This window comes from Zingiber officinale, chromosome 1B (genome assembly GCF_018446385.1).
Source record: "Zingiber officinale cultivar Zhangliang chromosome 1B, Zo_v1.1, whole genome shotgun sequence".
NCBI classification, from domain to species: Eukaryota; Viridiplantae; Streptophyta; class Magnoliopsida; order Zingiberales; family Zingiberaceae; genus Zingiber; species Zingiber officinale.
In genome coordinates, this window is record NC_055986.1 from 52,782,386 (window position 1) to 52,854,474 (window position 72,089).

Consider the following 72,089-nt stretch of genomic DNA (forward strand, 5'->3'; position numbering starts at 1 on the left):
TGTGTGTGAGATGATTAACTGGCGTCAGGGGTGACCAGGACGCATCATTGGCAGCATACGCATTGATGCATTTATTTCTTGTGATTGTGTTTGCTGCATTTATTTGCTGCATTTTGGTTGGATGGTCATGCCTGACATGCATACAGGACTTCTATACCTCTCGGACTGTTTATCCTTGTACCAGGTCCTGGTTAGTACAGTTTTCTCCTGTTTACTACAGTTGCATTTCATCCTTCTTATATCAGGAGACTGTACGCATGATTAGTGCTAGATGTTATTTCTCTACTATGTATATCAGTTGTTACCCGCTGAGGAGTTGACTCACCCCGTGGATATTTACTATTTTCAGGTTGATGCTGTCAGGAGAGTTCCAGTCGCTAGTCTCCTGCAGTCCACGAGGACGTCGTGTTGAACTTTTAGTCTTCCTTGTTTTAGACTATGTTTGGACTTGTTTGTGCTGATACAATTGGATCTTGTATGGATTCTTATTGCCTATGAGTTTTATTGAATTTGTTTTTCTACACGCCTGCCTAGACGACAGAAGAGGTAAGTTAATTTTATCGTCGGATTTGAGCTTTATGAGTGTAGTGGAGTAGGATATCGGTTTTGAGCTTTATGAGTGTAGTTGAGTAGGGTTGTTTTTGAGTCATTTTATCCCTGTTCTAGTTTGTTATCTATTTAACTGCGTGGATGTCTATGTGATGTATTTTATTATTGTTATTATTCCAGCCGCATGTGGCTGAGGTATATGGTGATGTAGAAAGTTTTTTATTGTCCGCCGTACAGGGGAGATGCTGCCGAAATTTCTTCGGACTTTGACTCCCCCGGGGCGTGACACATAAAATGCCCTCGACATATCCAAGGGTCCAATCACACACAATCACATTATAACCATAATAGTTGGATCTAGGATGCCTGCAATCACAGAGTTAAATCTATTTGCACATCCTACTATTATCCTGCCTAAAATATGTATGACATGTGCATAATTAAACTGAAACCCAAACGCACAAAGGCAAACCCTAGCTCTGATACCAATTGTTGGTTGCTACTCGAAATATCATACTAGTTCCCCTGCACAAAAATTTTGTACAAGTCTTGAACCATTCCTAACAATCTATTGTGTTCTTTAGAAATTAAATTTGGAACCGCAAACAGAACTTAACATTATTGATTCTAAATTCAACTTATCTGTTTTTAGAGGTTTAGACTTGGATCGCAAATGATGCTTAACATTATTAATCCAAATCCACCCATGTTACAAATTCGATTAAATATTTATTTCAGAGATCGCCTTCCAGGTTAAACATGGTGAGGCACTAGGTCTTCTTGGGTATGGGATCATCCACCACTTCCTAGACAAAGTCTTTCAACGAAATTCAATATTTAATCTCCTAATAGTAACCCTAGGTTTAACCATTAAGAACAATCAAATCACAAGATCGAAAAATAAAAGAACACAAAATCAAATCATAAATTCAAAACCTAGAATCGTTAGCCTCTTGTGTTTGGTATTTCAAAATCCATACAAAGAAAACTAGTATGATGCAGAACAAGACAACTAGTTATACCTTTCTTTGTAGCTTATAAACCTCACGATCTTCTATCGTATTCCTCTTCTTATCTCGGATGTCATGTGGGCGACAATCTACAAAGATGAGAATCCACCCAAGCCTCTTTCTTCTCCTTGCAAGTTTCGGCCACCAACAATCTCCTAGAGATGAAGAACTTCGGCCACCAACCAAGCTCCAAGGGATGCTTTTTTTCTCTTCTTCTTCTCCACAAGCAACCGACCACCAAGATGAAATAAGAGCTCCAAGTGTTGCCGGCCTCAACAAAAGGAGAAGAGAGGAGAGGGTCGGCCACCACCCAAGGAAAGGAGAGGAGAGAAATAGATGTGTTGTTGTGAGGTGAATCACCTCTACCCTCTCTTTTATATTCCTTGGTCTTGGCAAATAAAGAAAGTTTTAAAATATAATTAAAACTTCCTTATTTTCCCTTGCTAATGAACAAAAGGAAAATTTAACTAAAATTTCCTTTTATTCTTTTAATGGTCGGCCCCTACAAGTCCTCCAAACTAGGAAAGTTTTAAACACAAAATTAAAACTTCCTAATTTGTTTCCGAAAATTTTTAAAATAAAATTTTTTATTTTAAAAAATTCCCTTCATAGATGGTTACAAAAGGAAACTTTTATAAATTAAAATCTCTCTATTAAAACATGTGGATGATTACAATAAGGAAAGTTTTCTCCAAAATGAAAATCTTCCTTTCAATCTACAAATAAGAAAAGATATCAAACCTTTCTCTTAATCCTTTGTAGAAATTATAAAAGGTAAAATTTAATTTTAAAACTCTCTTTTAAAATCATGTCTTCCACATTAGGAAAGATTTTAAAATAAAATCCTTTTTATTTTTATTGTGGCCGACCACCTAAGTTTGGGCCCCAAGCTAGGGTCGCCCACCTCTTGATCCATCCAAGGCTTATCTTGGTCGGCCCTTGCTTGGGCTCCAAGCTTGGCTTGGACGGCCACCTATGGATGGGTAAGAAGGTGGGTTTAGGTGGGTATAAGACTTTATAAATAAGAGGCTACGACAGGGACCGCGAGGAGGAATTGGTTTTGGTCTCCCGATGAACTTGAGCTTCCCATGTTCGCCCCGAACACCCAACTTGAGTTCATCATTAATATCTCATTCCACTAAAGAGTTATTATTGCACTACCACACCAATCTCATATTACTATATGGGCTCCTTCTTATCATGAGCGTGTTATTCTCCCTGTGTTTAAGATATTGAATGTCCACTAATTAAATGAGTTACTGACAACTCACTTAAGTAATATCTAGCTCCAAGAGTAGTACCACTCAACCTTATCGTCATGTTAGACTAAGTCCACCTGTAGGATTTACATGAAAATCCTTATGAGCTCCTCAAGGGGACATCATCAACCTATATTACTAGAACACAGTTTCATTCTATAATCAACAACACACCATATAAATAATATCATTTCCCAACTTATCGGGCCTATTGATTTAACGAGCTAAATCACACCCTTTGATAAATTAAAGAAATAAATATTAAGTATATGTGCTTGTTATTATATCATGATTAAGAGTACACACTTCCATAATAACAGAGGTATTGTTCTTTTATATAGTCAGTATAAAAAGATATTACCTCAAATGGTCCTGCTCAATACACTCAGAGTATACTAGTGTAATTTTATAGTCAAGATAAACTAATTCCAAATTACACTACGACTATTCCAATGGTTTGTTCCTATCCATCTTAGTCGTGAGCTACTGTTTATAATTTATAAGGAACTGATAACATGATTTTCTGTGTGTGACACCACACACCATGTTATCTACAATATAAATTAATTGAACAACTACACTTAGAATATAAATGTAGGCATTTGACCAATGTGATTCTTTATTTTAAAATAAATATTTACAAAAAGCTAGGCTTTTATTATATACTCTTACACTCCAAGGGGGAGAACCCCTCCCCAAGGAATGGGAGAGAAACCCAAGCTAAAGATCCATGAAAAGGGGAGAAACCCCCCTTTTATAGCACTTGGCACAACCCTTTTACGGGTCATGACATAGTCGTGTGAATCCACACGGCCCGGACACTTTGGAAGTTCTAGACCCCATTTAAGCATCATTTTTGCTCCAAATCGCATCCTATCAATCAAAACAAGCAAAGAGTAGATCTCCAAACAAAAAGAGTAGAAATATGACATTATAATGAAATAATATGTAATAAACATAGATTATGGTAATGAAATATAAGTAGATGTGTGTTAAAGTATGCATAAAAGTGTATATAATCTACGCACATCAGGAAATTCTATCTATGCATGTCTAGGAAGATATGACTTCGACCTGGCGCATTTGGTTTAATGGAACTAACTAAAACTACCTCTTATGGATCCTAACTAGTTAGACTAAAGTTTTATACTAAGTTCAGTGGATAAGACTATTTAGAAAATCTCAACGACATGGCTACTCTAATGATGTCCAGGTGACTCACCGTAGCCCAGAAGTTTATCCAAAGAATGTCTATTTGTTGAACCTAAAACTAAAGCTGAATCTAACACAAAGTTAAATCAAACTCTGAAATTAAACTTAACTCATCTCACAAAATTATAGGATTCCTTGATTGAAAATATAGATCGGGTGAGATGACTAAGGAATTAAAATTAAAATTTAAAATTTAAAATTAAATATAAAACCTAAAATTAAAATTTAAAATTAAATATAAAACTTAAAATTAAAATTAAAATTTAAAACTAAATATAAAACATAAAACTTAAACTTAAAATTAAAATTAAACATAAAATTTAAATTTAAATTAAACACAAAGCTTAAAATTTAAATTAAAAATAAACCTAAAATTTAAAATTAACCATAAAATTAATTAAACCCAAAATTTAAAATTAATCCTGAAAGAGCCTCTTGAATGCGCCTCCGACACCATCGGAGGCGCCCTTAGGAGAGGCGGGAAAATTCCCTCCTAAGCGCTGGAAGGCGCCTTCAGTCGCTTGAAGGCGCTTTCAATAACCCAGTGAAGGCGCCTTTGATGAAGCTTGAAGGTGCCTTCGACCATTTTTTTCAGCGAACAGAATCGAGTTTTGTTCGCGAATTTGGCAACAACAAGGCGTCTTCCAGCCCGGATCCCTCAACACTTTCATCCTCAAAATCTCAAAAATGCCTCCTAGGTATACCCTACCTCAATATGTATCTTCAATACTTAGTTTATATGCATTTTTCTTGTCCATTTATGCTTATATATGTGTATAAAATTAGGAAAAGACAACATGTTACCGCTAGGCCTAGCAATACTCCATCTACCGATGTCAGATTCCCTACTGAGCAGCTTAGGTTATCCTTTTTACAGTATACATATGTTTTATTGAAATCTAGGTACTTGAATAGGACCCTTTTTTACCCGGTATTGCACCCTTATCACACAGGTCATTGAGCATTACCAGTTAGCAAAATTGGTTTACTATAGTCATGTAGTAAATCTCGACTTGTATGCTCAGTTCTATAACAACTTAGAAAAAATAGATGATCTGACCTTCTCCACCAGAGTTGGTGGAAAGAATTTTCACTTTTCCACCACCTTATTATATGATAGTTTAGGACTTAGGTGGTCAGCATGCCCATTTTGTGTTACCCTAGTAGGGATCTGTCATTTGGTGAGCCCTACTCCCATATTACATTAGATACTATCTATATATATTTTTTGGGGGGAGGAGAGACTACCTTCAGTGACTGACTTTAGGTCACTCTCCCTTAGGATCTAGGACTATATCTTATATCGAGTCCTGACCACATGCATTCTGCTGATCACATCTCGCGACGTTGCGATGATGTGACCTTCCCACTCCTTCTTTTTATATGTCCTTTGTCAGCGTCTAGATATTGACATTACATTGCATATGTTTCATAACATCATACATGCATCAAGTCTCGTCACTAGGCGTTAGGTTCATATGCCCTATTATCACATCTTGACATACATGTTTTCAACCATAGGAGTAGATATGACCTAGGGTACGTCTAGCTCCCTTAGTGCATATGACGAGTTTGGTCAGCGTTAGCTAGCCCTAGTGCATATAGACATCACTGCTCTAGGGGTTCTAGCCTGGAGAGGTGGGTCGCAGGCAGACATACCAATCGAGGCTGAGGATGCCTTTCCACCTATTCCAGCTGAGGGAGAGGAGTGGCTAGAGTTTACGGCTGAGGAGATGTTTGGGTATGCTCCGACTTTGGACCAGCCTTTGACCTCGACCCAACCCTCGACTTCTCTATCCGTTGAGGATTGACTCACTCGACTTGAGGAGTCCTTCGCACAGCTTCAGCAGTCAGTCTCAGATGGATTCAGCACACTCCAGGGGGAGATGACCACTAGATTTACTTCCCTCCGAGCTGACATAACCACTAGATTTGAGCAGATTCTTTAGGCTCTGCGTGCTCCTGAGCAACCCCTACCACCACTTGCTGATGATGATCAGACCTGATCATGTTACATACATTATTATGCATTGTATATGACTTGACTCACTATTTTCAGTTAGTTGTTTTTTAGTTTGATTGTTAAAATTAGGAATGTGTTTCATAGACTAGGATCAGTATTTTCAAAATTATTTTCAAATTCTAGGATAAATTCTTTATACAGTTTTCTCAAAATTCCCTTATTTTTAGACTTATTAAAATCAGTTTTAGGCTTAGTCTAGATCAAACCCATAGAAAATATGTTCCTATAGATCTAGGACTTGAGCATCTCACCAATATATTAGAGTTACCTTGTTTGTGATCGTCAAACTTAGAAAGGGGTGAGATACATAGGCAGATTGCTTGGACTTAAGATACTTATATTAGCACATCAACATAGGTTTGGGCGTTAAATACCAAATTTATAGTGATCAGGTTCAGTAATCCAGTTTAGTCAACCACTAACTAGATACAAAGGCTTAATCTGACTAACCAAGTGAACACTGCTATTTTCTGATAGTTAGTTAGTAACTAACGGTTAGATAGTTAAGGATAATTTATAGTTGACTAGATTATTTTAAAATAATCTCAGGTTCAAGGGGAGGATTAATAAGTCAATAAATTCTGAAAATATTTCTTTTATTCAAAAATCTATTTTTGAAAAAGATATCACATGTTTTGAAAAATTATTTTGAAAACTGGTTCTATTTTTTCAAACTACTTTAAAATAATTTTAAATATTGCAACATTTAGTATTTTGACTTTTGTTTTAGCAAACCTTAACTTTAAATCTTTTAAAGTTTCTTTTGGAGAACTTAGCATTTTCAAAAAAAAATTTAGAAAACTTTAAAGTTTCTAAAGTTAATAGATTTTAAAGTATTTTCAACTTTATTAATCTTGTGAAAATGCTACTTTATTTTGAAAGATGTCTTTAATTTTTTTTTTTTAAAAAAATATGTTTTCCAAGTTATCTTGAAAACACTTTGAAAAAGTTGTTTTAAAACTAACTTTTCATCTTTGAGATTTTTTTATCATCGTGGAATGCAAAGTGATTTCAAGTTTTGAACATATCTTATAAAATACTTTTTTGAAAAACTTTTATGGTTATAACATTTTTTCCTCCCTTAAGGAGTCCTGAGAATTATTTTGTCAAATTTTTTTTCTCTGTTTACTTTCCCTTGCATATTTTTTTGCTTCAATATCGGTTCATATTTTTTGATGAATGCCAAAGGAGGAGGGTTAAGGGGTTAAGTTGAAACAAATCAATTGAAATCCGAATAACTTAAACCATATCATTTGTCCATTTATGCTTGCAATTTTTTTCTTAACTTAACCCATGTTATCATTGCATCAAAAAAGAAGAGATTGTTGGTGCAGTTTGTACTAATAGTTTAACTCAGGTTTTAATGAATGACAACTAAGTTAAGTTAGATTTTGATGTGATCTAACCACTCGATTAAATGTGCAGGAAAACCAGCTAGGTCAACGGGCAGACTAGATAGCTGGTATGAAATCCAGCTAGGTCGACAGGCCGACCGGATAGTTGGTACGAAATCCAGCAAGGTCGACAGGCCGACCGGATAGTTGGTACGAAATCCAGCTAGGTCGACGGGCTGACCGGATAGTTGTTACAAAATCTAGATAGGTCGACGGGCTGACCGAATGTTTGACAAACTGGTAAGTTAAGGTAAGTCACTGGAGGAGAGTGACCAAGTGAGGATGCATCCTGATTGAAGGGACAGTATGCATCGGTCCAATTTAGGTCCATTTGGGATACCTAAGCTGAGACCTTTGTTGGTGCAATATCCCTTAGGTTAAGGTTGACTGAGTTGACCAAGCTTGAGTCTTGGTCATAGTTTCGATGTTTGACAATACATGTAGACATATGGACAATGCAGGTGCAGTTGTTCATGTGGGGAGATTCTGATCAGAGACTGATCAGTGTGGATGAAGAAGAGTCAAGTAGATCAAGGATGATCGGATACCTGACTGTGAAGTCCTAACTGGAAGGTTAGGCAGATGGAAAGTCCTGGTGAGTGAAGCTAGGCAGAAGGAAATCCTGGTGAGTGAAGCCAGGTGAAAGTCCTGGTGAGTGAAGCTAGGCAGAAGGAAATCATGGTGAGTGAAGCTAGGTGGAAGTCCTAGTGAGTGAAGCTAGGCAGATGGAAAACCCTAGTGAGTGAAACTAGGTGAAAGTCCTGGTGAGTGAAGCCAGGCAAGGGAAAATCCAGATGGATCAAGGATGATCGGACATCTGGTGTTGGGAAGTCCAAGTAGGTCAAAGGATTGACTGGATACTTGGCACGAGAAAATCCAGATGGGTCAAGGTTGACCAGACATCTGGTGGAAGTTCAAGTAGGTCAAGGGAGTGACCGGACACTTGACATGAAGAGAAAAGTCCAAGTGGGTCAAAGGCATTGACCGGACACTTGGTGGGGAGTCCTGGCAGGTCAAGGGAGTGACCAGATGCTAGGCATGATGTACCAACAGGTCAAGGTTGACCGGATGTTGGTTTAAGAGGCTTGGACTTGGTTTTGGGCAAAAACCAAGAGCTGGATCGATCCAGAGGTCCCGATCGATCAGTGGATCGATTGGGACGCTGCTGCTTATCGCGATAAGCGCTGGATCGATCCGTGGATCGATCTAGGCGTTTTTCCAGAGCACAGAGGCACTCTGGATAGATCTGTGGATCGATCCAAAGCCTCCCCGATCGATTGGGAATAATCGAATCGATTGGGATCCGACCGTTGCGTCGTATTTGAGCCGCAGGCGAGCGTTGTCTTCGGCACTTCTTCACCGATTCATTTTAGATCTTCACCAGCTCCTCCATAGCTCTTCTCAAGCTCGAGATCGCCAGTTCTTGAAGGTTCTTGGAGGTTCTTCCAAGTCAAGAGGCGGATCAAAGCAAGGAGAAGAAACTAGGGTTAGGGTTTTTGCACTCATTGTAAGCTTGTATTTCATTACCTTTCCCTTTCTTCTTGTATTGAATCTTGTAGGGCTTCTCCGCCCTTGGTAGCTACCATAAAGGAGAGTTTTATTAGTGGAGGGTGTGTGTGTAGGTGTGGATCCTTGGACTAGTCACCTCTTGTGAGGTGGATACCAAGTAAACCAACCGTGTTAGCGTTGTATGTTGTTTCTTTGTATTTCCGCTGCGCATTCTTGAAGAAACAAGCAACGACAAGCACACGACACACGCGAAGAGCTATTCACCCCCTCCTCTAGCTACTTTTCGGTCCTAACAAGTGGTATCAGAGCGAGGTTGCTCTTCACCAGAATCATCACTGGAAGGGTCAAGCATAACAAGAAGAGCTAGAGGGTGAAGAAGTTGAAGAAAAATTGTCAAAGTCGAAGAAATTCAAAAGCTCAACTTCTACAATGGAATTCCGAGATGGGCTCGGATTCGACACGAGGGTGGCTCCACCATACACTTCCACGAGCTTCGATTCTTGGAAATCAAGAATCGAAAATTTTCTTATGATGGAGATAGAGCAATGGTTTGCTCTTATGGAAGGCTTTAAGACTCCAACAAACTCAAAGGGCAAAGTTCTCAAGAGGAGCAAGTGGAGCCAAGAGCAAGTCCAAAGGTGCGAGGCCAATGACAAAGTGACCAAGCTTTTGGTCAATTTATTGCCAAGCACCATCCTTTGCAAAATTGGAGAATTTAAAGATGCAAAGGAACTATGGAGTAAATTGGCCAAGCTTCATGAAGAGATCCCCTCCACTGTACAAGAGAAAGAAGAATCCAGAGAGGGTGACTCCTTGGAGCAAGACCAAGAGGAGGACTCCGAGGTTGAGAAATGCTCAATCTTCGAAGAAGAAGTCCAAGAAGAAGCTTCATCTTCAAGGGAGTGCAATGAAGAGAACAAGGAGAGAGCATACTCCTTGTTCCATGTACAAGATGATGAAGCCTCCACCTCTAGGATTGAGGGGGAGTGTAGATCAATGAACCCGGAGCAAGAAGAGGCCTCCACATCCGGGTCAAGCGAAGAAGAAGAAGATGGTGCCACCTCCAAAATTCAAGAAATATCAAATGGATGAGCAAGTGCTATCCCTACACAAGAAGGTATAAATGTTTCAATTAAAAATAAAAATCATATAATATGTTTTGAGTGTAGGGAAAGTGGGCACTACAAGAGCAAGTGTCCCAACTTGGCCAAGAGGAAAGGTCAAGTGACACAAAAGGGCAAGGAGAAGCCCGAGGAGACCACCCCCGGGACAAAGAAGAGCAAGGAGCACATTGTGTGCTTCTTGTGTCAACAAAAAGGACATTACCGAAGTCAATGCCCCAAGGGGAAGAAGATGGTCAAGGCTCAAGGAGGAAGCTCAAGTCAAGGGGGAGCCTCCAAGGTAAAAAGAAAGGTAACTTTTATTGAGCCTACCCCTTTACGTTATGGTAAAAAGCATGATAGTTTTAATTTTTATCATTTTAATGCAATTTACCATAAGAATAGAAAGCATGAGGGCATTAAGGAAAAGCATGTGGCTCTACATGCCAAGACTACCCAACCTAAGGTTAGGAAGGTAGATAGACATTTAGGCAAGAACACTAAGGATAATAGATACAAGTCCATGAATAAAAATGCTCATGGATCAAATGAAAAATCAAATACTAAGAACCTAGTGAGGGAAAATCAAGTCTTGAGGTCAAGACTTGATAAATTAGAAAAGACCCTAAAAAGATTGGAAAATATCCTATTAGGGCAAAATGAGCATAACCTAGGTTTAGGGGTACAAAAGACATCCAATGGCCATAGAGGTTTGGGATACAAACCCAAAGCTAAAAAGGATGTGCCTAGTTATCATAGGGTTCCATATAGTTATGGAACAAACCCTAAGTCTAGAGGTCAAGTCAAGGATACAAGGGAAGATATCCCTAGAAGTATCTTTGCAGCCAAAGTGACTAAGACTTCTAAGAAGTCTAAGAAAGTCACTAACAAGGTCACAAGGGAGGCTATCCCTAGAGTTGACCTAGAAAATGTGACCAAGGCTTCAAATAAGCCCAACAAGGTCACTAGGAAGGTATCTAGGGAAGTTATCCCTAGTGAGTACCTAGAGCATCCAAGGAGCACCAATAGGTGTTGGGTTCCTAGGAGCATCTTCTCTACCCCATAGATGGGTTAGAGAGTGTCAACTCCGATTAGAAGGGTAGTTAACCCAACTTTGAGGAAATTGACACTCAAGGAGCATTTTCAAGGTCTTTGGGTAACCTTTGAAAATGAAATGGAATTATCATTTACTCCTTGAAAGAGTAAAATGTGCCTAATGGTGGAAAAATTGATTTTATCTCAAAATGGCATAAATTGGGAAAACCTAGAGAAATACCAAGTTGAGATTTTGGTATTCTCTTAGAAATTTAAGGCAATCCGGGTCTTGATTTATGTGATTACTCTTGAGGGAATATGGAATATGCCAACATTTGAGGATATGCTTAATTTTTAAGTGGCATAAACAAATCAAGAGAAATAGAAATGTCAATTTAGGTTTTGACATTTCTTTGAAGCATTCAGGGCAATCTAGGTTTAACGTTTTAAGTTAAAACAATATATTTTGAGTTAGCTAAGTGGTTAAGGATACTTAGATAGGTAATTTAGGTATATTTTACTTATGCTAAACCTTGCCATGATTGTTTGCCCATCATATGTCATGACATCATGTTTATTTTTACATTCATGTTTTATTATGAAAGATCCAAAAATATCATGTCATGACATTCATACATCATGGAGTTATAGGATATTTTCTTTTGAAAATTATTTCATTTTGATGTATACCATAACATTATCATGCATTATGTTTAATTCCTTAAAAGGAAGGACAAATGGCATTTATCAACAAGTGTTTTCAACAAGTGTTGTCAACAAGTTGTATTAACAAGTAACATCTTAAGTGGATGTTCAATATCCACAAAATGCCTAGATAGATATGCATGATCCCTAGATTAGGGTAAAACCAAACTTTACATCTCACAAAGACCAATAAGATGACTTGTATGTGTTTTAGTGCACATTGGATACAAGTGAGATGTTAGGATGATGAACAAAACTCAAGATGTTGATTTAGTGCATTCTTTTGAGTTTTAAATTCATCAAAACACATAGTTATGTGTTTTCCCATCATTGGGAAAGCTAATGTACAAGTCATGTACATTAAGCCCAAGGAACATGATGGGATATTGGTTTTGAAAATGTTTTTTAAATGATTTTGGAAAACCTTGGTAAAAGCTATCTTTTGATAGTAATCACCGTTGAATAGTTAGACACAAGCTTGAAGAAACACTAAAGTTTTTGCAAGTTTTCAAGTTTGTGTCAAATCTTTGAAAATATGATGTATTTTCATAGAAAACTATTTTTTCATGATAAAGTATGCCCTAAATAATGTCTACACGAAATTTCATGATTTTTGGATTTTGTAGAATTTTCTAGGGGTTTCTGAAGTTGGCTGAATTTGAAATTCAGCAACTATCAGAGCACCGATCGATCCATGGATCGATTGGAGTGTCTGAATCGATCAGTGGATCGATTCAGAAGGCAATTCTCGCGAGCAGAAGCTCGCTGGATCGATCAGCCAATCGATCTACACATACTGAATCGATCAGTGGATCGATTCAGCTAGGTTCAATCGATTGGAACCCAACTCCAATCGATCCAGGATGCTGATTTTGGCTGAGAAAGCCTGATTTCAGCATTTTGAACCTTGTTTAGTCAATATAACCATTCCAAACCCCTCAAAATACATTTGTATACATAAAAAGGGTGTTTTCATGTTGAAACAAGGATGGTTCGATTAAGGAAGACTAAATTGGAGTTTAGGTTGAGGTTTGTTTCAAATTTTGAACATTTGAACCTCAAAACTTCTAAATTTGGGTTCCTAAAGGTTTAGGAATTTCAAGTCATTGTTGGTGCAATGACAGAAGTTACCACCATGTCTTTAGGGGGAGGGACTCTTTAAAGACATGAAAAATTATTTTTCATGAACCTTGGAGGGTGGTTAACCTTCTTTAGAGAAAATGCTCCTGAATGAGCATTTGAACTTGAAATGGGGAGTGGATATCCTCATTATTTCAAGTGGTATTTCAAGTGGTTGAAAAATGCTCAAGGTTGGGCATTTGTCTACATTAAGGGAGAATGTAAGGAAAATGAAGGGTATGAGACCTTCATTATGATGTTGATCACAACCTTGAGAAACTCTTCAGGGGGAGAGCTTCAAAAGGGATAAAGGTTCAACGAGTGAAGTTATAACCTATGATGAGTATCTCTTCAGGGGAAGAGATAATGTTTGTTTGATGTGTGCCAATAGGGGGAGAATGTGTGGTTTAAGTTAGGCCTTCATTACCTATGGGGGAGGTCATAGGAGGAGAATGAAGGGAACCAACATTCATACTTTGGCATGAAGAGAGTTAAGGCTATGGGATTAGCTTAACTCAGAGTGGACCTAACTTAAAGGTATTGTCAAACATCAAAAAGGGGGAGATTGTTGGTGCAATATCCCTTAGGTCAAGGTTGACTGAGTTGACCAAGCTTGAGTCTTGGTCATAGTTTCGATGTTTGACAATACATGTAGACATATGGACAATGCAGGTGCAGTTGTTCATATGGGGAGATTCTGATCAGGGACTAATCAGTATGGATGAAGAAGAGTCAAGTAGATCAAGGATGATCGGATACCTGACTGTGAAGTCCTAACTGGAAGGTTAGGCAGATGGAAAGTCCTGGTGAGTGAAGCTAGGCAGAAGGAAATCCTGGTGAGTGAAGCCAGGTGAAAGTCCTGGTGAGTGAAGCTAGGCAGAAGGAAATCATGGTGAGTGAAGCTAGGTGGAAGTCCTAGTGAGTGAAGCTAGGCAGATGGAAAACCCTAGTGAGTGAAACTAGGTGAAAGTCCTGGTGAGTGAAGCCAGGCAAGGGAAAATCCAGATGGATCAAGGATGATCGGACATCTGGTGTTGGGAAGTCCAAGTAGGTCAAAGGATTGACTGGATACTTAGCACGAGAAAATCCAGATGGGTCAAGGTTGACCAGACATCTGGTGGAAGTTCAAGTAGGTCAAGGGAGTGACCGGACACTTGACATGAAGAGAAAAGTCCAAGTGGGTCAAAGGCATTGACCGGACACTTGGTGGGGAGTCCTGGCAGGTCAAGGGAGTGACCAGATGCTAGGCATGATGTACCAACAGGTCAAGGTTGACCGGATGTTGGTTTGAGAGGCTTGGACTTGGTTTTGGGCAAAAACCAAGAGCTGGATCGATCAGTGGATCGATCCAGGCCTTTCCCAGCGAACAGAGAGCCTCTGGATCGATCAATGGATCGATCCAGAGGTCCCAATCGATCAGTGGATCGATTGGGACGCTGCTGCTTATCGCGATAAGCGCTGGATCGATCCGTGGATCGATCTAGGCGTTTTTCCAGAGCACAGAGGCGCTCTGGATCGATCTGTGGATCGATCCAAAGCCTCCCCGATCGATTGGGAATAATCGAATCGATTGGGATCTGACCGTTGCGTCGTATTTGAGCCGCAGGCGAGCGTTGTCTTCGGCACTTCTTCACCGATTCATTTTAGATCTTCACCAGCTCCTCCACAGCTCTTCTCAAGCTCGAGATCGCCAGTTCTTGAAGGTTCTTGGAGGTTCTTCCAAGTCAAGAGGCGGATCAAAGCAAGGAGAAGAAACTAGGGTTAGGGTTTTTGCACTCATTGTAAGCTTGTAAGCTTGTATTTCATTACCTTTCCCTTTCTTCTTGTATTGAATCTTGTAGGGCTTCTCCGCCCTTGGTAGCTACCATAAAGGAGAGTTTTATTAGTGGAGGGTGTGTGTGTAGGTGTGGATCCTTGGACTATTCACCTCTTGTGAGGTGGATACCAAGTAAACCAACCGTGTTAGCGTTGTATGTTGTTTCTTTGTATTTCCGCTGCGCATTCTTGAAGAAACAAGCAACGACAAGCACACGACACACGCGAAGAGTTATTCACCCCCCCCTCTAGCTACTTTTCGGTCCTAACAACCTTGACTAGTTCCTGGTCCTGGGAGGACAGGAACTAATTAATACTACTCATTATTATTGTATTAACACTTGTCTTGCAGGTTATTACTTTATTATTTAGACTAACATTGTTGTGTAGGACAAAGGAGAAAATTTGTCTTCAGATGAACAGTATCCAAATGAGCCTTCAAGCAGTGAAGGTGCCTTCGTACTATTCATAGAAGGTGTTTTCCATGGCTATGGAATACGCCTTCCCCAGGGTAAAATTTGACCTGTTCGGCAATAGGCTCCAGAGAAGCTTGGGATAGATTTTGACTCATTGAAAGTGCCTTCTATGCCTATGGAAGGCGCCTTCCACATCCTATATAAGGCAAACTCGACCATGCAACCTACAACAACACTTATACGAGCTACTACGCATTCATTTGAAGTTCTAACTGCTTCGGCGGCTTATGCTACGACTTTGCTGCAAAGTTGCTACGCCCGACAACTGCTCCGAGAACTTCCGATCATAGCCGACAAACCGACATCGACACGAGTACTCCTACTTTAATCTTTAAGTGTTGGTAATTTTCTTTTGTAATTAATTACTGCAAAGGCAAGTGCAGTGTGCTGCACTTGTTTAACTTTCTTTGTACTCGATTCCCTCTTCCGGAGGTACTGGAAGAGGCCTTTAGTGGATTACCCAATGATAGATCCGCGGGACCTGGGTCATGGAGTAGGAGTCGCCAAAGGCTCCGAACCAAGTAAACTGTTCATGTCTTCTTGTGTTCTCATTTCTTTTAGTTTTCCGCTGCGTTCTTACTTTGATCTTAAAAACAGAAGATGAGTTTTTGAAAACCATGTGATTCACTCCCCCTCTCACGTGTGATCGATCCAACAAGTGGTATTAGATCCAAATTCTGCTCTGAATTGGTGCAACCACCAATCAAACTTAATTTTCAAACTTAATTTTCTAACTTAATCATTTTTAAAAATGTAATTATATTAAAATTAAACTATACTAAACTTAATTAAATTAAACCAATTAAAATTAAGCTAAACTTAATTTAATTAAAATTTAACTAATAAAATTAAAATAAACTTAAAATTAAATTAAAATTATTAAGAGTAGGAGTCGATCAAGGATCTTACTGAAAGATTATAGTAATTACCCAACAGTGCGATCAAGGATCACGAGTCTTAGAGTAGGAGTCAACGTAGGCTCCGAACCAAGTAACCACTTAAGTCTTTTGTATTGTTTTTCGTTGCCACTTTGGTATTTGTTCTATGAGTCGTTACAAAAAGAAAAGAGTTTTAAAGGAGCAATATTCACCCCCCCCTCTATCGCTTCCTCTCGATCCTTCAGACTGAACCATTAAAGCTCATAAATGCACGAAGATCAATCTTAACACAGAAGGAAAGCACAGGGTTCAGTCGATCGATAGGAGGTTTGATTGACTGAACTGATCAGTCGATCGAACGATTTATCAGTCGACCAATCAAGGCTTATATAAGGAGAGCTTGAGGTCCGAGGCGAGTAATGAATTTTGAAGTCAACATTGTAAAAAGCTCCTATTCGTTCTGCTACTCTACACTTCACTTTCACAAGCAAGTTGCTCCATCTAGAAATACTGAGCGAGCTTTATCTTCTATCTAGTGTCAATATAATTTTTATTTATGCTTGTATTGTTTTAATTTCTAAAAGATAGTAGTTTGTTACTATTTTACATTCTTCATATTGTACGCACTACTTCTTTTCGAATATTTCAGAAAGAAGAGTTTTAGTGGATTGCCTAAGGATACGATCAAGGATTGCAGGTCTTGAGTAGAAGTCGACCTAGGCTCCGAACCAAGTAACCAACTTGTGTCATTTGTATTGTTTTCGTTTTCATTTTCGTTGCTTATTCCGATTTGTTTTACAAGCAAAAGAAAAGTTTTTAACGTGCGATATTCACCCCCCCTCTATCGCATCTTTCGATCCTTCAGGGGCTTCCACAATCATATGATCTAAGGCATCCCCTCTACGGGGTGAGCAATCAATACATCTATTCCATCAAACATGACATTCAAGCATAAAGACATCTCACACACATTAATCAAATAGATACAATATATAAACATGTCATTTGAATAGGATATTGGCAAATCCATAAAGTTTGCATCAATCACATATCACAATTACTTTCTTAATTCTAGAACAATGTGGATCTACTCCATAATAAGTGAAACTAAACTTGAAGACATAGAGATTACAACCTTCTACTCAAATCTAAGAGAAAGGAGAAAGAAGCCTTATCCAATGTGTTGAAGAGTCTCCGGATCTAATCTTTTGCTTCCGGAGGTGAAGGAGAAGATGAAAATGACTTTGGATCATCGATTGTAGTGCGGATGAGGAGCGGATCTTGACTAAGTGAGCCTCCTCAAGGGGAAAACTCTTCCTTCTCTAAAAAGAGAGAAGAACATCTCTTTTATAGGTGTGGACATGACCCTGCTTGGGCAGTGTCACAGTCGTTTCCCTGGGGGCACTGCTAAACTCTAGTTTTTCAAAGCAAGAGAGGCACGACCGTATGGATTCATACAGTCACGGGCACGACCATACTGTGGCCAGTCTCTGATGGGGAACATGACCGTGCCATGGGGCACGACCAACCTCTACTCATCTTCTAAGGTTGCTTCAAAGTACACTTTAACTCCACTTTCGTTCTAAAGCACGTATTGTCAATAGAGAACAAGCAAAGAGTAGATCTCCGACAAAAAATAATAATAATGCTAAAATAGAGATAAAGTAGAGAGTAATAACATAGATCTTACTCAAAAAATATAAGTACATGTACGTCAAAGCATGAATAAAAATGTATACAATCTATGCACATCAAGAAATTTCAAGGAAAAGCCATAACCATATAGGGGCTTATAGGCATGTGTCATTATCCTTATAGGTTGAAACCATAAATGAGTAGGGTCCTTGCAAGTATGAGCCATAATTATGAATAGTCTTTGAAGAACTAGAATATGACTAATTAGGCTCCTTCATAATACTATTGCAGCCTAACAACCTTAGTTGAAGAGAATAACTTAGATACAAAGGAGCTTTAAGGATAAATTCAATGTCTTTTAATGTGTATTATTTTGTAAATGGTTATCATCATTCATAAAGGAGGTTTCTATTTTTTTTTTATACCTGATATTTAAATCTTACGATCCGATTAATCCTATGGTAGACAGTTTGCCTCTATATTTTGTTCACCAAGTAAATTTAGGAAGTATAATAACTTTAGACGTGGTGCCTAAACTTCATTAATAGTTCAATTAAAACATTGAATCTTAATTGTTTAGAAAATTACCCTATTTCTTATCATGAAATTGTGAGAATTGAGCTATAAGGTTTCTTTTTAATTTCTAATAAGGAGGTGGATTTTTATTAGTTTTGATATTTTTAAAATAGGGATTTTTTAATCTAGTTATCTAGCTTTTTAAATCAATTAATATTGGATATGACCAGTTTGACCCTATAAAGATTTTCCATCAATTATTAAAGTAAATTAGGATGCGCTGATGGAGACCCATCTGAATGACCAACGTTCTTAGAATTTTCATCCTACTAAAAAAAAATCTCTGTAATATACTACAGTTAAGATTCAACTTTTAAATACCTAGTTAACTGCTTAAAAAGCTTGACGATTACGTCATTACTCGTGTAGAATATTTCTTTTGACTATACTTATAATTAGAAATACCTTTTTTCACTTTTTTAAGCCCTAAATCAAACTTGTTTTCCCTCGCTTGACACGATAGCTTACTTTTTTATTACCTAATCTCCAACCAAATCCACTAGCTTACCTTTCAATTGATAAGATTAAATTGACCCCAGAATGGTGCAGCTTAGTTTCCTAAGTATCTAAAAAAAAAAATCAAATTTATCTCAATTTCAATGAATTAATAATTTTTTTAATGGACGATTGATATAAGAATATTAGATTGATGGATTACTCACTTCGAATACTTTGCAATTTATCTTAATGGTCAATGAAAAATATACATAGAACAATCGATTATCTTAGAATTAATTGGTACAAATTGAATATATGATGCCAACTATAAAAATTGATTAGGATAATTGAAGTGGAATATGTTCATTAATAGGAATAAGTATTCAGTTAAAACTAAATCAAATTAAATTAACTGAAAATTAAATAAATCGATTTTTTAATTAACAGAATTGATCAAATTTTTTAATAAAAATTAAATTAATTAAAATTAATAAAATATTGATTAATTTAATTAAAAATTTAATTAATCAATTTTTTTTATTAATAATGAATTTAATTAAAATCAAAATTAAAAATTTTAATTATTGAAAATTTTTCAGTTTAATTGTGTGTATTTTGATTTATTCAATTTCTATCAAATAAAGAAATTAAAAAGAGAAACTCATCCGAATAAATAAAAAATATATTATTTTCTTAAAAAATAAATTATCGGAATAATCTAATTAAATTCTTCCGTCAGGCTTCCCGAAGGTCGAACAGTTGTTGGGGAAAAATAAAAGGCCCCACCCGGTTCCGATTTCCTCAGCTTCCTCTTGGCCGCCGCCTCCTCCTCCTCTATCATCATCCTCTCTTCCTCTTCTTCTGCTATCTCTCCGCTTTCACCTCTCTCAACTTCTTGCTCGACCGTTCTCCTTCATAACTACGTGGTTATCTTTTTGGGTTACTGCAGTTGCCCTAATCCTTGAAAGGGGCCGTACGGATCATGAAATGATGACTTTAGCGGCCCATCGAAGCTTCCGAATGTCTCTCTATGGTCAGTTCGGCTCCCTGATAACTTCTTCATGGTAATTCGTTTGTACTGAACTTGCCTTTGTACTTTTCTTCCGAAAAAGTTTGTATATGAAATTTTTTGTCTCCTTTGGTCAAATAAGTGGAAAGTTTTTAGGAGAAATTACATGATTTTAGCATGTTCTTTGTATTTTGTGCTATTTTTAACTGAAAGAATGAATTTTGCAGTTCCTAAGTATTTTTTTGTTTTACGCTCATCTTGATCTAGGACGAAGAGCAGATGTAAGATGTTGGGTTCATTTATAATGGTTCCGGGGGAAGACGCCAAGATCATAAAAGCAGTAGCATTTTCATCAATAAGTACATGCAAAGGGAAAAAAAACAATCCAATCGTAAGAGGAACTTCCAGAGCGATAGAAGATGATGGTAGCTTTTATGAAACCATTCATTTTGATGAAGATGACAGTGAGTTATTTATACCCCCTGGGAAAACTTCTTAGTTGCTAAAACATTTTGCTTTTGTATTATGGCCTTCCTTAATTGCTTAAATTTCTTCTTCTATCTTTTGTGATTTATTTTCTGACATTTTTATCCTCTCTAGTTCCCTATGATAGCATTTGGATATCTTTTTTTTTTTTTCTCTTAAAAGTAAAGTGCATATAGACTTGTGCTTCTTTTCTATCACATGAATAACCACCTTGGGTTGTTGGACAATAAACCATTTCTTTCGTGTAGAAGCTGTAGATATAGTTTTGGCTTGCATGATTACCACCAGTAGCAGAACACAAGTGAATAATGTTGAGTTGATGCAAGTATGGCTTAGTATATTGTTCCATTTTAGTTGACACAAGCAAAAGTTGCCACTCCTCTTATTGACTCAAATCAACAGAATCATTACAAGGTTGCACCAGCACAGCAACGAAAATGCTGTGCTATGTGTGGAGGACCAGACCACCACTCAAGAGTCAGGAGAAGCATGTGCCTCTTCTTCCTCTTGCTTCTTTCTCTCTTCTTCTACCTTGTTGGTGAATGAGCATATTAATTATTAGAAGTGGCCATTGCTCACTTCACTTTTTGTAGTCAGTAAATGAGATTGCTCTTCAATACTGCTGGTTTGCTTCGTCATGCTGAGATTGGAGGTGATGGTTTTTAACCAACTCACTTACTTCTTTCCAGCGGCTCTTCTATAATGGCATACCATTAATAGTTTGAATTTCATTAACCTCAACTTGTTGATACATTATTCCCAATCATCCTTCTTGTTCCTCCTTTTGTATCATTAGCTTCTTCTTTCAGCACAACTAATCTGAGTCTACCTATACCATGTGTCAACACAGGTTGACACCGGCACATAATCATTTTGGTGAGGGACTGAAACCAGTATTAGCAAGAAATACGAACTAGTGGTTTCGGAGCTTCTTAAGATGGACTATATTTTCACTATGAAGATGCTTTTGTTTGTTCACTTCTTCTGCAGCTAGATTGAGTTGGATTATTGATGGAAAATGAAGATAATCTAAAGTTTAATGATATCAAAAATTGTTCTCCAGATAGCATGGAGTGTGCTTTGGATAACAATTTTGAAGTATCCCTTGTTGAGGCTCAAGATTCTTCTGTGATGACCAACAGTGAGACTGTAATGGAGAGGCCCATTAAGCAAGAAGCTGAGCAAATGGCAATTGAATTACTTGCTGCAAGGTTAGCACTTCAAATTAGGCCTAGACATGAAACTTTTTCGGCAAAATGAAGAACCTAAGCTTGGAATGTTTTTCATTAACATCTTCACAAGTTTTTCTGTTCGTTACATATTAGATATTGTATCATATTTTTTTTTTAATTTTTGATCAATTATTGGCAACTAGAGAGTATCTCTGTATTCTGCTCTCTAGAAATCTGCACCACCTGTTTTATATACATTTTGTGGTCTTTTCTGCTCGAGAGTGCTTTATATTACATTTCTACTTCACATTTTATCAGGCATGCTTAAGTTATAACCATGATATGATTATTAACAATGATGTTCCTTGACAGAGCATTTACGACACTTGAGCTGCGAAAGAAATTACGAGGCAAGAGGTATCCTAAAGATGTAGTTGCTGCAGTGATATCCAGTGCAAAAGAAAGGTAAGTTTCCAGTATTTTTTTAACCTGTGATGTATTTGAGTGTATTTCTATTTAGTGCAACTAGGAATTGTGGTAACATTTACGGTTCTTAATTATCCTTGTTGAATGAGTAGTATTAAGACTAAGAATATTGACTATCTTATCTTAAATTTTTATGGGTAAAATCTATGCAGAGTTTTGGCTTATTTTTATCTTTTGACAACAAAGTTGATATAAGTAATAATTGAATGCAAGGTTTTTCTTTGCATATGTTTTTTGGCCTAATGGAAATGATCACATTTTGATCTTCTATCAATGTCAAATGGAAATGGCTCACATTGAAAATGTTAGTTGTTAGGACCAGATGAACTAGATGGTTCATGTCTTTCAACTTCCAATGTATATGATCTTTCTTCCTTGGTTACCCTGTCGACACAGGCTATGGTTCTTCTTGCAATTCTTTTCTTGAGGATTCATGCATCATCTTCCACTGGTCGAAAGAGAACTTGCACACTACAGGTTGAAGAAGAAAAAAATGGTCCTATTTCTAGTGGATATTTAGTCCATTATCTCGGAGTAATTACTCTATAACACTTGTTAGGACTGATGACACTATTAAAAGGAGTGAATAGGAGCACACTTGAGGTCCAAAAATGCTTTTGATGCAAATTCAAGAGTTAGAAAAGGGAAACATAAGCCAGTAAGTCAAAGCTAATACAAATTGATTTAACGTGACTTGGAATCCTTAGGTTCTTTCAAACTTGTAAGGTGAGCCCACTATATATTTTCATTACTGTAGGCAAAAAAACATTTATAAAAAGTCTTTTACAATGATAATAATAACAAAACAAAAACTAAAGTTGAATTGAAAAGTATGAATGAGCTCATAGGTAACTTAAGTTCTAGAATAACATCAACAACAATCAAGCATTTTCCAAACTAAGTGGGGTCGGCTGTATGAATCCTTTTACGTCATTGAGCTCTATCTCCTACTATATCATCATCTATATTTAAATAAATTTTATCTTGTTTTATTGTTGCTAATCAAGTCTTTTTGGTCTTCCTTTTTCTCGTTTGATATGCATGTTTATCATAGTTTCACATCGCCTAACTGGAGCATTTATTGGTTATTTAAGTACATGTCTGTACCATCTTAAATGTGTCTCTCGGAGTTTTTCCTCAATAGATGCAACTCTGACTTTCTCTTTAATTCTCTCATTTCTTATTTTGTCCATCCTCGTATGTTCACACATCCACCTTAACATTCTCATCTCTACAACTCTTTATCTTCTGCTCATGTGCTCGAGTCCCAACATTCAGCTTCATATAACATAGTGGGTCTAACTGCGGTTTTATATAACTTACCTTTAAGTTTAAGAGGAAGTTTACGGTCACACAAAACACTCGACGATCTCCTCCATTTCACCCATCCTACTTGTATTCTATGTAAGACATCTCTCTCAATCCCTCTATCGTTTTGCAAAAATAATCCTAAATAGTTAAATCTCTCGGTTCCGGACAACTCATTCTCTTCTTTCTTAACAATTGTCTCATTACTTCTAATATTGTTAAACTTAAATTCCATATATTCTATCTTTAATCTATTAATCTTAAAATCTTTCCCTTCTAGTGTTTCTCGCTAAAATTCAAGTTTAGCATTTACTTCTTTATGTGTTTCGATAGAGACTTAGAGCTGATCCTTGATGCTTCAGTTACTCCGCTTGAATTCTTTACTCTGGTCATTACATTCTCGTACATATCCTTAATTAGCTCAATATATGTTACGCTAGCATCTCTCTTTTCTAGAATTCTCCATATAATTTCTTTTGGGACTCTATCATAAGCTTTTTTTAAGTCAATGAATACCATGTGTAGATCTTGTTTTTGCTCCCGATATTTTTTAATTAATTGTCTAAGAAGATGTATAACTTCTATTGTCGACCTTCCAGGCATGAATCCAAATTGATTTTCGATCACTATGGTCTCCTTCCTTAATCTTTTTTCTATTACTTTTTCCTAAAGTTTCATATAATGACTCATTAGTTTAATACCCCTATAGTTTGCACGATTTTATACGTCTCCCTTATTTTTATATAAGGGAATTAGAGTCGTATCCTCCATTGATCAGAGATTTTTTTTTTTCATTTTCAATATCATGTTAAATAATTTTGTAAGACATTCAATATCTTGTTTCCCTAGGCATTTCCATACCTCTATTAGAATATCATTTGGTCCAACGACTTTTCCATTGTGTATCTCATTTAAAGTTTGTTTTACTTATGAAGTTTGAATTCTACGATAAAAATTAAAATTTCTATACTCATTTGACCTACTTAAATTATCTAAGTTAAGTTGGTTACCTAAACTTTCATTAAAAAGTTGATGAAAATACCTTTTCCATCGCTCTTTTATTTCTCTATCGTTTACTAATACCCTATTACTTTCATCTTTAATACATTTTATTTGGCTACTTGTTTTCCTTTTTCTCACTTTAGTTATTCTATAAATGTCTCTTTCTTCCTCTTTTGTATCCAATTTTTGATATAATCGTTTAAAAATTTTATTTTTTACTTCACTCACTACTTTCTTAGCTTTTTTCTTGACTATTATATATTTTTTTAAGTTTTCCTCGTTCTTACAAATATATAATTCCTTATAAGCTATTCGTTTTTTCCTTCACTTTTTCTTGTACTTTCTTATTTCCACCATTAAGATTCCTTACTTAGTGGTGCATGTCCCTTTGACTCACTGAGTACACTCTTAGTTACTATTTTCAACTTTGATACCATCTTATCCCATGTTGTATTAGAGTCAATGTATATTTCACCTAATGCTTGTACTTCTACTTTCTCCTTAAATATATTTTGCTTCCCATCCTTTAACTTCCGCTACTTAATTCTAGAAATCGTATATATTTTCTTTCTATTGATACTATGTTTGAGGCATATATCCAACACTACTAACCTATGTTGGGTAGTTAAGCTTTCTCCAGGGATGATTTTGTAATCCTTACAAATCTTTCTATCCTTCTTCCTAACCATAAGAAAGTCAATTTGCGATTTATTATTTCCACTTTTGAATGTGACTAAGCGTTCTTCTCTTTTCTTAAAAAACGTATTAGCTAATATAAGGTCATATGCTATCGCAAAATCATATAGAGTCTTCCCTTCCTCATTTCTCATTTCAAATTCATAACTCCCATGTACCCTATCATATTCCTCATTTTTCACTCCGACATGTCCATTTAGATCACCTCCCATTAAAATCATTTTATTTGGTGGAATATTTTGCAATATTTCATTTAAGTCCTCCCAAAACCTTGATTTGGTAGCTTCATCTAATCCTACTTGTGCATATACGCTAATTATGTTCATAGTTTCTTTCGCCACTATTATCTTAAGGGCTATAATTTTATCCCATTTTCTAATTACTCCTACAACTTCATCCTTTTACAAATTATCTATAATAATACTCACTCTATTTCTTGTTTTACTCGTTCCAGTGTATCATAACTTAAAATCCGAGTTCTTTATCATTTTTTCCTTCTCGCCTATCCATTTTGTCTCTTGTACACACAAAATACTAATTCTTCTAATCATCATATCTACTACGTCTATTGATTTACCGATGGGAGTTCCTATGTTCAATGTTCTAAATCTTATATTATTAGCTTTCTTATCATATTTATTCTTATCCAACCTATGTGTGAGAATTTTTGCCTATTTAACACTATATCCAAGTTTTCATAGAGATGTAGTGGTCCTTGCTGAGATGTTACAGTCGGACCTTGTAACACGAACTCTTGCATATTTAACATTACACTGAGTTCTGGAGATGTAGCAGTCCTTGTCGAGACGTTACAGTCGGATCTTGCAACGCGTTCCTTCCGAGGAACAACCTAGCATTAGCACAATAATTTAATGGATTCATTCATTGAATATTTGTCATAGTTTTGATCTTGGCTGACAACCTAATGCAACCCTTCTCCTTTATCTGGGCTTGGGACTGACCATGACCGGTTGTTATGGGCGGTCATGACTGGTCTAGAATAAAAGACTAAAAAAAAGTAGAGCAGGATAATGGTTGGTTTTTTCGTTGTAAGAACAATTGCCAACAACCTGGATAAGCTTCACTTCTTATTAGTTGTTGTCTTTAGTTAATTCCAAGAAGCAAAAGAAAATTTTGATGTTACAATTGTCATGAAGAAGAACACATCAAGGATGACTGGCCACAATAAGGAGAAAGACAAAGGGCTAAGGCGATCCAAACGCAAGAATCTCAAGGCCACCTGAGACGAAAGTTCATCCGAATTCGAGATATAAGCGTATGTTGGATTGACACTGATGCCTTGTCACGAAGAACAAAGTAACTCGGAAGCTAGCATCGATGAAGAGGGAGCCACATTAGAAGAATGCAGCGATGAAGGGGGAGAATCATGTTTCAGATCCGATATGGTAAATGAGGTATGTCTTTTATCTACTGATCAATTATATTTAGGAATAAAATCTATGTTTAAGTCGCTTTATAAATTGAAAACGAAAAATGAGCAATTGAAAAAGGAAAACCTAGAAATGAAAATACAACAACAACAACCAAGTCTTTTTCCACTAGGTGTGGTCAGCTGTATGAATTTTATCTTAAACGTAGAATTTTATCCTTTTACACCATTGAGCTCTATCTCCTATTATATCATCATCTATATTTAAATAAATTTTATCTTATTTTATTGTTGCTAACTAAATCTTTTTTGGTCTTCCTCTTCCTCGTTTGGTATGCATGTTTATCATAGTTTCACATCGCCTAACTGGAGTATTTATTGGTCGTCTAAGTACATGTCCGTACCATCTTAAACGTGTCTCTCAAAGTTTTTTCTCAATAGATGCAACTCCGACTTTCTCTCTATTGCTCTCATTTCTTATTTTATCCATCCTCGTATGTCCACACATCCACCTTAACATCCTCATCCCTGCAACTCTCATCTTCTGCTCATGTGCTCGAGTCATAGCCGAACACTCAGCTCCATATAATATATCAGGTCTAACTGCGGTTTTATAGAACTTACCTTTAAGTTTAAGAGGTACTTTACGATCCTAGAAAATATCTTGTAAATCCAGTAGGTTACCTATATTGGATTTCAAAATTATGTCTTTAAAATTCTCTTTAAATTTAATTGATTTGTTAGACTAATTGCTTTACTTAAAAACATTATTTTTACATGCAAACTCTGTTAGCATTTCTTGCTCAAAATTTTTATAGTGATAACTGAGTAAAGTCTCTATTTGGATAATTTTTTTATGAAATTTTTTTGATCGTTAATGAATTGTTTACGAATTTTTTTGCTAAAATATTAATTTTTAATATTAAAAATTCTTAAAAATTCAATCTTCGAAAATTTATTTTTTCGATAGGTATATTTTCTATTTTACATACTCAAAAAAATTTACAAAATTTTTCAAGCTCAAGATTTATTTTTAAATATTTTTTTAAAAAATACATCTTTCGGCATAAAATAATTTATTATTACTTATATTAATTTTGTTTATTCACAAAAAAATTTAGCATTATTCTGGATTATTGTGTTTAACTTTGATAAAAATTTTCAAAGATTAAAAATAATTTTAAAATAATTTTAAAATAATTTTTACAAAAATTAATTTTAAATCATAAAAATTTTGGTTTTTGAAAAATAATTCCCATAATTTTTCTAAAAATTAGTCACTATAACCCTTATAATTTATTTTTCAATTTATTTTCGATCCTTACCCCTATTTTTTACTGTGATCAAAGTGAGAGAAATAACATTAAGTATAGTGGTAGGTATAATCTTTTTGTATCATTTATTTTAATTTTCAAATTAAAAGTACTAAATTATATATTCATTTAGTTTATTGTTTTAGTTTAATTCTAACTTAACTTGGGTTGATTCACATTAAAAAGGTGGAGATTATAAGTACCCCGCATTGGTTTTGATGTGGTCAACCAAGTTAAGTTAGGCTCTGCATATTTTTATGTCTTGCGTCTGAGTGTGCAGGGACTTAGGAATGCAAAAAGTCGAGCGAAAGACGCGGCAGACGAGAAGGATAGCATAAGAATCTAGTCGATGGACTCGGTGCATCCAAGGGGCAAGAGAAGTTGCGGAAGAGTACACCGGTAGAGTGAGAAGGACACACGCGCGACACTTTTGAAGGACAAGAAACTGAAGCGGAAAACTGCTCAAGAAGAAGGTCCGAGTTGAGTTCGGGTGAGTTTAACTCTAGAAGGCCAGAGGATCACCCAAGCGATTGGAGAAGAAACTAGCGAGTGGAGAGGATGCTGGACGAGTCAGCAGTTGGCTTACTAGAATGGGCACCCGGACCGTCCGGGCCCCAGGACGATATAGTCTAGGTGCCCGGACCACCCTGATGCCAACGAGGTGCCCATTTCGGTCCGTTACACAGTGGATCTCTTTTGGGTCCATGTGAGTAATGATTCGGGTGCTCGGATTAGTCTAGGTGCTTTAAAGTGGAAAAAACTTTATCTCAGCGCCGTTGTGAAGCCGTTGTGTAGATATAGAATTTACCACGCTGGAGGTGTTTGGATTAGCATCCAGGCACCCGGAGTCCGTCACGTCAACAATAGATTGACCAGCGAATTATAAATAGAGCCCTAGTTCAACCAGTTTTGAACAACACTTTAATTGTACTTGAATTCTTTCCTGTTTTTTATTGTTCGTGAGCTGTCAACGTCGTGTATGAGGTTTCTCTGCCTCCGACTTGCGTCGAAGGAGTCGACTTAAAGAGCTTCATTTGCCTTAGATTAGCAACCTCCCCGGTTGCAAACCAAGTAGCCTTCTTGCCTCGTATTTCTTTCAGTTATTGTATTTATTTTTTATTGTTGAAGTGAACACCGAAAGAAAGATAAAGGTATTTCGATTATAATTGCAGGGCTATTCACCTTCTCCTAGTCGGCTGCCAAGGGACCAACACGTAGTACTTGAATGAAGCACCCTTAAGCACGTGTCTTTTCAGAGGTTAAGAAGCGCTTAAAGTGTGATTTTTCTCGCCTTATTGAATTTGAAAATTTTGTTTTAAAGCCAAATGCATACCTTTAATTACACTTTAAATTAGTTTGGTTCGATTAACTTGCATGCATGCAACATATTTTTCTTGCGTGATTTTTTTTTTTTTGCTAGAAAATGAACATCAATCTTCAATAGGGCATCTCTAATGGTTAAATCTTTAAATGAGTTTTTTTATAGTCTCCAATATGCCACATCAAAAGTATAAAAACTTACTATTCTTCCCTACTATTAAAAAACCTCCCTATAGCTTTTTTATGGGCTCTATATTATAAATAACATATATTTATTTATTATTTTTTCATTTAATCTCTATATAATTTTTATTTAATATTTTAATTAATTATGATCTTTAATTTAATTTTCTTCAAGATTTTGTGAATTCAAAAAATTACTAAAAGATCTACTAGAATTTTCATCTATTTTGAATGAAAATTAGAATTGTAGGATCAAATGAGTAGTTTGAATGAGAAATAAGAAGAGATCGATAGTTGTAGTTTGAATGGAAAAAAAATGTTCATCATATTTATAGTGAAAATTTAAGAAATAAAATAAATGTATTGAAGTAAATGTATTAGCAATGGTTAGTTAATTAATAGATACACTAATCGAAGTGGCCACCCACGTTACCATTGCTTTGCAACGGATAAAATAATTCAGTCTTTGAGATAAAATAATTCATTTTAAAATTGTTTTGAAATGGTGAAATATGCAACAGTACTTTATCATTAATTACAGGTTTCACATTCAAGAGAAAAAAAATAGGTTTGATTTTTTACTACTGTGCTTAAACTAAAAAACCTCAAACTTTACCTCTTCATTTTACAATGATTCAAATTTTTTTATTCAACTTTTTTGATTTTACAAATCTCCCCAAAACTTTGCATTGGAGATGCCCTTAATCCCTTACATATTTAATTTACTGAATTTCTTTCCGTGTGACTTTTCCTCTCCCTTAAAAAATAAGCATCAACCTCCCCTCGCCTTCCACTTATTTCACTTATTTTCTCATGGTGTTGATTTTCAAAAACAACACTATATTTTGAAAATCAGTACTATAGAGAAAATCAATGAAATAATTTGTGAATTTGAATGTTAGTGAATTTTATATTTACATTATTGTTTAATAATTTATAAAATATTTGAATTTTGTTAATAAATATTTGGTAGAAATTTTTCATATATGTTTGAATTGTAAAAATTTATATCCAAAGCACCTTACTTTAGTAAGGCGTGCGCTTCATCTTGCGCTTAGCGCCTCATGCCCTGTAACACCTATGCGTTTTTGGGCACCTCATGCTTTAAATGACTATGATATGGTGTTGCTTGCACCAACATATTCCACTTCGTAGTAGCACCAAAGTTCAAAATCTATTTTGGGTCTTGAATAAAAAGATATTGTTCTAGGATCGTGCTGACGATTCGATATATGGTACTGGTGATAGATTGGAAATTGGAAGAAGGAAATGAAGCAAAGAAAAGAGATATTGTAGTGGTATCAAGTTTTGGTAATTTGTTGGAATGATATGTTTTGACCCGTTCGCCTACTATGGTATATGATTTAAAATCACGTCTGACACCTACAATGTCTCCTTCCTATGTTTTATCTAATTCCTTATTCAATTCGTATCCATTACCGGCATCATGCATCAAAATTTTACCATGACTCGAGATTTTGAACCTTGGATAGCACTATTGCTGGCATGGGTTAAGGGTGGTAGTAAGAGCGTTAGAGTGGTGATTGTCTAGTTAATGGACACTGTATTCATGGACTTTAATAATTATGGGCTTTGCCCACAAATTCTATAAAACACAATGGATATAATAAAGGATTACGTGACAGTGACAATTAGATTTTATAAGTGTTAATGAATCATAAATTTATGGGAAACTTCATAACATAAATAAAGAAATTTGTCTAAGAATAGTAATATACATAAAAAAAGAATTACCAGCAATAGAAACAAGGTGGGATGTTAAAGGGTACAAATCAATTCACTCTGTCATGTGTAGATGCACATGAACTGAGTAACCATGCAGTCTTGAATTTTGCTATAGAAGCAATACTTGAGGTGGAGATAGTTTAGGAAATTTAGATGAACTAAATGAGTTCTGAAACAAATCTTTAAAATTGTTCATATTTAAGGATTGAGTCCTAGATATTTAAGGATTGAGTTCCAATTGAGTCCTAGCTTTGGCAAACTAAAGGATGAATTTCTCTTAATGAATAGTTGACCTAAGGGCATCTCCAATAGTTAAACCTCTTCATAAGTTTTTTTTTAGTTTCCAATATGCCACATCAATGCCACGTCAAAAATAGAAAAACCTACTATTCTCTCCACAATCAAAAAAACCTCCATACAACTTTTTTTGTGGGTCCTACATCACAAATCATACATCTTTATTTTTATTTTTTCATTTAATATCTCTATATAATTTTTACTTAATATTTTATTTAATTCTCATCTTTAAATTAATTTATTTATAATTTTTAATTAATAAATTAATAAACTTATGATTTTTAATTTAATTTAATTTATAATTTTTATTTAATATTTAATTAACTTATGAATTTTAATTTAATTATAGTCATTTGTATTTTTTTAACTTATCAAATATATTTATTTTCAAAAGAAAAATGTATAATTTAACTATTAAATAAAATATTTAATGGTTTTAAAAAAATCAAACATGCAATATTAATTTTTCAATGATTAATGGCTCTATCTTCAAGAGAAAAAAACAGGTTTGAAATATCAAACCTGCTCTTAAAATAAAAACCTCAAAGCTTATGTCTCCACTCATTAGAGCTTTTTTGTTGAGCTTTTCCAACTCTACAAACCTGTTAAAAAAGCTACATTGGAGATGCTCTAAGAACATTGGGTTGATAAGCTGCCCACTGTGAGTGTTTTTCGATTTATCCTGGTAGCCGATAAGAAGCTTTTGTGGGTCCGGGCTGGTCACCCCTAGATTAGTCGTCATAAACCGGATACCTAGTGCTAACGAAAAAAAATGTTCATAGTTGACCAAATGAATAGTATTGCTGTGGATGTTGGCATCAGGAGATGAGGATGCTATGTTGATTTTAACAATTATGTGTGGTGGTTAGTTGTCCAAGACTTTGTTAGTATTATCCCTTAGAGCTAATTATGAAATGATTGACAAGGAAACTTTTGTATCATATTTTATTAATAAAAGACAAAGTTTATGGTTATTATATTTACTTCAAATATGTGCCAGATGAATAATTATAATAATGTCTTAGGGTAATAGGTTTTAGTCTACGACATATCAATTGGTTGAATTGATAGCGGGAGACTGTAGATATATATAAAACGCTACTCTTAATTATTCCTAGTCAAGCATTAATATACAAGGACAATATTAATGTATTGAGACTAACATGTAGGTCAATTGATAACTTAATCTCACAAGTCATGAATATAAGATATCAAGTTGACACATGGGTATATATTAGAGAATATGTACTGACTCTCCATGAGAATGTTTCATGGATCGTTATATGAGTGTTATAAATATTCTCATAGTGACTATTGATATGAATAGTCTTTAGACCTGAAGTCATTGCGGGAGTTGTGTACTTTGGTATTGACAAATGTTATTAGTAACAAGGTGGACTATAAAGTCGATCACTGGATATGCAATAAGTTATGCGGAGTGATATAGATGAAGATCTATCCCTTCTATATGATGGAAGTAATATCTGTGGACCTTTTGATTAAGTAGGACTACTAAAATGCATGGTCATGCACAAATAAGTCAATATACTTGGAGATCAATAAATATAAAGATTGATAAGAGGATGACACGGTTTATGCCTCATGGATCAATCTAGATATCGATGATAGAAGGATTGACTTATATAAGATTATATATATGGATAAGTTAGGTCGGATCTCGACATTCTCGTCACTTGGGTAGCATTGATGCATTGCTTGTGTATCTAAAAATGGTTTCAGAAACACTGCCAACGTTACGAGAACCTATTGGGTCAGCATGTCGATTTAGAGATTGATTTATTTTAGTTTGACTAAAACTGTATAAGTTTGAGTCTTAATCCTGAAATTGGTTTTAGATCTTATTATGGCCCAACTTAATGAAGAGCCCATTAAGATAAACCCTAATAGTCATTGGAGAAGATGAAGAGTCATCAGATAAGAGTTCATTGGAGAAGAAAAAGAGTTAGCGTTGATCTTCCTTTTAATGTCACCTTAGATAGCCATAAATAGGCTAAGAAGATAAAGAGGTTTTGGGTGTCTCTTGGATTGCCAATATATATGTCATCTCTAGCTAGATGAGGGGTTGACACGAATCCTTTTCTCTTCTTCCATTTTCCGTGTGAAAAGAGAGAGCTCCAATTCCGAAGGTCTTGGAGAAGAACCGAGGGACTTGCTCGTGTGGATATCTACCGATGAACCAAAGTTGCTGCCGGGATTGTACCGTTCATGCAACAAAGGGAACAACTCGATCAAACATGTATACTCTATTTGCATGAATAGGGATCGGTTTTTCTACTGCATATATTTATTGTTTTTTGCGAAAGATTCCTACAGACTTATCATAACAAGAATCCTATTGATGGTTGGTGAGACATTGATTGACACAAGAAGAATATGAAGTACATCAACATCCACAATCTTGCCCTTCATCACCACAACCTCGTCTAGCAATATTGATGATTCAGATGGAGAAAGGGAGGCAACATGTGTTGGTAGCATGAAAGATCCAACTCAAGACATTTGATAAGGATGGTAGTATAGCATGGGAAAGTAATTATGAGTGGATTGTGTTGTGTTAATTATCTAGGCCAAAAAATCATTCTACCTATTGAAATATTTCAAGTGGGCATTTGAAAACGTAAGGCTTTATGGAGACTGGATGATATAACTTAGCTTATCTTACTTGCCTTAGAGATCAATGAACTATTATGGTATTGAACAACCATCTTATGATAAATTAAAAATATTTTCATATGCATCATATATTTAGGAGACATTTTGTTCTTGAGAGAATATTTGCCAAAGAGGTGTCCATTTCATTTGAAGTAGAGAAACACATCACTGGTGAATCAATTGTTTGTTCCATACTGTTGAGAAGCTAAGGGAAAACTGTAAGAGTATGCCATGCTAAGTTTGTTGCATCTCTCTAAACTTGGATGGGGAGAAGTGAGATGACTATCAAGGTAATTGGAACCTTTGATTTTAATATTGGATTTGATAACATTATTGGTTTTAGGATCAATGGTGGAGGCCACTATGGTGGTTGAGAAGATAACAAAGACAAATAGCTATGCAGGCTTTAGATGAACGTAATGGGAAGAGTTAGAAATGAATTTTACATTAGGAGAAGAATATAGAAGTGAGAAGCTTAGTTTCTATGCGAGGGGGGCATGGAGAGTCAGTTTGTAGGAAAGGAGCATTTTCCGTAAAAATCCACCTATAGTCGAGGAGTCTACACAAAAGGAATGAGTCTACGGAGAAGAGGGGAGGGGAATTAGTCTCGAATAGAGAATCACATGGCTTCATAATTCAAGATCAAGAGTAGGCAGGTCTGTCAGAGAAGCAAGCTCTGCAAAAGAGAAGCAATCTCAGCGGGAGATTTCATGTGGTTTGAGAGAGAAGGGACGGGTCTATTTGGAAAAGTATTATTGCAAATGTGAATAACAATGGGAGGGAGGGTGGGGAGCTACAGTGTTTTGTTATGCCAATGGAAGAAGGTTGGTGATGAGTACATGGATAAAGGGAAACAGCAAGTGGGGGACTGGGAGAAGAGAGACAGAACAACTGTGAGTTTGGGTGGTGTGGGCAGAAATGAGTGAGGGAAGCTTGATCTTTTGATCTCAACATAAGAGGCAAAGAGAGCATAATTCAGAACATGCTGGAAAATAGGTGAGAAGGGATGGGAAAGCTTTACAAAAGGGACAACCTTGTTAGGAAGTAAGCACTGAGGAGGCAATATGATTGGTAACCAGGTACACTTTTATATAAAGTTAAAAAAAAAAAATCTATTCTATAAAAGATAGATGTACACTGTATTTGTAGACTGTAGATTAACTGACTTATCTAAAAATTTGCTTATGTACATTCATGACATTCATGCAGTTTAAAATTAGGAAATTTCGTATGCTTGAATGTTCTAAACCAGAAGCTTAAATTTTGTAAGGTTTTAAGAAGTTTTTATTTTGAAGCAGTCAGACAAAATAATAAAATTTATATTGTGGGAATCAATTAGCCAATTGTTTATCAAATGAGTAGATTTAAGTTTAAAATTGAATCATAGTTGGACCTTTAAAAGGTTACCTAACCCCAACTTATTAGTTTATCTTGTGAACTTTCTTTGTAAGATCATTTATATTTCTATTTGAAATTGTTGATCTTCTGGAGCTGCTTCAAGGATACCAGAGTACGATGAAAGACTCCTATTTTAACACGTTATTTCCTTGAATTATAAATTTTCTATATATTATTTACATGCACAAATTGACAATTTTTTCACTTGAGTCATCTAATTTCATGCTTAACTGTTGAAGGGGTTTATTAAATGATGGTCTCTATGCGGAATCCTTCTCTCGTTCTCGCTGGCTGTCATCAACTTGGGGCCCAAAGCGTATCAAATGGGTTAGCCTTCTCATTTTCATGTCATTTGATCTCGCAAATGCATTTATTTGCTAATCTTTCGGCAACGTCTGCATGCTTGTGCAAATTCACTTCTGATACTTGATATCTTATTCCAACTGGAAGGTTTGCCCAAAATATGGATGAATTGTTGAGATGACAACAGCATTCCTTGACATAATTGGAGTTTCTGTTTAAACTTGTGAACTGGCTTAACCTCAATAGCCAAGTGCTTTTAAAGTTAATTATAAGTAGCTAATGTTTATTTCTAGATGATTAGATATGCACTTTCACCAAGTATTTGTGTAAGTACTTTTGTTTCTTTCATTTTGCTGTCAAAACGTTATGTAATGGTTCGGAGCTCCGGCAGGTACTTGTTCAGAAAGGAGTGAGTGAAACGGAAGTAGACACAGCAACAAGACAGGTATTCCAGGAGGATGACTCTGGTGACAAATCTAGAAGCACACAACACGGAATCTCTGAGCCTGCATTCAAACGCCTCTATGTTAAGGCCACCAAGCAGTGGCTCCAAGGTCAAAGCTCATCTCTTGAAAACCGAAAGGCAAGGATCGTGAGATGGCTGCAGTATCGTGGATTCAGCTGGGGGGTGACTAACATCATTCTGAGGAAGCTTTTATCTGAGTATCCTCCATGAGTGTGCACTTGGTAGAACTAATTCAGTAGTTTTTGCTCAGATTAGTTTCTATTGCTGCATTTTTACTTGCTGATGGCGTGCATGATCCAGATGAGTAAATGTTTTTTTTTTAAAAAAATTGTTTTTAGCAATATAAATTACTTGAGAACATGCAAGCATTGTAGTTTTTCTAATACAAACTGCTGTTGGTTTATAAACTGGAGCTGTATTGAAGTGATGAGAAAACCAAAAATGTGTTCATTGAAATTGCACACGAGAATGATGTTGAATATTTCTAATCCAAAATTACTATAGACGAAACCACGTATAACTGCTCAATAAAACAAAACGATGTCTTGCTCACTCCCCAACTTATTTTCGAAAACATACTAGCAGTGAAGACGTCAGAGTCCATTAACTTGTGTACATTGATCGATATTTCCCTCGTATGCAATTTTTTGAAGTGGTTTGAAGCCAGATTCGACAGATGAGTGCAGGGTTTTTCAATTGCTGCCCTATGAGTGAAGAATACTGACTGTTGGATGAGGTTTGAAGAATGTCAGATGAAAACCGGCAAAATCAATCCAAGTGATTTGTTTCTTGTCAAATAGAGTCTCCTCTCTTCGTCTTATATAGATAGGGAAGAAACCCTCGGGTGCTCAGTGGGCCCCATCGACAGGCTATCATCCTTATCTGATAAGAGCGAATAACATGAAGTGTCTAGACATGACTAAAGAAGGAATATATTCCTTCAGCACACGACACACTTTATAAACATGACACGACATAAAAAAGGAATATATTCCCTCTTTTACAGCATATAAAGTTGACACGACACAAAGTTATTCTAAACTTTGAAGTTGGACATGCGTCATACTGCATCACTAAGTAAATACACCATTTGCTCTAGTTGTTTATCGATTTGTCTTGCAGCAGGCAACCAATCATGCCACCAATTGTCTTTGGTACTGAGAGACTGACATTCACGTACTTTGAGCATATATATTATACGTAATTGCTATAGTGCATTTTCTGCTTGTACCGCTATTTATTGCTGTAGTTGATGTAATTCTTCTCGTCTTCTGTTATCGTCCTCAAGACTGATAGGGTATGTTTTTGTCTTGAGTTTTTGCTGGTATTGTTCAACCAGTGAGAGAGGCTGTTGATTGCCTCCAAAAGACTCGCTTCTGCTTTCGGTGTTGGTGCTTGTTGGACTTCCTGGAGAGCCTGGGGGATTAATTCCAGACCATTGAGAACTGTTTCCGGCCATTCTGAAATAATAAGGCAAGTAATTAGTCGAGATAAAGAATCCGCGAGTAAATTATCCTTGCCTTCAATGTGTTCAAATTTAATGGGAATGTCGGTGCCCGTTATATAATCCGTAAATGCAAGCCAACGGATCCTCGAAGGTTTATTTGTTGTTGTTTTCCCGAAGAAGCTAATGATTGCCTGACAATCTGTTCGGATCACTAGCTTTTTTTTATCAAGATAATAAATATTTAATGCCTCAAGGGAGTTCATAATAGCATAGATTTCTGCATCTTTGGCTGATTTTGAAGGAAAAAATTGCCACTTGCATAAGCACATATCTTTTCAGAAGATTGAGGATCATACTTACAGTGTTTCCATTTACAAACCCCTCCCCAACCATCAGAACAGCCATCAGTTTCAAGAATAATAAAACTTTCTTCTGGGGGAATTTTCAGATGAGGAAGATTTCTGACTATATTTTTGATCTGCTGTACTAATAGCCAGTCATGGGAATTCATGCGTTTATCCCCGGTGGGGCTTATTTTAGCATAAAGGGGGCTGAGTAACTTACCTAGATTGGGAATATAATTCATTGCGTAATTAAGAATCCCAAGCCATGATCGCATTCCCTTTTTGTTCATCAAATCCTCTTCTTGGAATTCGGTGATTTTTGTAATAATATGCGGTTGAAGTTTTATATGCCGATTTCCTAGTATGGCACCTAGGAACTCAATCTCAGGAACTGCTATTTTTAATTTGGTAGGACTCAGAATTAGCCCGTTATCTTGGCATATAGAGAGCATAATCTTCAAGTGTTTTGCATGTTCTTGTTCTGATTTCGAGAAAACCAATATATCATCAATGTAAACCGCAATAAAATCTTTAGTGCAATTAAAACATTCATCCATTTTTCTCTGGAAGACTGCAGGAGCATTTTTCATGCCGAAAGGCATCACGAGCCATTCAAAAAGCTCATTTGGTACCCAAAAGGCCGTCCATTCTATAGAGTTTGGGTGCATTGCTACTTGATGAAAACCACGTTTTAAATCAAATTTTGAATAAATTGAACTTGTACCAACCTTTTGGAGAATCGTGTTGATTCCTGGTAAACTATATTGGTCCTTGTTGGTTAAATCATTAAGACACTTATAGTTAAAGACCAGTCGTTCCTTGCCCTTCTTTTCCTTTCCAGTAACTGGATCAATGGTTGTACCAGAGTTGACAATGATTGCTGTGGTCCGATGCCGACTTTTGCTTGGTCGTATAACTCCAAGTTTTAATAATGCATCTACATGCTTGGTGAAAGCAGATTTCTGTGTCGGCGTTAGATGCTTAATAGGTTGGTCTTCAATAATGAAATCTGGGTTTTTGATGTCTAATCTGCACAGAATCTTATTTTTGGCCTAATGCTGTAATGGGTTTTCCCCAATATAGCCCTGTTATTCTAACTCCTTTAATAGAGGTCCGAACTGTTATGAAAAGGCTTGTGATGATTGACCAAGAGAATAACAAACCACTTCTTTTATTTGTAAATATTCTTCTTCATCAAGATTTAATTCCTGAATGGCTGCTGCTTGCGTATCTACTTCTGGAAAAGTGTTGACAATAGTGAGTTTTTTTATAAAAAGTAACAATGTTACCTTCTATTCTAACTCTCCCATTGATTGCTCGAATAAAGTTGCAACCAATAATCATTTCGATCTTATCTCCCAATACAATAGGAAAATTGTATGTGTATGGTATTCGGAAATTATTATCATCAATCATCATCCTTCCTTGCTTTAACTTTAATCTTGCTGTTTGCTGAGAATTAATTCCAGAAAAATGTACTAAAAATGAATTTTCTTTAAGAACATTTCTTGGTACGGAATGCTGATCAACATAGCAAGTTGTAGCGCCAGTGTCCAAGATTGCCTTTACGGTGAACTTAGGAATTCCTGAAATATCAATTTCCACTTGCAGATTATACAGTAAATTTTTAACTAATCGAGGATTTTTACCTCCTTGTACTGCCGAGATTTTTTTCCGCTGCTTCAAGAAAAAGAATATGTGCAAGCTGTATATTATCCTCATCATCTTCCTCAATATGAGTGTTTGCAAGATTATTAAAGTCGTGCTGCAGATCATGTTCCAGAACTAACTCCTCATAAAGCTTTTTATAGTAGGTTACTTCTTGCTGTAGCCTTTCCATTTCAGCTTCACACCATAAAATGTATTTTTGTTGTTCCTATAACAATTTGTTAGGGAAGAAAGGCGTAGAGGAGGGAGGTAATATAGGTACCTTCTATCCAAAATAATATGGACCGCATAAATTGCATGAGGCGATTAAACAATTTGGGCAATGAATTCGTGCCATCTTTTGTGTGTCTCGTTGGCATCCTGTGCATTTTGTTGGTTGTGGGGGATAAGTGTCCCCATTGGCTATCCATTGATGAGCACACTTATACTGTTGATCTATTACTTTAATTTGTGGCCTGTAACCTCCATCTATTTGCCCCAGCATAAAAATATTTTCATAGAATACCAATGTTTGTATTGATCTTTGTAGATCATTTGTTTCTTCTCCTTCTGAAATACTATAAATGTCATCACTTAAGTTTTCTCCTTCTTGTACTGATAGTATTTCACAGTCATCAGGGATATCAAGTTGCTCAAACAAGACAACTCTTTTGCTGCTTCTTTTATCATTTTGGCAATCCCTTGCAAAATGACCTTCCTGTCCACAAAGATAGCATTTGCATTTCTTATTTTTTAATAAATGCTTACGTTTTTCTACTCGCGCATGGGTATCGTGTGGTTTCCCTTTATAAGTCCTGCTCCTTTGGAGGTCATATTTCTTCATTCCTGATCCTCCTGATCCCTTATAATACCCTGGGATGGGTATTTGACTACAAAAGGAAAGATCTTTTAATGATCTTTTGAAAGCAGCATCCTTGCATTCCTGATCCAAAAATTTATATGCAAATAATACCCTAGGACTAACACCAACTATTAGTCCCTTATATTTTTCATCGAAGGCTTCCTTAATTCGCTTACCAAGATCTCCAAGCATTTTGAACCAGAATTTTTCTGATAATTCAGGTCCTGTATATAAGCGACCTGTTTTTGATGCAAGACGCATATAGTCGTTCATGTATTGGAGAATATTCTTCATATTGTCGCATGAGAGTTTTTCTAAATCTCGGTAGGCTTCATCCTGAATCACAGTTGACCCTTGTGTAGGGTCTGATTAAAAGACCCTCCTCATTTGAGATAGTATATTTTGAGTTCCTCGCCTTCCGTCTGCTGCTTGAATAAGGACATCATATTCATTAGGGTATGCCATTAGCCATTGTACCCAGACTAATTTTTCCATTTCTCCTAGCAGGTTCTCCATATATTCAATCTTTTCTGCTGGATCAGTAAATCCTTGAGCAGCGACATGATTTAAAGTTATCGATTCCCATATGGAGAAAACATCTTGAAATAATCCCAGCTGCTCTGGTATAAAAAAAATTACCCCTCCTTGTTGTTGTGCGGAAGGAAGAGTCCACATTTCAGTATTTCGATTTCTCTGTAATTTTGGGTTTCGAAATATGGGCTGTGTGGATGACTGCTGTGTAGCTGGGCTTGCATCTTGTACTACTGGAGGATATCCCGGTAGCCCCATAGCTGTATCAGCAGGTGGTTGATAGGGCGAAACTACTGTACTTGTTGAGTATATTTGTTGATTTGCTTCTTCCCTTGGTATGGAATTTATTAAGTTCCGCAATATCGGGTATTCCATTTCATAGCCTGTTGCTATAAGTTGAGAAGATTTAGAGGTAAAAGGATTACTAAATTCTTCAATGTCTTCATAAGAATCCCATATTACGTCCTTTGATGGAGATAATTGTGCATCCTTTGGTTGAGATAATTGTGTCAAATATTGAATATATGAGAAATCACTATCTTCCTCCGGAATATCATCAAAAGGGTTCTTGGACCGGGGTACAGAGGCCCATGGGCTTGTAGTTGTTAGGATCGATGGTCGCGGCTAGAGAGGGGGGGGGGGTGTGAATAGCCGACCCCAAATCTTCGTTTCTTTCTACAAGTTGACGTTAGTGCAGCGGAAAATAAAACAAAGAAACAAAGACAAGAAGATCAAACCTCAATACGCAGCGATGTAACGAGGTTCGGAGATAAACTCCTACTCCTCGGCGTGTCCGTAAGGTGGACGAAGCCTATCAATCCGTCGGTGGATGAGTCCTCGGAGAACCGGCTAATATATATACTCCTTCTGGGTGGAGAAACCTCGCCACAATCTTTCTTGCACCAGCAAGAATAGGAGTACAAGAATACACAAGAAGAAGCAACAATATGAATGTAAAAAACAAACAATCTTGCCTTCTCGTCGGCTGTTGATGAAGCAGCAACTTCACGGGCCAAATACAGCAGCAACTGTTGGAGACCTCAGCCGAGGAAGCTCACACGAAGCTTCAGCTAAGAAGAGCTCAGCAAAGCTCAGCAACAGCAAGCTCTTACAGAAGCAAGAGGTAGCAGCTGAGGAGAGGAAGAAGAAGAAGTATTGCTGTAGAAGCCCTCGATCTCCTTTTATAACCTGCACTGCAAAGAAGACAGCGAAGAAGACGGAGATAGCCGTTGTCACTCATAACGGCTATACCTGGACCGATCAGGCTCCACCCTGATCGGTCTTGGGGACCGATCAGGACCTATGCTGAACGGTCCCCAGACCGATCAACACTCTTCATAGAGAACTCGCCCAACTCTCTGATCGTCTCCTGATCGGTCTGTGGACCGATCAGGGTGCACGTGGATCGGTCCACAGACCGATCCCCTCCTTTTCTCTTTGCCTTCTGTTCTCTTTCTGATCTAGAGAACGAGCTACCGAGCCCTCTCTGACCTAGTCCGGAGAACGAGCTACCGAGCCCTCTCCGACTTCCACTTGCCAGGTTCCCATACTTGGACTTCTCCGTGCCAAGTCTCCATACTTGGACTTTCTCCTGTGCCAAGCTCCCTGCTTGGACTTTTCCCGTGCCAAGCTCCCTGCTTGGACTTTTCCGTGCCAAGTCAACTCACCTCGGGTCAACCAGGTCAACCAGGTCAACCTTGACCAAGGGTTGCACCCACAACCTCCCAAGTTTCTGTTCTTGTCAAACATCAAGATACAACTTGAGTCAGGTCAACTCGAGTCAGGTCAACCAGGTCAACCTTGACCTAAGGTTGCACCAACAATCTTTCATCAAAATACAACTCTTCTGTTCTCGTCAAACATCAAAATACAACTCGAGTCAGGTCAACTCGAGTCGGGTCAACCAGGTCAACCTTGACCTAAGGTTGCACCAACAATCTCCCCCTTTTTGATGTTTGACAAAACCATAACCTAACTTAGGTTTTCTAATGTTCTTCCTTGAACATTCTCCCCAAATCTACACTCTCCCCCTTTTTGACACACATCAAAAAGAGTGAATCAAGGTCAAGAGTTTCTTTCTAATGAAGGTTCCATACCTTTCATTGAAACCCTTAATTCCCCCTTGATACTAAGGTCAACAATTAACTTAGTGATAATCCCATATCACTCAAGTCTTTAGGAGTAAAAACTCCCCCTAAAAGTCAACTCCTCCTTGACTAATAGGTAAAACTCCCCCTAAAGGTCAACTCCCCCTTGACCATTGCACCAACAATGTCTTGGAGAGTTTCAAGCCTTTAGAAATCCAAAACACCAACTCCCAGCTGAAATTTCAGACAAAACAGTCGAAAATCAGCAAGTTGGCACGCGCTGATCGGTCACCTGACCGATCAGACCTTCCCTGGATCGGTCACCAGACCGATCCACACTTCCCTAGATCGGTCCAGTGACCAATCCAGAGTGCCCTGGACCGATCAGAATCCCCTCTGATCGGTCCCCAATTCTGATATCAGAAGTTTCTGATTTTTCTACTTCCGAAATTCAGAAACCTCTCAAAAATCACATAAAATTTCAAAAATTGTAAAATTTTGAGGATACATTCCTCATAACATATATTATCACAGAAAAATAATTTTCGATGAAAATAACTTCCATTTTCAAAACTTGATACAAAGTTCGAAAAACTTTGAAATAGTTCAAGTTTAACTCAACTTTGTATCAACTTGCTCAATGATGAATGCTATCACTAGAAAAGCTTCATCAAGGTTTTTCAAATCAATTTTAAAATGATTTTAAACCCTTTAATTTAGGACCATAATCTCAGGACTATATGTACATGACTTGTACACAAGTTTTTCCTATGATACTCCAATTTCGAATTAGGCTCATCTAGGTACAAGAACTATGCACCTTGATCCTAACTCATCATCCTAATATCTCACACACATCTAAGGTGTATCAAACACATCCAAGTCAATTTTGATGTGAGATATGGATTTAGGTCATCTTAACTAGGTTCTCATGCATTTTCTAAACAACAATTTGATCTCCATATCAAATTGTGTTTTAGTCCTTAAATCATTTTCATTGATTATAAATGCAAGAGATGATGACATGGCATAAAATAGTATCATAAATGGAACATGTGCCAATGTCATGATGTCATGGCATAAAGTGTGAAACTCTAACTAAGGCATGACATATAAATAACCTAAGCATTATCATGACATTTCAAATGATACTAAATTAAATATGATGTCATGACATGGCATATGACAAACAATATATGGCAAATAACATGTAAAGGTATAGGAAATACCTAATTCTAGCCTTAGTTGCCATTTTTGATAATTTTGATCATTTTGCCATAGGTTCTATATTCCTAAGAGTAATAGACCTAAAATCATATACCAAGGATGTTTAGATCACTATGTGCCAATTAAACTGACCTAAGAGAACTCCTCAAATGTAGTTGGCACATTCTAATCACCTTAGGGATAATTCTTAATTTCATTTTCAAGGCTTGATCACACCTTGAAAATTCCTAAAGTGCCACCTTTTGCCATGATTAGGTTAACTACCTATTCAAGTAAGGTTGGCACACCCTAACTCATCTAGCGTGATGAAATCACGCTCCAAGGAACCCAATACCTATTTGAGCTCATTGGGTTCACTAAATATTCACTAGGGATGACTTCCCTAGCAACCCTCCTAATGACCCTCCTAGGGTTTGAAGCCTTGGTCATTTGGGTCTCATCAAGATCAACTCTAGGGGTGACTCCCCTTGTGACCTTGGTGATGATCTTCCTAGTCCTAGGTTTTGTTCCATAATCGAATGGAACATCATGGTAAGTGGGCTTGACCACTTGGGACTTAGGTTTGTGACCCAAACCTTTCTTGTCCTTGGACTTGGGTTTTTGACCCCTAGACCCTAGAGTCAAATCCTCAAGAGCCTTTTCTAGAGAGTCAAGTCTTGACCTCAAGACTTGATTTTCTTTCTCTAATACCTCAAGCTTTAATTTATCATTTTTCTTTGAGGTATTCCTAGGCATATGTCTAGATGATTTGGGATTTCTACCTAGATTTTCCTTAGCCTTAGATGGGTTAATTCTAGGGTTGACATTTCTAGTATTATCCTTATCTAGGTTAACATGTTTGGCTCCTAAGCTCATGTATTGGTTCCTAAAGTTAACATGCTTATCATTATTAACAATTGTAACAAAACTACTAGCATGTGTCTTATTGCAAGAATGAGACTTAAATGTTACCTTAGGGTTTACCTTAGCTCCCCCTATTGACGTGCTCGGTCTCTTGTCCTTGTGAGGTTGCCTTCCCCTCGGACATTGACTCCTATAGTGTCCCTTTCGCTTGCATTGGAAGCACATCACGTGCTCCTTGCCTTTGCGTGTCGGGACTCTGGCTTCCTTGACCTTTGGCGCCGGTGGAGTCTTCCTAACCCTCTTTGGATACTTACTCTTGTAATGCCCAAATTTCCTACACTCAAAGCACATTATGTGTAATTTATTTGAAATTAAATGGCTTGAGTTACCTAGGGTTGAGGATGGATGTGAGCTCTCTTCTTCATCCCTTCCGGAGATAGAAGCTTCTTCTTCTTGCTCCGATCTTGAAGAGGAACTCTCCTCCTCTTCTTCCTTAGATGTTGAGTAGCCCTCAACCTCTAAATCCATGCCTCCATGATGTGAGCTACTTGGCTCACTTGACTCCTCTTCATGACTTGAAGTGGAGTTCTCCTCATGGAACTTTGTCAAGTTATTCCATAACTCCTTGGCATCGTTATATCCACCTATCCTACACAAAACATCATTAGGTAAAGAAAATTCAATGATTTTTGTTACCTCATCATTGATGGTTGATTGGTAGATTTGCTCCTTCGCCCACTTCTTCTTCTCCAAAAGTTCTCCTTCTTTATCCAATGGAGGAGTAAAACCTAATTGCACACACCTCCAAATTTCTAGGTTAGTCATAAGAAAGTACTTCATTCTTACCTTCCAAAACGCGAAGTCGTCGCGATCGTAGAAAGGTGGAATTGTGACGTCTTCTCCAAATAACTCCATTCTCTAGCTCGTGCTCCCCCGGGTGTTGATCCAACGAAGAGCGACCTTGCTCTGATACCACTTGTTAGGATCGATGGTCGCGGCTAGAGAGGGGGGGGTGTGAATAGCCGACCCCAAATCTTCGTTTCTTTCTACAAGTTGACGTTAGCGCAGTGAAAAATAAAACAAAGAAACAAAGACAAGAAGATCAAACCTCAACACGCAGCGATGTAACGAGGTTCGGAGATAAACTCCTACTCCTCGGCGTGTCCGTAAGGTGGACGAAGCCTATCAATCCGTCGGTGGATGAGTCCCCGGAGAACCGGCTAATATATATACTCCTTCTGGGTGGAGAAACCTCGCCACAATCTTTCTTGCACCAGCAAGAATAGGAGTACAAGAATACACAAGAAGAAGCAACAATATGAATGTAAAAAACAAACAATCTTGCCTTCTCGTCGGCTGTTGATGAAGCAGCAACTTCACGGGCCAAATACAGCAGCAACTGTTGGAGACCCCAGCCGAGGAAGCTCACGCGAAGCTTCAGCTAAGAAGAGCTCAGCAAAGCTCAGCAACAGCAAGCTCTTACAGAAGCAAGAGGTAGCAGCTGAGGAGAGGAAGAAGAAGAAGTATTGCTGTAGAAGCCCTCGATCTCCTTTTATAACCTGCACTGCAAAGAAGACAGCGAAGAAGACGGAGATAGCCGTTGTCACTCATAACGGCTATACCTGGACCGATCAGGCTCCACCCTGATCGGTCCGAGGCCTCCCTGATCGGTCTTGGGGACCGATCAGGACCTATGCTGATCGGTCCCCAGACCGATCAACACTCTTCATAGAGAACTCGCCCAACTCTCTGATCGTCTCCTGATCGGTCTGTGGACCGATCAGGGTGCACGTGGATCGGTCCACAGACCGATCCCCTCCTTTTCTCTTTGCCTTATGTTCGATTTATGATCTAGAGAACGAGCTACCGAGCCCTCTCTGACCTAGTCCGGAGAACGAGCTACCGAGCCCTCTCCGTCTTTCACTTCCGGTCCAGAGAACGAGCTACCGAGCCCTCTCTGACCTAGTCCGGAGAACGAGCTACCGAGCCCTCTCCGACTTCCACTTGCCAAGTTCCCATACTTGGACTTCTCCGTGCCAAGTCTCCATACTTGGACTTTCTCCCATGCCAAGCTCCCTGCTTGGACTTTTCCCGTGCCAAGCTCCCTGCTTGGACTTTTCCGTGCCAAGTCAACTCACCTCGGGTCAACCAGGTCAACCTTGACCAAGGGTTGCACCCATAACCTCCCAAGTTTCTGTTCTTGTCAAACATCAAGATACAACTTGAGTCAGGTCAACTCGAGTCAGGTCAACCAGGTCAACCTTGACCTAAGGTTGCACCAACAATCTCCCATCAAAATACAACTCTTCTGTTCTCGTCAAATATCAAAATACAACTCGAGTCAGGTCAACTCGAGTCGGGTCAACCAGGTTAACCTTGACCTAAGGTTGCACCAACAGTAGTCCCTGCAAGGTCTTTAGATGCTTCCTTTGGTGACAGAGCTTCCTCTTCCAAGAATGTAGATAACACATGTTTCTCTTTTGGTAGTTGCAGATCCAAATTTGGTTTAGATTCCTCAACCACTTCGTCATCCCATGAAGGTGGGGGTAGTTCCAAATCCGGAAGAGCTTTGGGAATATCATAATTAACATAATAGTCAAACTTCCCACTTGGTTGACCCAAGGTATCCCATCGTTCGGTAGCATATTTAGCCTTTGATTTTGATTTTGACTTTTTAGAATTACTTCCTGTGGATGATTGGGTATCTGTGGATCCGAACCCACCAGTTCCTCTATTAGTGGTTGACAGCTGAGTAACTTCATAGATATTTGGGTGAATAATTTGTCCAAAGATTATTTGTGCTATTGCCATACCCCGTGGGATAAAAACTCTTTCATCAGAATGATTGAAAAGTAAAATAAATATTTCAACTCGATAATCAGAGTCTATTACTCCGGCTCTAATGTCAAGCCCAAGTTTCCAAGCTATGTTGGATCGAGATGCAATTCTTCCATAAGTTCCCCATGGAATTTCCAGGGTAAGCTCTGTTGGAACTAAGGCTCGTCCTCTGGGTTCTATAATAATGCTTTGGTCAGTGGCAAAGTCAAAACCTGCTGCTCCAGAGGTTTTATTCTTCATCATCACGGCTGTACCAGTTAACTTATGGACTAGTATATAAGGAAAACTTTCCTGATTTGAAGCTTCAGGATATTGTGTTGGATCATCCTCATAATTAATGATGGCTTTTTCTTTCAAAACTGCTAGAAGCTCGTGCTCAATTTCATCATTTTGTTCTCTAGCTGCAGTATAGTTAGTAAAGCTAACAGATATTCTGCCATCCACTAAATTTCGACTGTTTACCTCCATTGGTTGCATGGGAATACATATTTACGTTGGTCGTATTACCCAGTCCAACCCCAGTAATGGGGTAGTAGAATAACGCCTTCCAGGTGGTGAGATAATCACCATACCCTGACGCCATGGCTGGTGAGATAATCAACCACACCTTGGATTTCATAAGCAAAACCTGTATTTGGGGTATTAGAGAGACGACCCATCATTCCTCTTGTGATAAGAAGATTTGCCTCCCCGCCTTGCCATTGATCATAACCTCTTGTAAGAATGGATAGCTGTATATTCTTGTAGAAGTCATTGATTGTCATCATAATATCAGGAATAATATATACTATTTGACTGCCTCTAGTTAAGTCCACCTCGACCCACCATTCCTCTTGTGATAAGAAGATTTGCCTCCCCGCCTTGCCATTGATCATAACCTCTTGTAAGAATGGATAGCTGTATATTCCTGTAGAAGTCATTGATTATCATCATAATATCAGGAATAATATATACCATTTGGCTGCCTCTAGTTAAGTCTACCTCCATAGTAGCCAATATGGATTGATCTCCCATCCATCGGTTGTCTCGAAAAATAATCAGTGCCAGTACTCCTTCCTGTCGATGGAGTGTTTGAATGCGTACCTGAAGGATTCCTAAGTGTATGTACTGCATATGACTTCTTTGAAGTTGTCGGAAACTATCTTCTTGTATAAAATTCCGGTCAACTTGATTATTGTTGATTACTAGAAGGGGTTCTTTAGATTTGTGCTTATACACACGATGATGCTCATCGTCCCTCCTTGAATGATATAATACTTCTGCCGGAACTATGGAAGCCCGTTCCGTCATTGATGATTGCAATTCTACTTGTGGATCTAACTGTTATTCAATTGTATAAACAGGGGAAGGCCTCCCTATAATCCTTCGTCCCATGCGTTGTACGACTCTCTTAGTGTTGTGTAACCTTCGTTGGGTTTGTCTATACTCCCTGATTTGATCTTCAAATAAAGGTGCTTGTATTATAGAGCCACTCTGAGAAGTGTTAGCTCCTGTTTGTTGTTGAGCCACTATTTCTTGAGTTTAGCCTGTTCCTGCTTTAATATAGAATAAGGATCTTTGAAAACCCTTAGTTTTCCTACCGTTTCTTTTGGCTTACTTGAACTTCCTAAAGAAAGGTATTGAAGTTATGTGATGATGTCTTCAGGTAAAGGTTGTTGAGATTTTGTTTTGATTGTTCAAGGGTAGAGATGCTAGTTTGAATTTCTTCTAATTTTTCAGAGATCTGGACTAGCAATTGTATTTGGGTATTATTTTGCTTGATAATAGTGGCTAACGAGGAATTAGCTCCCTAATAGTCACTCGGTTTTGCAAACCCTACAGCTGGTGATTCTATTGGATCAGTTGCTTGGAAAGCTTCTCGATAGGGGGTCGTGTTTCTGGTTATAGCAAAATTGTTCATAACAAATATTAAGAAGGGCAGTTCCTTACCATCTTAGCTCACACAAGTGTTTGCCTGATTTCACAAGCCTCTCGTTGTGATTTCTTAGGGTAAGACATGTTCTTTTGCTAATTTAGTTCGCATAATACCAACTTCTTAATAAAAGCCTAAACAACCTTGTTCTGATACCAAAAACTAAAACTAAGCGGAAGGAAGAAGAATGATTGAAGTAAAAGAGATAAGAACTTAGATAAGAACTTTAAAGCACTTACTAAATTACAGACGCTTCTTACTTCAGATAGCTTTGCCTGAGTAAAGCTCAAGTTAGGCTTGAATGCTTTGCAAAGGCTCCTCTCTTCATCTTATATAGATAGGGAAGAAAGCCTCGGGTGCTCAGTGGACCCCATCGACAGGATATCATCCTTATCTGATAAGAGCGAATAACATGAGGTGTATTGACATGACTAAAGAAGGAATATATTCCTTCAGCACACGACACACTTTATAAACATGACACGACATAAAGAGGAAATATATTCCCTCTTTTACAGCACATAAAGTTGACACGACACAAAGTTATTCTAAACTTTGAAGTTGGACATGCGACGTACTGCATCACTAAGTAAATACGCCGTTGGCTCTAGTTGTTTATCAATTTGTCTTATAGCAGGCAACCAATCATGCCACCAATTGTCTTTGGTACTGAGAGACTGACATTCACGTACTTTGAGCATATGTATTATACGTAATTGCTGTAGTGCATTTTGTGCTTGTACCGCTATTTGTTGCTGTAGTTGATGTAATTCTTCTCGTCTTCTGTTATTGTCCTCAAGACTGATAGGGTATGTTTTTGTCTTGAGTTTTTGCTGGTATTGTTCAACCAGTGAGAGAGGTTGTTGATTGCCTCCAAAAGACTCACTTCTGCTTTCGGTGTTGGTGCTTGTTGGACTTCCTGGAGAGCCTGGGGGATTAATTCCAGACCATTGAGAACTGCTTCCGACCATTCTGAATCAGTAAGGCAAGTAATTAGTCGAGATAAAGAATCCGCGAGTAAATTATCCTTGCCTTCAATGTGTCCAAATTTAATGGGAATGCCGGTGCCCGTTATATAATCTGTAAATGCAAGCCAACAGATCCTCGAAGGTTTATTTGTTGTTGTTTTCCCGAAGAAGCTAATGATTGCCTGACAATCTGTTCGGATCACTAGCTCTTTTTTTTATCAAGATAATAAATCTTTAATGCCTCAAGGGAGTTCATAACAGTATAGATTTCAACGTCTATGGCTGATTTTGAGGGAGAAAATTTGCCACTTGCATAAGCACATATCTTTTCAGAAGATTGAGGATCATACTTACAGTGTTTCCATTTACAAACCCCTCCCCAACCATCAGAACAACCATCAGTTTCAAGAATAATAAAGCTTTCTTCTGGGGGAATTTCTAGATGAGGAAGATTTCTGACTATATTTTTGATCTGAATTCATGTGTTTATCCCGAGTGGGGCTTATTTTAGCATAAAGGGGGCTGAGTAACTTGCCTAGATTGGGAATATAATTCCTTGCATAATTAAGAATCCCAAGCCATGATCGTATCCCCTTTTTGTTCATCAAATCCTCTTCTTAGAATTCAGTGATTTTTGTAATAATATGCGGTTGAAGTTTTATACGCCGATTTCCTAGTATGGCACCTAGGAACTCAATCTCAGGAACTGCTATTTTTAATTTGGTAGGACTCAGAATTAACCCGTTATCTTGGCATATAGAGAGCATAATCTTCAAGTGTTTTACATGTTCTTGTTCTGATTTCGAGAAAACCAATATATCATCAATGTAAACCGCAATAAAATCTTTAGTGCCTTTAAAACATTCGTCCATTTTTCTCTGGAAGACTACAGGAGCATTTTTCAGGCCGAAAGGCATCACGAGCCATTCAAAAAGCCCATTTGGTACCCAAAAGGCCATCCATTCTATAGAGTCTGGGTGCATTGCTACCTGATGAAAACCACGTTTTAAATCAAATTTTGAATAAATTGAACTTGTACCAACCTTTTGGAGAATCGTGTTGATTCCTGGTAAACTATATTGGTCCTTGTTGGTTAAATCATTAAGACACTTATAGTTAAAGACCAGCCGTTCCTTGCCCTTCTTTTCCTTTCCAGTAACTGGGTCAATGGTTGTACCAGAGTTGACAATGATTGCTGTGGTCCGATGCCAACGTCTGCTTGGTCGTATAACTCCAAGTTTTAATAATGCATCTACATGCTTGGTGAAAGCAGATTTCTGTGTCGGCGTTAGATGCTTAATAGGTTGGTCTTCAATAATGAAATCTGGGTTTTTGATGTCTAATCTGCACAGAATCTTATTTTTGGCCCAATGCTGCAATGGGTTTTCCCCAATATAGCCTTGTTGTTCTAACTCCTTTAATAGAGGTCCGAACTATTCTGAAAAGGCTTGTGATGATTGACCAAGAGAATAGAAAACCACTTCTTTTATTTGTAAATATTCTTCTTCATCAAGATTTAATTCCTGAATGGCTGCTGCTTGCATATCTACTTCTGGAAAAGTGTTGACAATATTGAGATGTTTATAAAAAGTAACAATGTTACCTTCTATTCTAACTCCCCCATTCATTGCTCGAATAAAGTTGCAACCAATAATCATTTGGATCTTATCTCCCAATACCATAGGAAAACTGTATGTGTATGGTATTCGGAAATTATTATCACCAATCATCATCCTCCCTTGCTTTAACTTTAATCTTGCTGTTTGCTGAGAATCAATTCTAGAAAAATGTACCAAAAATGAATTTTCTTCAAGAACATTTCTTGGTACGGAATGCTGATCAACACAGCAAGTTATAGCGCCAGTGTCTAAGATTGCCTTTAGGGTGAACTTAGGAATTCCTGGAATATCAATTTCCACTTGCAGATTATACAGTAAATTTTTAACTAATCGAGGATTTTTACCTCCTTGTACTGCCGAGATTTTTTTTCTGCTGCTTCAGTAAAAATAACATGTGCATGCTGTATATTATCCTCATCATCTTCCTCAATATGAGTGTTTGCAAGATTATTAAAGTCGTACTGCAGATCATGTTCCAGAACTAACTCATAAAGCTTTTTATAGTAGGTTACTTCTTGCTGTAGCCTTTTCATTTCAGCTTCACACCATAAAATGTATTTTTGTTGTTCCTGTAACAATTTGTTAGGGAAGAAAGGCGTAGAGGAGGGAGGTAATATTGGTACCTTCTGTCCAAAATAATATGGACCGCATAAATTGCATGAGGTGATTAAACAATTTGGACAATGAATTCGTGCCCTCTTTTGTGTGTCTCGTTGGCATCCCGTGCATTTTGTTGGTTGTGGGGGATAAGTGTCCCCATTGGCTCTCCATTGATGAGCACACTCATACTATTGATCTGTTACTTTAATTTGTGGCTTATAACCTCCATCTATTTGCCCCAGCATAAAAATATTTTCAGAGAATACCAACGTTTGTATTGATCATTGTAGATCATTTGTTTCTTCTCCTTCTGAAATACTCTATATGGCATCACTTAAGTTTTCTCCTTCTTGTACTGATAGTATTTCACAGTCATCAGGGATATCAAGTTGCTCAAACATGACAACTCTTTTGTTGCTTCTTTTATCATTTGGGCAATCCCTTTCAAAATGGCCTTCCTGTCCACAAAGATAGCATTTTCATTTCTTATTTTTTAATAAATGCTTACGTTTTTCTACTTGCGCATGGGTATCGTGTGGGTTCCCTTTTTAAGTCCTGCTCCTTCGGAGGCCATATTTCTTCATTCCTGATCGTCCTGATCCCTTATAATACCCTGGGATGGGTATTTGACTGCAGAAGGAAAGATCTTTTAATGATCTCTTGAAAGCAGCATCCTAGCATTCTTGTTCCAAAAATTTATATGCAAATAATACCCTAGGAATAACACCAACTGTTAGTCACTTATATTTTTCTTAGAAGGCTTCCTTAATTCGCTTACCAAGATCTCCAGGCATTTTGAACCAGAATTTTTCTGATAATTCAGGTGCTATATATAAGCGACCTGTTTTTGATGCAAGACGTATATAGTCGTTCATGTATTGGGGAATATTCTTCATATTGTCGCATGAGAGTTTTTCTATTTCTCGGGAGGTTTCATCCTGAATCACAGTTGACCCTTGTGTAGGGTCTTCTGATGAAAAGACCCTCCTCATTTGAGATAGTATATTTTGAGTTCCTCGCCTTCCGTCTACTGCTTGAATAAGGGCATCATATTCATTAGGATATGTCAATCGCCATTGTACCGAGACTAATTTTTCCATTTATCCTAGCAGGTTCTCCATATATTCAATCTTTTATGCTAGATCAGTAAATCCTTGAGCAGCAACATGATTTAAAGTTATCGATTCCCATCTGGAGAAAACATCTTGAAATAATCCCAACTGCTCTGGTATAACAAAAATTACCCCTCCTTGTTGTTGTGTGGAAGGAAGAGTCCACATTTCAGTATTTCGATTTCTCTGGAATTTTGGGTTTCGAAATATGGGCTGTGTGGATGGCTTTTGTGTAGCTGGGCCTGTATCTTGTACTGCTGGAGGATATCCCGGTAGCCCCATAGCTGTATCAGCAGGTGGTTGATAGGGCGAAACTACTGTACTTGTTGAGTATATTTGTTGATTTGCTTCTTCCCTTGGTATGGAATTTATTATGTTCCGTAATATCGGGTATTCCATTTCATAGCCTGTTGCTATAAGGTGAGAAGATTCAGAGTCAAAAGGATTACTAAATTCTTCAATGTCTTCATAAGAATCCCATATTACGTCATTTGGTGGAGATAATTTTGCCAAATATTGAATATATGAGAAATCACAATCTTCCTCCGGAATATCATCAAAAGGGTCCTTGGACTGGGGTACAGAGGCCCATGGGCTTGTAGTCCCTGCAAGGTCTTTAGATGCTTCCTTTGGTGACAGAGCTTCCTCTTCCAAGAATGTAGATAACGCATGTTTCTCTTTTGGTAGTTGCACATCCAAATTTGGTTTAGATTCCTCAACCACTTCGTCATCCCATGAAGGGGGGGGGGGGTATTTCCAAATCTGGAAGAGCTTGGGAATATCATAATTAACATAATAATCAAACTTCCCACTTGGTTGACCCAAGGTATCCCATCGTCCGGTAGCATATTTAGCCTTTGATTTTGATTTTGACTTTTTATAATTACTTCCTGCGGATGATTGGGTATCTGTGGATCCGAACCGACCAGTTCCTCTATTAGTGGTTGACAGCTTAGTAACTTCATAGATATTTGGGTGAATAATTTGTTCAAAGATTATTTGTGCTATTGCCATACCCTATGGGATAAAAACTCTTTCATCAGAATGATTGAAAAGTAAAACAAATATTTCACCTCGATAATCAGAGTCTATTACTCCGGCCCAATGTCAAGCCCAAGTTTCCAAGCTATGCTGGATCGAGCTGCAATTCTTCCATAAGTTCCCCATAGAATTTCCAAGCTAAGCCCTGTTGGAACTAAGACTCGTCCTTTGGGTTCTATAATAATGCTTTGGTCTGCGGCAAGGTCAAAACCTGCTACTCCAGAGGTTTTATTCTTCATCATCATGGCTGTACCAGTTAACTTATGAACTAGTATATAAAGAAAACATTCCTGATTTGAAGCTTCAGGATATTGTGTTGGATCATCCTCATAATTAATGATGACTTTTTCTTTCAAAACTGCCAGAAGCTCGTGCTCAATTTCAACATTTTGTTCTCGAACTACAACATAGTTATTAAAGCTAACAGATATTCTGCCATCCACTAAATTTCGACTGTTTACCTCCATTGGTTGCATGGGAATACATATTTGCGTTGGTAAAATATGGATGTGCAACTACTAAAAGAGAAACATGCGTTATCTACATTCTTGGAAGAGGAAGCTCTGTCTCCAAAGGAAGCATCTAAAGACCTTGCAGGGACTACAAGCCCATGGGCCTCTGTACCCCGGTCCAAGGACCCTTTTGATGATATTCCGGAGGAAGATTGTGATTTCTCATATATTCAATATTTGGCACAATTATCTCAACCAAAGGATGCACAATTATCTCCACCAAAGGACGTAATATGAGATTCTTTGAAGACATTGAAGAATTTAGTAATCCTTTTGCCTTTGAATCTTCTCAACTTATAGCCACAGGCTATGAAATGGAATACCTGATATTACGGAACTTAATAAATTCCATACAAAGGGAAGAAGCAAATCAACAAATATACTCAACAAGTACAGTAGTTTCGCCCTATCAACCACCTGCTGATACAGCTATGGGGCTACCGAGATATCCTCCAGCAGTACAAGATGCAGGCCCAGCTACACAGCAGCCATCCACACAGCCCATATTTCGAAACCCAAAATTCCAGAGAAATCAAAATACTGAAATGTGGATTCTTCCTTCCGCACAACAACAAGGAGGGGCAATTTTTGTTATACCAGAGCAGCTGGGATTATTTCAAGATGTTTTCTCCAGATGGGAATCGATAACTTTAAATCATGTTGCTGCTCAAGGATTTACTGATCCAGCAGAAAAGATTGAATATATGGAGAACCTGCTAGGAGAAATGGAAAAATTAGTCTGGGTACAATGGCGAATGACATACCCTAATGAATATGATGCCCTTATTCAAGCAGCAGAGGAAGGCGAGGAATTCAAAATATACTATCTCAAATGAGGAGGGTCTTTTCATCAGAAGACCCTACACAAGGGCCAACTGTGATTCAGGATGAAGCCTACCGAGATTTAGAAAAACTCTCATGCGACAATATGAAGAATATTCTCCAATACATGAACGATTATATGCGTCTTGCATCAAAAACAGGTCGCTTATTTACAGGACCTGAATTATCAGAAAAATTCTGGTTTAAAATGCCCGGATATCTTGGTAAGCGAATTAAGGAAGCCTTCTAAGAAAAATATAAGTGACTAACAGTTGGTGTTATTCCTAGGGTATTATTTGCATATAAATTTTTGGAACAAGAATGCTAGGATGCTGCTTTCAAGAGATCATTAAAAGATCTTTCCTTCTGCAGTCAAATACCCATCCCAGGGTATTATAAGGGATCAGGACGACAGGAATGAAGAAATATGGCCTCCGAAGGAGCAGGACTTAAAAAGGAAACCCACATGATACCCATGCGCAAGTAGAAAAACGTAAGCATTTATTAAAAAATAAGAAATGCAAATGCTATCTTTGTGGACAGGAAGGCCATTTTGCAAGGGATTGCCCAAATGATAAAAGAAGCAACAAAAGAGTTGTCATGTTTGAGCAACTTGATATCCCTGATGACTGTGAAATACTATCAGTACAAGAAGGAGAAAACTTAAGTGATGCCATATATAGTATTTCAGAAGGAGAAGAAACAAATGATCTACAAAGATCAATACAAACATTGGTATTATCTGAAAATATTTTTATGCTGGGGCAAATAGATGGAGGTTATAAGCCACAAATTAAAGTAACATATCAGCAGTATGAGTGTGCTCATCAATGGATAGCCAATGGGGACACTTATCCCCCACAACCAACAAAATGCACGGGATGCCAACGAGACACACAAAAGAGGGCACGGATTCATTGCCCAAATTGTTTAATCACCTCATGCAATTTATGCGGTCCATATTATTTTGGACAGAAGGTACCTATATTACCTCCCTCCTCTACGCCTTTCTTCCCTAACAAATTGTTACAGGAACAACAAAAATACATTTTATGGTGTGAAGCTGAAATGAAAAGGCTACAGCAAGAAGTAACCTACTATAAAAAGCTTTATGAGGAGATGGTTCTGGAACATGATCTGCAGCACGACTTTAATATTCTTGCAACCACTCATATTGAGGAAGATGATGAGGATAATATACAGCTTGCACATGTTCTTTTTACTGAAGCAACGGAAAAAATCTCGGCAGTACAAGGAGGTAAAATTCCTCGATTAGTTAAAAATTTACTGTATAATATGCATGTGGAAATTGATATTCCAGGAATTCCTAAGTTCGCCCTAAAGGCAATCTTAGACACTGGCGCTACAACTTGCTGTGTTGATCAACATTCCATACCAAGAAATGCTATTGAAGAAAATTCATTTTTGGTACATTTTTCTGGAATTAATTCTCAGCAAACAACAAGATTAAAGTTAATGCAAGGGAGGATGATGATTGGTGATAATAATTTCCGAATACCATACACATACAGTTTTCCTATGGTATTGGGAGATAAGATCCAAATGATTATTGGCTGCAACTTTATTCGAGCAATGAATGGGGGAGTTAGAATAGAAGGTAACATTGTTACTTTTTATAAAAATCTCACTATTGTCAACACTTTTCCAGAAGTAGATACGCAAGCAGCAGCCATTTAGGAAGTAAATCTTGATGAAGAAGAATATTTTACAAATAAAAGAAGTGGTTTTCTATTCTCTTGGTCAATCATCACAAGCCTTTTCAGAACAGTTCGGACCTCTATTAAAGGAGTTAGAACAACAGGGCTATATTGGGGAAAACCCATTGCAGCATTGGGCCAAAAATAAGATTCTGTGCAAATTAGACATCAAAAACCCAGATTTCATTATTGAAGACCAACCTATTAAGCATCTAACGCCGACACAGAAATCTGCTTTCACCAAGCATGTAGATGCATTATTAAAACTCGGAGTTATACGACCAAGCAAAAGTTGGCATCGGACCACAACAATCATTGTCAACTCGGGTACAACCATTGACCCAGTTACTGGAAAGGAAAAGAAGGGCAAGGAAGGACTGGTCTTTAACTATAAGCGTCTTAATGATTTAACCAACAAGGACCAATATAGTTTACCAGGAATCAACACGATTCTCCAAAAGGTTGGTACAAGTTCAATTTATTCAAAATTTGATTTAAAACGCAGTTTTCATCAAGTAGCAATGCACCCATACTCTATAGAATGGACGGCCTTTTGGGTACCAAATGGGCTTTTTGAATGGCTCGTGATGCTTTTCGACATGAAAATGCTCCTGCAGTCTTCCAGAGAAAAATGGATGAATGTTTTAATGGCACTAAAGATTTTATTGTGGTTTACATTGATGACATATTGGTTTTCTCGAAATCAGAACAAGAACATGCAAAACACTTGAAGATTATGCTCTCTATATGCCAAGATAACGGGCTAATTCTAAGTCCTACCAAATTAAAAATAACAGTTCCTGAGATTGAGTTCCTAGGTGCCATACTAGGAAATTGGCGTATAAAACTTCAGCCGCATATTATTACAAAAATCACCGAATTCCAAGAAGAGGATTTGATGAACAAAAAGGGGATGCGATCATGGCTTGGGATTCTTAATTACGCAAGGAATTATATTCCCAATCTAGGTAAGTTACTCAGCCCCCTTTATGCTAAAATAAGCTCCACTGGGGATAAACGCATGAATTCTCATGACTGGCTATTAGTACAGCAGATCAAAAATATAGTCAGAAATCTTCCTCATTTGGAAATTTCCCCAGAAGAAAGTTTTATTATTCTTGACACTGATGGCTGTTCTGATAGTTGGGGAGTGGTTTGTAAATGGAAACACTGTAAGTATAATCCTCAATCTTCTGAAAAGATATGTGCTTATGCAAGTGGCAAATTTTCTCCCTCAAAATCAGCCATAGACGCAGAAATCTATGTTGTTATGAACTCCCTTGAGGCATTAAAGATTTATTATCTTGATAAAAAAGAGCTAGTGATCCAAACAGATTGTCAGGCAATCATTAGCTTCTTTGGGAAAACAACAACAAATAAACCTTCGAGGATCCGTTGGCTTGCATTTACGGATTATATAACGGGCACCGACATTCCCATTAAATTTGAACACATTGAAGGCAAGGATAATTTACTCGCGGATTCTTTATCTCGACTAATTACTTGCCTTACTATTTCAGAATGGCCGGAAGCAGTTCTCAATGGTCTGGAATTAATCCCCCAGGCTCTCCAAGAAGTCCAACAAGCACCAACACCGAAAGCAGAAGCGAGTCTTTTGGAGGCAATCAACAACCTCTCTCACTGGTTGAATAATACCAGCAAAAATTCAAGACAAAAACATACCCTATCAGTCTTGAGGATGATAACAGAAGACGAGAAGAATTACATCAACTACAGCAATAAATAGTGGTACAAGCACAAAATGCACTATAACAATTACGTATAATACATATGCTCAAAGTACGTGAATGCCAGTCTCTCAGTACCAAAGACAATTGGTGGCATGATTGGTTGCCTGCTACAAGACAAATCGATTAACAACTAGAGCAAACGGCGTATTTACTTAGTGATGCAGTACGACGCATGTCCAACTTCAGAGTTTAGAATAACTTTGTGTCGTGTCAACTTTATGTGCTGTAAAAGAGGGAATATATTCCCTCTTTATGTCGTGTCATGTTTATAAAGTGTGTCGTGTGCTGAAGGAATATATTCCCTCTTTAGTCATGTCAAGACACCTCATGTTATTCGCTCTTATCAGATAAGGATGATAGCCTGTCGATGGGGCCCACTGAGCACCCGAGGCTTTCTTCCCTATCTATATAAGACGAAGAGAGGAGACTTTGCAAAGCATTCAAGCCTAACTTGAGCTTTACTCAGGCAAAGTTATCTGAAGTAAGAAGCGTCTGTAATTTAGTAATTGCTTTAAAGTTCTTATCTAAGTTCTTATCTCTTTTACTTCAATCCTTCTTCTTCCTTCCGCTTAGTTTTAGTTTTTGGTATCATTGAATGCATAACTCGAATTCAATCGGTGGTGGACTCTTTAAATTCTTGACACGCTCCTTTAATAGTTGAGACGCATTTTGGTGGAATGACTCACCCCTCTTAGATTAATAATTACCAAATATTTCATCAACACGTTTTGAGATACCCATTGGTTTAAGATTTTTCCAAAAGGCACATTCAATTTCTAAATTTTTAATGGGTATGTTGATGTGTGTATTTTATATAGATTTTTATCATGTTTTGATACACATCTTATCTCATTTTATATACATATATTTCACGTTTTCATCTCTTTAGGTTTTATTTTGATATTTTCCTAGTTCTGAGAACCACTCCCGTGTATTTCTTTTGATAGGGCTCGAAAAGGAGCAAAAATAGTGCTAAAAAGCCAACTTCCAAAACTTCCCAGCTATCACAAGGGGTCGTGCCAATCTGCACGGCTTGTGCTGAACTCGAAGCGAAGTCACAACGCCCACCACGGGTGCTCATGCCTACCGGCACAACCCATGACAGACACATGGGCATTTGGGATCTTGAAGCTACAATGGAGCATATAGTCCTTGGAACGTGGAGTTGGAGTAAGGAGCACACTCTACTTGTGTCCCATGACATGGCGTGCTTCTACGACCAAGAAAGACGATGAATGGAGCGGAAAAAAGTCTCAACATGGGTTAGCCTTGTCTCATCATCGAGCCTCATCATCAAGCCAACATATGAAGTGTTTGGGAAGAAAAAGAGATTCAAAAGACTATCAAAATGCTTAGGTTGTGTCCCCATGACACGAGCATGTTAGTATGGAAGAAATTAGGCGCAAAACAACACTAAATTGTCCACTAATAGAGTCCACCACGGGGGATCATGCTAGCGGCACGGCTCGTGCCAAATTTAAAGTCATTTCCAAAGTGTACATGACCATCTGTGGTCGGCGACCACGACCCGTGTTAGATTCAGATTGCACTGCGGACCAAAAATAAAATGACCAAAACTTTCAGCTCGGTCAGAGTTATGGGTCGTGCCACATATCAAAAGTTATATAATTTCAAGACCTACAACTTTGATTCAGGGTTAAACTTGAGAAAACTGGTCTTAAGGGTAAAAAAAAATCTATTTTGGAGGAGTCTAACAAATTTATATATCCAAAAATTTGAGGGAGGTATAAAAGGGCACGCAAACCCTTGCTTGAGGTATTTTGGACCAGGGGCTCCATCCTCTTCCTTGGGAGAAGATTTTCCCTTCTTGGTAAAATCCTAAAGCAACCATCTTCATCCATTTTGACGATCCATTCACCTTCTGATAAGGATTTCATCTAAGAAGACCGACAAAGTATTGATAAGCATTCTCTTCTTTTAATTTTATGTATTGAGTTGTAAACTGTAATTTTCTTTGTTCTTGATTATATTTCGTCCTCTATAGAGTAGATCTCCGAATTCTAAGATTAGAGATTAATCCTTTGACATGTAAATACTATTTTGTTTAATCTATTAAGTTTGCATATTTCTTATTTGATGAAATATGTATTTATGATCCAGACCTACTATAAACACATAATCTCGATGCCAAAAGCAAGAAATTCATATCCCATGAGGATTTAGGGAAGGACTGAAAGGAGAGCCCAATCTTCCAACCTATAGAAATTCGAGACGTGGAAAGTTAGCTACGAAAGTAGATCGGTATGCCACAAGGAGCAATAAGTTGTCATAGATCTTAATGGAAATAATCTAATTTGTCGCCACACAGTTAAAGAAGGCAACTTAGGGGTTGTGGGTTCACGTGATAGAGTCTCCTTAGGAAAATAATCTCTTAGCTCTGTCGCTTTGAAAGTATACGATGAATTGGAATGGATACACTGGTGTAATTTCAAAAGTTCACATCATATACAACAGAATAGTATACCTATATAAATAACCATTAACGATAGGAAACCAAACATATATTAGATGTTTACAAATATTTGGGTGAAACTGAAGTCTTAGAATGACTTTCGCCCTTAGTTCACTTCCTCTCTCTCAAATGCTCTCAGCCCTCACAACTCTCTCTCGATTGTTCTCAAACCCCCAACTTTATCAGTTCTCTATCTCTCTCTCTTAATTCACTCTCGCTCTCTCAACTCACTCTCATTCTCTTAAGCTATCTTGTTAACTCAACCACCCTTGATTATCTAAATAACCTATTTTGCCATTCTGACTAGTACTTGATTCATAGTTCTCGTGGGATCGATATCTTTTTATTACTTGACAATATTTTCATGCACTTGCGAATTTATCACATCAAGTTTTTGGCACTATTGTTGGGGACTGTGCCAATCAATATTAGTTGGATAGCAATGTAAGATATAACAAATTAAATAATAAGTGTTATTAGAGAAATAACCTTATTAGATTTTTAGATATTTTTAGATATTTTTAGAAATTTTTTGGGATTTAAATAGTGTTTGTATGACACGTTTAAGGGGATGAATATATAGGTTAAGAGAAATCCTATTTGGAGTAACCATTTAAATGAGAATTGATTAAGGAATTAACTTACGATTTAATTAACTAAACCTAAGTTTATAAGTCATGCCCTAATTCCATTTACCTTCATTTTGATCCCTGCCCTCTTCACCCGATCTCTTCATTGCCGATTGCCATCGCCGACCCCGAGAGCCATCGATCATCTTCTCCTCTTCGTTGCTAGCGCACTATCGCCGATCCCAATCGCCAATCATTTTCTCCTCTTTATAGTCGACATGCCCTATTGCCCACCACCAGTGAAATTGCCCTAACCAGTTGTCCACTTCACTGGTGTGGATCCCCCCATTACCGTCAGATCTTACCACGGTTGTAGATGCGAATCCACGCGATGCCATTGCAAAGTTCATCTCTATGAGCCACTACCTGATTGTATCGGTGCTACCCGATCTTGCCAGCTGAGCTTCTCATCTCCTCCACTGATCACCCCAGATCTACTCCGAACTCGCAACTTGTAGGTACGATCAAAGACACACAGTTGTGCTCTAGATCTTTGTCTATAACTCATCCTCCATTGTTATTGCTTTTACCATTTGCAGTCGAGATTTCTTCTTTCCCTCGTTGTGAGCCATCATCCTGCTACTTGCAGCAGATCCATCCTCTAAGTTTGTTGCTGTGTTGCATGGATGACGAGAGCAGTTTCCTTGCTCACCTAAGTTGTCGGTCGAATCCAGCTTTGGGGAGGTCAAAAAGCTATTGTGACACCATCTTCCTCATCATATTCGAAGTGGAGAGCTTCCTGTTCATCACAGCTATGATTGGGATCTCTACTGAGCTGCTGCAGATCAAATTGAGGCAACATCTATATATGACTGCATTGATAGGTGGATTAATTTATGTTTGTGGTTAGTTGGGACTGATTTGGATTTTTTTATTAGATTTAGAGATTGTTAATCTATTGTCAATGGGGATTCGATTGCGATCTCTTGTGGTGGTTGGGTTAATTAGATGATTTCATGGTCATTATCAGAATCATCAAATTCATATTATGATTGGTGGATTAGGAATAGGTATTATCTAATTAATCATGTGGGTGAACTATGTATATTGGATTTATGATGATTAGTAATTGATTTATCGATTATTCATAGGAAGAGTGGATGAGAAGAAATAGAGGATTAATTGAAGTTAATCATTAATTATGATAATTAATGATCATTCGATTAGGATTTTTCCTAATTAGATTGGATTTTGGGTTTAGCTAGTTGTTGTATATGTGATTAGCTAAACTGTATATCATGTGATTTGCAAGATGTTGATTCGAGACGAGCGTTTCGACGTGGGATTGTTTAGCATGATTGACAGATAAAGACGGGTATTTCTTCCTTGGCCTCTTTAGTTCTTTGAACTCGGTCCATGGTTGTTATTGGTTAATGGATTAGGTTGTTTTACCTTAAATCTGTTTATTTTGTTATCCTACTTGAGACTTATCTGCTTGACCTTAGAGATGATCTAGTTATTTCACATATAGTCTTGGCTTTTGGATTTCTATACTTTGTTGTGTATATACATGTAGAGTATGTATAGTAGAGGATATTTTGTTGACTGTCTTAGCATACTGATTATGCATATGTTGTTGGGCATATACTTGTTGGGTATGAATTATAGGAGTCACCTTGTTGATTGTTTATTTGCATATTGTGTGTGTACACATGTCCAGTATTTACAATTGGAGGAATCATATCAATAATGTTGGTGCAATATCCCTAGGTCAAGGATGACTTAGTTGACTAAGCTTGAGTTGGCTCAAGCTTGAATCTTGATGTTTAAGTTTCGATGTTTGATAATATATGGAGATTGTACATTCAATCGTCCAATTGGGGAGATTGTTGATACAATTCCCCTCTGGTCAAGGACTGACTAATTAGATGTGAAGAAAAGTCAAGTAGGTCAAGGTTGATCGGATTCTTGACTGGGAAAGTCCTAACTGGATGTTAGGCAAGGGAAAATCCTGGTGAGTGAAGCCAGGTGAAAGACCTAGTGAGTGAAGCTAGGCAGGTGAAAGTCCTAGTGAGTGAAGCTGGGCAGTAGGAAAATCCTGGTGAGTGAAGCCAGGTGAAAACCCTAGTGAGTGAAGCTATGTGAAAGTCATAGTGAGTGAAGCCAGGCAGATGGAAAGCTCTAGTGAGTGAAACTAGGCAGAAGGAAAGACATAGTGAGTGAAGCTAGACACGTGGAAATCCAGGTGGGTCAAGATTAACCGGACACTTGGTGTTTAGGAAGCCCAAGTAGGTCAAAGGATTGACCGGATATTTGGCACGAGGAAAGCTAGATGGGTCAAGATTGACTGGACATCTGGTGGAAGTCCAAGTCGGTCATGGAGGACTAGATACTTGGCACGAGATGGTAAGTCCAAGTGGGTAAAGGTTGACCAAACACTTGGTACGAGGAGAAAAGTCCAAGTGAGTCAAAGGATTGAACAAACACTTGGTGAAGAAGTCCCAACAGGTCAAGGTTGACCGGATGCTAGGCACGAGGAGTCCCAACAGGTCACGGTTGACCGTATGTTGGATTTTGGGACCTTGGACTTGAGTTAGGCAAGTCAAGGGGTGTTAATCGATCGTTTGATCAATTGTACTGAAGCCCATTCGATCAGCCGTTCGATTAGGAGAGTGCTGCGACAAGCAGCGGCCCAATCGATCGGTTGATCGATTGGGAGCAACTGTTGTGAGCACAGAGAGTTGCCCAATCGATCAGTCGATCGATTAGGCACTTCCAATCAATCGGTCGATCGATTGACAGTTGGTTTTCTCGCGCGATTGCAAGGAAGCTTGAATCGATCGGTCGACCGATCGATTCAAGCCTCCCCAATCGATCAGCCGATCGATTGGGATATGACTGTTGCGCAGGTAGCCAACGATGGATGGCTGGGATGGCGTGAATCTGACGTGGCAATCGATTGGAAGTATGTTCAATCTATTGGGAGCCTTAGGAGCGCGAAGTATATAGCCGTTGGTGAGCTTCTTCTCCGCAACTCTTCTCCCCAATGCTTCACGTGATTTCTCTAAGCACTCACCGCCAATTCTTGGAAGCTCTTGGGAACAAGTGCTATTTCACTTCCAAGGTTCAAGAGGCGTTCTTCAACAAGGTCAAGCAAGAAGAGGTTTTACTTTTGTATTTTTATATTTTTCTTCTTGCGTGTGTTGTATCTTGTTGTATGGGTTTATACAAGGCTTCTCCGCCTTCGGTAGTTACCGAAAAGGAGTATTTTTCTTAGTGGAGAGTGCGTCGTGTGTGGATCCTTAGATTAGTCACATCTTCTTGAGGTGGATACCAAGTAAATCCTAGTGTTAGCAGTTGTGAGTGTGCTTTGTGTGTATTTTTGATGCATATCATCATCACGAAGCAAGCAACCGGAGCGCAATGAGCTATTCACCTCCCATCTAGTTACAAATAGACCCTAACAAGTGGTATCAAAGCAAGGTCGCTCTTCACTGGAATTATCGCCAGAAAGGGCAACAAGCTAGAGGGAGAAGAAGTTGAAGCAAATTTCAACAATTCAACAAATTGATCAAAGGCTCAACTTCAAGATGGAATTTTGAGATGGACTCGGATTCGACACAAGGGTGCCTCCACCATTCATATCCACAAGTTTCGATTCTTGGAAATCAAGAATTGAAAATTTCCTTATGATAGAGATAGAGCAATGGTTTGCTTTAATGGAAGGCTTCGAAGCTCCAAAGAATTCAAAGGGAAAGATCCTCAAGAAGAGCAAATGGAGTCAAGAGAAAATCCAAAGGTGCGAGATGAATGATAAGGTAACCAAATTATTGGTTAGTTTATTGCCAAGCACAATTCTATGCAAAATAGGAGAATTTGAAGATGTCAAGGAGCTATGGAGCAAATTGGCTAAAATCCATGAAGAACCCTCCACTGCACTAATACAAGAGGAATCCAAAGAGGGCGATTCATTGGAAAAAGAGGAAGAAGAAGAGGACTCGAAAGTTGAGAGATGCTCAACATCCAAAGAAGAAGTCCAAGAAGCTTCATCTTCAAGGGAGTGCAATGAAAAAGGTAAAGAGGGAGCATACTCTTTGTTCCATGTACAAGATGAAGATGAAGAAGTCTCCACCTCTAGGATTGAGGGGGAGCGACATTCGGTGACTTCAGACCAAGAGGAAGGAGAAGCTTCTACTTCTGGGTCAAGCAAAGAAGAAGAAGATGGGTCATCCTCCAAAAATCAAGAGACATCAGATGGATGATCAAGTGTTATCCCTACACGTGAAGGTATAAGTATTTCAATTAAAAATAAAAATCATATTATATGTTTTGAGTGCAGGGTACATGAGCACTACAAGAGTAAGTGCCCTAAATTAGCCAAGAAGAAGGGTCAAGTGACACCTAAGGGCAAGGAGAACCCAAGGAGACCACCCCCACGACTAAGAAGAGCAAGAAGCACATTGCGTGTTTCCTTTGCAATAAAAAAAAAACATTACCAGAGTCAATGTTCTAAGGGGAAGAAATCGGCCAAAGCAAAAGGAGGAAGCTCAAGTCAAGGGGGAGCTTATAAGAGCAAATTCAAGGTATCATTTATCAAACCAACTCCTTTGAATAATGATAAAAAGCATGCTAGTTCTAATTTTTATCATTTCAATGCTATTTATCATAAAAATAGGAGGCATGACAATGTTAGCAAAAAATATGTTGCTCTTCATGCCAAGACTACCACACCTAGGGTGAGGAAGGTAAATAAAAACTTAGGAAATAACTCTAAGGATCTTAGTTATAGGTCTAAAATTAGAAACACTCATAGAAATGAAGAAAGATCAAAATCTAAAGATTTAAGATTGGAAAATCAAGCCTTGTGGTTAAGGCTTGACAAATTAGAAAAGACCGTAAAGAAAATGGAAAATATTATTAAATGCCAAAATGAGCATATCCTATGGAGAGTTACACAAAAGTCATCAAATGACCATAGAGGTTTTGGATACAAACCAAAGTCCAAGAAAAATGTGGCTTCTTATCATAGGATTTCATATAGCTATGGAACTAACCCTAGGTTTAGGGGTCAAGTCAAAGATACAAGGAAAATTATCCCTAGAAGTATTTTTGCTAAGACCAATGTGACTAAGACTTCTAAGAAGTCTAAGCAAGTCACTAAGAATGTCACAAGGGAAGCTATCCCTAGAGTTGACCTAGAGGAAGTGACCAAGGCTTCTAAGAAGCCTAGAAAAGTTATTAGGAATGTATCTAGGGAGGTTATCCCTAGTGAATACCTAGAACACTCAAGGAGCACCAATAGGTTTTGGGTTCCTAGGAGTATATTCTCTACACCCTAAATGGGTTAGAGAGTGTCAACTCTAATTAAAAAGGTAGTTAACCCAACCTTGATGAAGTTGACACTTGGAGGCATTTTCAAGGTTTTTGTTGACCTTTGAAAATGAAATGGATTAATTGTTTACTCTTTGGAAGTGTAAAATGTGCCAAAATTTGAGAAATTAGAATTAATTTAAATTGGCACAAATTAAAAAAGGATAAGAAATGCCAAGTTAGGATTTTGGTTTTTTTTAGGGAGTTAAGGGAAATTTAGGCCTTAATTTAAAATGATTACTCTTTGAAAGAGTAAAGTATGCCAAACCTTGAGGAATTATGCTTAATTTAAATTGGCACAAATTAAGAAAAGCAAAAGAAATGTTAAATTGGGAGTTTGACATGTTCTTGGGAAAAAGTGGGCAATATAGGATTTAATTTTAAGTTAGGTAAGGTTTAAGGATACTTAGATAGGTAATTTAGGTATATTTTATTTATGCTAATTTGTCATGATTGTTTGCCCATCATATGCCATGACATCATATTCTGCATTCATGCTCTATTATGAAAATCACAAAAATACCATGTCATGTCATACATACATCATGTAGTTATAGTAAATTTTTTTTGAAACATAATTCATTTTGATGTATGCCATAAATTATCATGCATTATTTTAATTTCCTTGAAGTTAAGGATAATGACATTCACTAACAAGTAACATCCTAGGTGGATGTTCATGAATTAAAAATACCTCGATAGATATGCATGATCACTAGTTTAGGGCAAAACCAAAATCTACATCTCACAAAGATTATAAGGTGACTTGTATATGTTTTAGTACACATTAGATACAAGTGAGATGTTAGGATGATGAACAAGACTCAAGATGTTGATTTAATGCATCTACTTGAGTTTTGATTTCATCAAAACACATAGTTATGGGTACTCCAATCATTGGGGAAGTAAATGTACAAGTCATATGCATTGAGCCCAAAGAACATGGCTGGAAATTGATTTTGAAAATCATTTTAAATTTACTTTGGAAAACCTTGGTGAAGACTACCTTTTGATAGCAATCACCAATGTATAGTTAGATACAAACTTGGATAAAACATTGAAGTTTTTACAAGTTTCTAATTTTGTGTCAATCTTTGAAAATGAGATGTATTTTATTAGAAAACTATTTTTCCATAATAGTATATGACCTAAATAATGTCTACAACGAGTTTCATGAATTTTAGAATTTTGTAGAATTTTTAGGGAGTTTTTGAATTTTAGCTGAAATTCACTTTCAGAAAATCAGAAGTTCAATCGATCAGCCGATCAATTGAGAAGGGTTTTCTAGTGAGCAGAAGCTCACTGAATCGATCAGCCGATTGATTCACTCAATCTTGGATCGATCAGTGGATCGATTCAAGCACTTTCTCCGTGAAAAGAAGCTCGTGGAATCGATCAAGAAATCAATTAAATGTTGGTTGCTACTCGGAATACCGTCCTAGTTCCCTTGTACAAAAATTTGTACAAGCATAGAACTATCCTAGCTACCCATGTGTTCTACTAAAGTTAAATTTGGATTGCAAACGATACTTAACATTATTAATCCAAATTTTCCCTTTAGAAGTTAAACTTGAATTGGGAACGAAACTTAACATTCTTACTTCAAGTTCAACCGATGTGATCTTCCTAAGTTAAACCATATTACAGAAGTTGATCAAATATCTATTTCAAGGATCGACTTCCAGGTCAAACGTGGTGAGGCACTAGGCCTTCTTGGATATGAGATCATCCACCACTGCCTAGACAAAGCCTTTCAAAGAAATTGGATATTTAAACTTCTTACAGTAAACAAGGTTTAACAATAGAGAGCTCAATAGAATGTTAGTTAGAGCCCTAGAGCCAATCATTTGATGATTGTATGGACTCATTGTATCATATTCTTGTATATTAATAAAGGCATTTGTTTGGTTATTATACTTATTTGTATTAGTGCCAAATAGACTAAGTATAATAGCGTCCTTGAGTAGAAGGTTCATACCTATATCAATCGATTAGTTGAATCGATAGTGAGATGATGTAGGGAACACTACTCTAAATCATTCCTAGTCGAGTATTAACATTCAGGGACAATGTTAATGCAATAAGACTAGCATGTAGGTCAGCTCGATGACTTGATCTCACAAGTCATGGATATAGAGATATCAAGCTGACACATGGGTATGCATTAGAAAATGTATACTGAATGACCCGCCATGAGAAAGTATCATGGATCGTTATATGAGTGTCATATATTTTCTCATGTGGCTATTAGTATGACTATTAGTCCTTAGACCTGAAGTCACCATGGATCCCTACATAAGGAGTTATGTACTTTAGTTTCGTCAAACGTCACCCGTAACTGGGTGGACTATAAAGGCGATTACTGGGTATATAACAAATTATGCAGAGGGATGTGAGTGATGTAGATGGGATCTATCCCTCCTATATGACGGGAGAGACATCGATATTCTTGATAGAGTGAGACCACGAAGTGTATGGCCATACCCAAATGAGTCAATATGAGATATTGAGCTCATTTGATTGAGTGAGTCTACTCGGAGTTCAAGATTTAGATTGGTTAGAGAATGACACGGTCTATGCCTCACATTGATCAATCTAGATGTCTAGGATAGAAGGACACTTGTCACATATTGTGAGGAGTCACAATTAGTAGTCACAAGGTGATGTTGGATCTCAACATTTCTTGTAACTTGGGTAGCAATGATGTATTGCTAGATGCCGCTCATTGCTTATGTTTCTAAAAGAGTTTATAATATTGCCAACGTTACAAGAACCTATTGGGTCACACACAAAGAACATGTGCATGGAGATTAGGTTCATATGATGAACCAATAGGATTAGATTCATATGATGAATCAAAGATTGGATTCAAATTAGACTTATTGAGTTAGACTCAATTAGATTCAATTGTTGAATGAGTCTAATTTAAATTTGATTCATGAGTCAATTTATATTAATGAATTGAGATTCATTAAATTAAAATTGACTTGAATCAAAGCTTGGATTTAACTCAACAAGGAAGAGCATTGGTCAAGTTTGACTTGACCAAATAGAGGTTGACACATCAAGTTTTGACTTGATGAATTGCCACATCATGAGGATGACTCATCCTACATGGCATGCCACATCATCCCCTTATATAATGGTGTGCCACCTCATGGAGGTTACACACCATTAATCCTCTTAATGTGGCCGGCCACATTAATGTGGGGGTTACACATGTGGTGGCCGGCCACACTAAGTGATGAGAGGTTTTCATTTGGTGGAAATTGAATGGGGTTTAATGCTTCTTCTTCCTTGGGTGCTTCTCTCTCTCTCTTGCTTGCTGATGGTCGTGGCTTCATGGTGGAGAAGAAGTGAGAGTTGATTCTAAGCAACTAGGTGGTGTGAAGGTCACAAAAGGAGAGTACCTAGAGGAGTGTATGAGTTCCTTTTCCCTTCTCTCCTTTCTCACCTTTTAGATCCAATCCGAGAGCCCTAGAAAGTGCTAGCACACTTGTGGGTTCTCCTCTCCATCTTTGAGTGGTAGAAGACCACTCCTTGTTCGTGTGGATACCGCTAGAGGACCGTTCGCTTGACGATCTCGAGATCCGGCTACCTTTGGACATTGCGGGATTGCGAAGGGCACGCATCAAGGGTAAATATTTTTCCCTCGTAGATCTAAGAGTCGATCATGTTTTAAACTCGTACTCATATTTTTCGAAAGTTTTACCTTGCACGAGATCCGTGGCTTGGGCGATTCGGGGTTTCCGCGACGCGAAAAGCGGTTTTCGCAGCCCGAAAAACCTAACAATGGTATCAGAGCCACGTGCAAG

At 37.6% G+C, this 72,089-nt stretch overlaps 1 protein-coding gene across 3 annotated transcripts; it reads left to right on the forward strand.

The window, feature by feature from the left end:
- Window positions 1–19,489: 19,489 nt before the first annotated feature.
- Window positions 19,490–36,437, forward strand: LOC122056572 (regulatory protein RecX-like). Of its 3 annotated transcripts, XR_006133290.1 has the most exons (7): window positions 19,490–19,797; window positions 20,010–20,206; window positions 21,292–21,439; window positions 21,773–21,865; window positions 28,768–28,870; window positions 35,452–35,539; window positions 35,907–35,932. XR_006133290.1 is itself a non-coding variant. In XM_042618585.1 (6 exons), the coding sequence occupies exons 1-6, from the start codon at window positions 19,721–19,723 to the stop codon at window positions 36,189–36,191; spliced, it is 888 nt and encodes a 295-aa protein (XP_042474519.1). In that variant the 5' UTR covers window positions 19,492–19,720; the 3' UTR covers window positions 36,192–36,437. The 3 variants fall into 3 exon arrangements, 2 of the variants coding, with proteins under 2 accessions (XP_042474519.1, XP_042474527.1); XM_042618585.1 differs by lacking the exon at window positions 28,768–28,870 and having other exon boundaries at window positions 19,492–19,797; window positions 35,907–36,437; XM_042618593.1 differs by lacking the exon at window positions 28,768–28,870 and having other exon boundaries at window positions 19,492–19,766; window positions 35,907–36,437.
- Window positions 36,438–72,089: the final 35,652 nt, after the last annotated feature.

Bases quoted from the DNA above. Each gene is read 5' to 3' on its own strand.
- LOC122056572 (XM_042618585.1), top strand. From the start codon at position 19,721: ATGATGACTTTAGCGGCCCATCGAAGCTTCCGAATGTCTCTCTATGGT. The intron at 19,798-20,009 runs GTAATTCGTTTG...ATCTTGATCTAG, and splicing joins TCCCTGATAACTTCTTCATG to GACGAAGAGCAGATGTAAGA. The intron at 21,866-35,451 runs GTAAGTTTCCAG...TAACTGTTGAAG, and splicing joins ATATCCAGTGCAAAAGAAAG to GGGTTTATTAAATGATGGTC.